The 53,820-nt window shown below is 43.5% G+C and overlaps 1 protein-coding gene across 1 annotated transcript; it reads left to right on the forward strand.

Moving 5' to 3' along the window:
• Positions 1 to 35,157: 35,157 nt before the first annotated feature.
• On the forward strand, positions 35,158 to 40,699 carry LOC135556505 (sphingosine 1-phosphate receptor 1-like). Its single transcript, XM_064989768.1, has 2 exons — positions 35,158 to 35,480; positions 37,078 to 40,699. The coding sequence occupies exon 2, from the start codon at positions 37,207 to 37,209 to the stop codon at positions 38,404 to 38,406; it is 1,200 nt and encodes a 399-aa protein (XP_064845840.1). The 5' UTR covers positions 35,158 to 35,480; positions 37,078 to 37,206; the 3' UTR covers positions 38,407 to 40,699.
• The last annotated feature ends 13,121 nt before the right edge of the window (positions 40,700 to 53,820 follow it).

The following is a 53,820-nucleotide window of genomic DNA, read 5'->3' on the forward strand; positions in this document are numbered from 1 at the left end:
TCTAAATCGTCAGTCACATCTCCAGTCAAGAAATGCTTTGAAAGGCTGGTCATGGCTCACATCAACACCATCATCCCAAACACACTGGACCCACTACGATTCGCAAACCGCCCCAACAGTTCCACAGATGACGCAATCTCTATTTCACTCCACACTGGCCTTTCCCACCTGGAGAAACACCTATGTGAGAATGCTGTTCATTGACTACAGAGTTCAAAACTATAGTGCCCTCCAAGCTCATCACTAAGCTAAGGACCCTGGGATTGAAAACCTCCCTCTGCAACTGGATCCTAGACTTCCTGACGGGCCGTCTCCAGATGGTGAGGGTAGGCAACAGTATATTCGCCATGCTGACCCTCAACATGGGGGGCCCTCAGTGTTGAATGATGAGTCCCCTCCTGTACTCCTTGTTCACAAAAGACTGTGTGGGCACACATGACTCCAACACCATCATTATGTTTGCAGACGACATGACTTGGTAGGCCTGATTACTGATGTTGATGATACAACCTATAGGGAGGAGGTCAGAAACCTGACAGTGTGGTGCCAGGACAACAGCCTCTCAACGTCAGTAAGACAAAGGAGCTGATTGTGGACTACAGGAAACGGAGTGCCTGGCACGCATACATTCACATCGACGGGACTGTAGTGTAGCGGGTCGAGAGTGTCAAGTTCCATGGTGTCCACATTACAAAGTATCTATCATGGTTCACACACATCAACAAGGTTGTGAGACAACGCCTCTTCCCCCTTAGGAGGCTGAAATGATTTGGCATGGGCCCTCAGATCATCAAAGTTCTACAGCTATACCATTGAGAGCATATTGACTGGCTGCATCACCGCTTGGTATATCAACTACTTTGCAAGGTGCTACAGAGGGTAGTGCGTACAGCCCAGTACATCACTGGGGCCGAGCTCCCTGCCATCCAGGACCTCTATACCAAGGGGAAGGCCCTAAGAATTGTCAGATGCTCCAGCCACCCAAGTCATAAACTGTTCTCTCTGCTACCACACAGCAAGAGGTACTGATGCACAGCAAGAGGTACTGATGCACCAAATCCGGAACCAACAGGACAATAACGGCTTCTAAACCTGAGTAATTACTTCTAAATAGCTAGTTAACTTTTTGACCCACATACGCTGCTGCTATTGTTTACCATCTGTCACTTTATTCCTTGTTAAATGTGCATATCTATCTCAATTACCGTTTACCCCTGCACATCAACTCAGGACTGGTGCCACTTGTACATAGCCAAGTTATCATTACTCATTGTGTATTTATTATGACTTGTTTTACTTTTCTATTATTTCTCTATTTTCTTTCTATCTACATTGTTGGGAAGGGCCTGTAAAGTAAGCATTTCACTGTTAGTCCACACCTGTTGTTTACAAAGAAGGTGAATACATTTAGATTTTTGATTTGATTAGGGTTGTGGTACTTGGCAGTACTTAGTGTACCAATGTCTTATTAGCAGGTTGCTGTTACTAGAAGATCTACTTGTGGAAACATTGGAGGGCATTTCCTGCGAGACGCAATCGGCTCAAATAAAAACACTACAGTGGAAAGACGTATTCAGCTCTGCCCTGTCATGTCCTGTTTCCTTCTCTCCCTCTCACTGTCCTCCCTGTGAACGAGTTCAGTATTTTGTTTTCCATCCACTTAGTTTTTTTATACCCACAACACAATCCATAAGCCGTAGGCTGAATTGGATTAAAAATAATACATTGAGAACACATTTCACACCACTGCTATGAAAACAGGCTAGTGAGTTTGATGGGACTAAAGGAAAAACTGATGTATAGATTTTTTTTTTCTGATCAAGAAAACCCCAGACATATCAGTGAATGTATCCACCTCAACACTGAGAGATTCTGTGTTGGCTCAATGTCTATGCTGTTTCTTCAAACAAGCACACCGACCTGAGTGTGAATTAGGGAGTAAGTCAGTGACGCCCAGACACATGGGGCTTTCTCAAACTTAGAGGACTTGTGTATACATGTGGAATAGACCCTGGACACAGTCACTCCCCTGTTAGGATCTCGACCTAATCTAACATGACCTGCTGTCTGTCCATACAATATTGTCAGGTTGAAAGTCTGAGCGGTTCGGAAGTATTAACGCTTTTCTCTTAAAAGGTTAAAAGGTTCTAATTTTGTCAGCGGTTTCATTTAACAGCACTTAAACGTGTACTGTTTATCATTATTAATAACATGACTGACAATATAATACGACTGGTACAGATTTAAATGTTCTGGGAATGGGTTTACTTGGCAAGTAAACAAAGTCAGGCCATGCTCATAGCAAAACTACATGACTGTCAGATTTAAGCTATAAAATAATTAACAAAACCATGTATTTTCTGTTGAAGCTAGTTTAATCACCTTGTCCTTGTCAAATCACTGTTGATGCTAGTTCAAGAACAGACTGTCAAGCAAAATCCAACAAAACTATTTGATTGAACAAACCATATATTGCCACATCATTGTGGTTATCAAATAATGTTGTGACGTCTGAAAATATGTTTGTGATGTTAGACATTGATTCATGTTAGAGAGCACAATCCAAAATAAAGAATTTAATGTTTGGTGGGAACTATGTTATAAAATCTTTAGGTAGTTGTCGCTCTTCAAGTGCAATGCTTTTCCTTTATTTTTTAAAAGGCAACAAGAATTTAAAGTGAGTTAGTGTGCTGTGGTGGCAGTCTGGTAAAAACACTGTACACTTAAAGCAGCTTACTAACATAACATCTTAATATTTTGGTTCTCATCCATGGAAAACAATTCTTCAGGCCTGATGCTGTATGGAAACTATTATGTTCAATGACCCATTTGAAAACACAGATTTGATAGAAGTATTTCCTGAGGGCCTCCTCATCAGTGTTCTACCACTACAGTTATGAGGTGTATAGTCAAATACTACTGGAGTGTTCAAATGTGACAAGTAGAGATTGGAGAAATATCTCCACTCATCAAAATGATGTATAATGTAGATCTCCCATGCTAGTGCTCTCAATCAATATTAATATAAACAAAACATTATTCATCATCATTTTGTGTTGTGTTAGTATGAGCACATCCACTGTGCATAGTGTAAGAATGACATATAGTGTATTATTCTAGCTGTGACGGGAACCATTCACTTAGCTCTCCTCAACAGTAAGGATGTGACTGGGTTTGGTGCTGAGGTTGTCTGTAGTGTTATGTAGCAATAGTGAAAGCTGCTCTAGTCCAGTCCATCCCAGTGGTCTAAGGCACTGCATCTCAGTGCAAGAGGCATCACTATAGTATATGGTTCGAATCCAGGCTGTATCACATCTTGCCGTGATTGGGAGTCCCATAGGGCGGCGCACGATTGGCCCAGTGTCATCTGGGTTTGGCCGGAGTAGACGGTCATTGTAAATAAGGATTTGTTCTTAACTGACTTGCCTAGTTAAATAAAGGTTATATATATATATATATATATATATAATTTTTTTTTTTTTTTTTAAATCCCTAGGAAAGGATGAGCTCATGAAGATAATGCCCGTGTTTACACAGAGGGCATTCCAGCAGGCCGGCCCGGCTCTGACACGTTGTTCCTTCCACTGTCTGCGGCCAGACTGAGACGTGGTCAGCAGGAAATAGACCTGAATTAACAGGGTGGGATGATTAACAGGGTGGGATGATTAGAAAAGTTAGTAGTGTTCAGTATTAGGCATTCTCCCAGATTGAATAAAATAGTTTTTTAATCATTTTTGTATGCTGCCAAAATCAATTATAAATTACAACTGCATTGTAGTATTAAGTATTTTATAAAAAATAAAAGGTCTCAAGTTCAAACAGCTATCTCCATACATAATCCGATTCAAACACATTCACCAATTACGTTTCACTAATAGTCAAATGAATAGTGCATATATCCTGAGGCTATTCAATCAGTGGTATTTAGCATCAAGCAACAAAAGCTATTTGGCATGTAAAACCATCAAATTGTACCGTAAGAGGCTACATTATATCAAATCAAAATCATATTAAATGTTATTGGTCGCATTCACATATTTAGCAGATGTTATTGCCGGTGTAGAAATATACTTGTGTTTTGTAGCGATTTTCGTCTTCTTCCGAGGAAAAGTAAGAAGGATCGGACCAATATGCAGCGTGGTAAGTGTCCGTCATAATTTATTGACTGAACGCACAAAAACAAAATGAAATGGAAGACACAAAACAGTTCTGTAAGGTGACATACACTAAACAGAAAACAACCACCCACAAACAAGAGTGGGAAAACAGGCTACCTAAGTATGGTTCTAAATCAGAGACAACGATTGACAGCTGGCTCTGATTGGGTACCATACCAGGCCAAACACATAGAAATACCAAAATAACAAACATAGAACAAAAACATTGAATGCCCATCCCAACTCACGCCCTGACCAACCTAAAATAGAAACATACAAAAGGAACTAAGGACAGGACGTGACATGTTTCTTGCTCCAACAGTGCAGTAGTATCTAACAATTCACAACAATACACACAAATCTAAAAGTAAAATAAGGGAATTAAAAAATATATAAATATTAGGACGAGCAATGTCAGAGTGGCATTGAATATAATACAGTAGAATACGTATATATATTTTTAATTTCATTTAACCTTTATTTAACTAGGCAAGTCAGTTAAGAACAAATTCTTATTTACAATGACGGCCTACCAGGGAAGAGTGGGTTAACTGCTTTGTTCAGGGGCAGAATGACAGATTTTTACCTTGTCAACTCTGGGATTCAATCCAGCAACCTTTCGATTACTGGCCCAACGCTCTAACTACTAGGCTACCTGCCACCCCAATACATATGTACAGTGCCTTGCGAAAGTATTCGGCCCCCTTGAACTTTGCGACCTTTTGCCACATTTCAGGCTTCAAACATAAAGATATAAAACTGTATTTTTTTGTGAAGAATCAACAACAAGTGGGACACAATCATGAAGTGGAACGACATTTATTGGATATTTCAAACTTTTTTAACAAATCTAAAACTGAAAAATTGGGCGTGCAAAATTATTCAGCCCCTTTACTTTCAGTGCAGCAAACTCTCTCCAGAAGTTCAGTGAGGATCTCTGAATGATCCAATGTTGACCTAAATGACTAATGATGATAAATACAATCCACATGTGTGTAATCAAGTCTCCGTATAAATGCACCTGCACTGTGATAGTCTCAGAGGTCCGTTAAAAGCGCAGAGAGCATCATGAAGAACAAGGAACACACCAGGCAGGTCCGAGATACTGCTGTGAAGAAGTTTAAAGCCGGATTTGGATACAAAAAGATTTCCCAAGCTTTAAACATCCTAAGGAGCACTGTGCAAGAGATAATATTGAAATGGAAGGAGTATCAGACCACTGCAAATCTACCAAGACCTGGCCGTCCCTCTAAACTTTCAGCTCATACAAGGAGAAGACTGATCAGAGATGCAGCCAAGAGGCCCATGATCACTCTGGATGAACTGCAGAGATCTACAGCTGAGGTGGGAGACTCTGTCCATAGGACAACAATCAGTCGTATATTGCACAAATCTGGCCTTTATGGAAGAGTGGCAAGAAGAAAGCCATTTCTTAAAGATATCCATAAAAAGTGTTGTTTAAAGTTTGCCACAAGCCACCTGGGAGACACACCAAACATGTGGAAGAAGGTGCTCTGGTCAGATGAAACCAAAATTGAACTTTTTGGCAACAATGCAAAACGTTATGTTTGGCGTAAAAGCAACACAGCTCATCACCCTGACCACATCATCCCCACTGTCAAACATGGTGGTGGCAGCATCATGGTTTGGGCCTGCTTTTCTTCAGCAGGGACAGGGAAGATGGTTAAAATTGATGGGAAGATGGATTGAGCCAAAAACAGGACCATTCTGGAAGAAAACCTGATGGCGTCTGCAAAAGACCTGAGACTGGGACGGAGATTTGTCCTCCAACAAGACAATGATCCAAAACATAAAGCAAAATCTACAATGGAATGGTTCAAAAATAAACATATCCAGGTGTTAGAATGGCCAAGTCAAAGTCCAGACCTGAATCCAATCGAGAATCTGTGGAAAGAACTGAAAACTGCTGTTCACAAATGCTCTCCATCCAACCTCATTGAGCTCGAGCTGTTTTGCAAGGAGGAATGGGAAAAAATGTCAGTCTCTCGATGTGCAAAACTGATAGAGACATACCCCAAGCGACTTACAGCTGTAATCGCAGCAAAAGGTGGCACTACAAAGTATTAACTTAAGGGGGCTGAATAATTTTGCACGCCCAATTTTTCAGTTTTTGATTTGTTAAAAAAGTTTGAAATATCCAATAAATGTCGTTCCACTTCATGATTGTGTCCCACTTGTTGTTGATTCTTCACAAAAAAATACAGCTTTATATCTTTATGTTTGAAGCCTGAAATGTGGCAAAAGGTCGCAAAGTTCAAGGGGGCCGAATACTTTCGCAAGGCACTGTATATATGTGATGAGCGAAATAGTATGTAAACATTATTAAAGTGACCAGTGATTCCATGTCTATGTATATAGGACAGCAGCCTATAAGGTGCAGGGTTGAGTAACCGGTTGGTAGCTGGCTAATGATGGCTATTTAACAGTCTGATGGCCTTGAGATAGAAGCAGCTTTTCAGTCTCTCGGTCCCAGCTTTGACGCACCTGTACTGACCTCGCCTTCTGGATGATAGTAGGGTGACCAGGCCGTGGCTCGGGTGGTTAATGTCCTTGATGATCTTTTTGGCCTTCCTTTGATGACATTGGGTGCTGTAGAGGGCAGGCAGTGTGCCCCCAGTGATGCGTTAGGCAGACTGCATCACTCTCCGGAGAGCCCTGCGGTTGTGGGGCGGTGCAGTTGCAATACCAGGCGGTGATACAGCTCTCAATGGTCCATCTGTAAGGGTCTCAGGGACCAAGCCAAATCTCTTCAGCCTCCTGAGGTTGAAGAGGCGTAACCGCGCCTTCTTCACCACACTGTCTGTGTGGGTGGACCATTTCAGATTGTCAGTTATGTGTACGCTGAGGATCTTTAAGCTTTTCACCTTCTCCACTGCGGTCCCGTCGATGTGGATGGTGGCATGTTCCCTCTGCTGTCTCCTAAAGTCCACGATCAGCTCCTTTGTTTTGTTGACGTTGAGGGAGAGGTTATTTTCCTGGCACAACTCTGCCAGGTCCCTCACCTCCTCCCTGTAAGATGTCTCGTCATTGTAGGTAGAACCCTCCAAAAAGTTTCTACATGTAACCAAATGCGTTCTACCTGTAACCAAAAAAGGTTATTCAAAGGGTTCTCCTATTGGGACAGCTGAAGAACCATTTTAGGTTCTAGATAGTACCTTTTTCCAAAGAGGGGATATGTGACATGCAAATATGTCATATTTTGTATGTTTAGTTTATCTTTTCTGGAGACATCCCTTGTATCATGTTCTAGGCCTCCCAGGTATTTGCATCGAAAGTCTGCTGTCCACACTTTCTTCAAGAGGTCCACCATTGTTCCTGTATCCAAGAAAGCAAAGATGACTGAACTTAATGACTAATGCCCCGTAGCACTCACTTCTGTCATCATGAAGTGCTTTGAGAGGCTAGTCAAGGATCATATCACCTCTGACACCCTAGACACACTTCAATTTGCATACTGCCCCAATAGAGCCACAGATGATGCAATCTCCATCACACTGCCCTATCCCATCTGGACTAGAGGAATACCTATGTCAAAATGCTGTTGACTACAGCTCAGCCTTCAAGACTACAGTACCCTCCACTATGCTGATCCTCAACACAGGGGTCCCACAAGGGTGTGTGCTCAGCCCCCTCCTGTACTCCCTGTTCTCCCATGACTGCGTGGCCATGCACGGCTCCAACTCAGTCATCAAGTTTACAGAAGACACAACAGTAGTAGGCCTGATTACCTACAATGACGAGACATCTTACAGGGAGGAGGTGAGGGACCTGGCAGAGTTGTGCCAGGAAAATAACCTCTCCCTCAACGTCAACAAAACAAAGGAGCTGATCGTGGACTTCAGGAGACAGCAGAGGGAACACGCCCCCATCCACATCGACGGAACCGCAGTGGAGAAGGTGAAAAGCTTAAAGTTCCTCAGAGGGTTCTGCATGGAACCCAGAATGGTTTTACCTGGAACAAAAATGGGTTCTACCTGGAACCAAAAAAAAATCCTATGGGGACATATTTGGAACCCTTTTTTCTAAGAGTATATCTTAAAAATTCATAAAAATAAAAATTTGTTTTTTGGTCTTAATAGTTTAAGGTTACGGTTAGGCATAAGGATAACTTTGTGGTTAGGTTTAAGATTAGGGATAGGTTTAAAATCAGATTTTAAGAAGAGAAATTGTAGAATTAGACAGGTTTAGCCATTATGGCTTTGTGATTGTGGTAACTAGTGATGACAGAGCAGCGCTGTGCTCACTGCAGATTTTTCTCATCCTGCACTGAGGAGGCTGCCCCTCTGTACTCCAAGAGTACTGACATTGTGACTACAAGTATAGACACCAACACACACGCATGTGCAAGGTGCTGGGCCCTGTAATTTCAACAATAACTGCTGCCATGCTATCCTACTCTCATAAACACAGGTGGGCCACAACGGGTAAGCACCAGGCACCTGGCCGCATACACGCACCGCTGGAGGGTCATGTGCCACCCAGATGCCTTAGCGACTCCATCCTATGCCATCAACACCTACATGATCCCACAGGAGACGCATGTAAAACCAGTGAAATTAGTCATATAAAACACACCTTGGCTACACAGTAGAATTTACAAGCCTTGACATTTACAATAAGGTTTTACAAATTATGTAGGCTACTCTCACGCCCTGGTCTTAGTATTTTGTGTTTTCTTTATTATTTTGGTCAGGCCAGGGTGTGACATGGGTTATTTATGTGGTGTGTTTTTTCTTGTTTTTTTGTGTAGGTTATGGGATTGTGGTGTAGTATAGTAGTCTAGGAAAGTCTATGGTTGCCTGGAGTAGTTCTCAATCAGAGGCAGGTGTTTATCGTTGTCTCTGATTGGGAACCATATTTAGGCAGCCATATTCTTTGAGTGTTTCGTGGGTGATTGTTCCTGTCTCTGTGTTACTTTGCACCAGTATAGGCTCAGTCACTTTGGATTTTATTTTTCCTTGTTTTGGAAGAGAAGAGAAGAGAACGTGAGACGGGTGTGCCATTCTCCTTGCGGAGATGGTGCAAAATTCATCAACACGGTCGGTCCCTGGGATTGGGCTGGCCAACACGATTCGGTTTGCTTGGAAGGAAAAGGAGTTGGAGCCTTTAGGACGGGAAACTTTTGGAAGCACAATATTGATGGGGATTCTAAAGCTGACGGTGAAGGACGTGTTTTGTTTCCAAGGCAACTCGTTGGAGGGAGCATACGACGTGGCACTACATACAGAGGAAAAACACAATGATATCCTGAGAAGGGCAAGAGCAGTGGGAGGTGAGAAGCCGATGAGCCACTATGAATTTGTGTAAGAGTATGCTAAGCTAGCTTAGCATTTTGAGTAGCATTTAGCACGCAACATTTTCACAAAAAACAGATAACCAAATAAATAAAATCATTTACCTTTGAAGAGCTTCGGATGTTTTCAATGAGGAGACTCTCAGTTACATACCAAATGTGCAGTTTTCCTGAAAGCGTCTTTGTGTAGGAGAAATCGCTCCGTTTTGTACATCACATTTGGCTACCGAAACGACCCGAAAATTCAGTCACCTACAACGTCAAACTTTTTCCGAATTAACTCCATAATATCGACCGAAACATGGCAAACGTTGTTTGGAATCAATCCTCAAGGTGTTTTTTCACATATCTCTTCATTGATATATCGTTCGTGGAAGCCTGCATTCTTCTCTGAATTCTGTGGAAAAATACTTGCAGCTGACTTTTGCGCACCAATTTCGGCGCAGGACACCGGGTGGACACCTGGTAAATGTGGTCTCTTATGGTCAATCTTCCAATGATATGCCTACAAATACGTCACAATCTGCAGACACCTTGGGGAAACGACAGAAAGTGCTGACTCACTCCTCTCACATTCACAGCCATATAAGGAGACAATGGAAAACTGAGCCTCAAAAACCCTGCTCATTTCCTGGATGCCGTTTCATCTTGGTTTTGCCTGTAGCTCACGTTCTAGGGCACGCACAGAAAATATCTTTGCAGTTCTGGAAACGTCAGTGTTTTCTTTTATATCTTACCAATTATATGCATAGTCGAGCATCTTTTTGTGACAAAATATTGCGCTTAAAACGGGCACGTCTTTTTATCCAAAAATGATATAGCGCCCCCAGAGTTTCAACAGGTTAACGGAGCTTGCTCATCCAGTGATACACCTGTCCGGTTACCTCCTGCGGGTGTTCTTCTCGTATCAGGCGAGAAGCGTAATGGTGTGGTCTAACACGGGTCCTCCGGCGGAACAGCTGCCGTGGCACTTTGGTCATGCGGCCAAGTGGTTGCGTGCGCACCCAGAGGTTGAAGTTTCCCGAGTAGGTTTAGATCACAGGCACCTGTACGAGGAGGTCAGAGGCAGGGAGTCCAGCGCCTGTAGTGGGCATCTCGGAAGTGGTCTGGGAGGGAGTGCAGGCGCGGGGTCTGGAAAACAGGCTCAAGGACCTGAATTGGTTGAGCCTCCATAAGTGCTTGCCGGTATGTACCATCATGTACCGGTATAGTTTGGTGCAATCCCCCACCTGTCCAAGATCCTCTTGTGTCAGGGAGGAGACTGTGCGCCATGTCTTTTGGGACTGTGCCTTTGCCAGAGTAGTATGGGCTAGGGCACGGGTGTTAGGTTTGGTAAGGGGGGATTTTGTATTGACGTGGGCCAGGTTAGAGAGAGGTGTAGGGAGAGCGAGAGGGACGGATAGGGACAGGTTTCTGCTCTGGCTTCTCATGAGTCTCTTTAAATGGGGGCTGTGGGAAGCCAGGCAGAACATGGTGAAGACAGGGAGAGAATGGGGGGTGGAAGGGATAGTGAGGAGGGTGGAAGGAGATTTGAGGGGCAGGATGAAGAGGGAGGAGAGGAAGTGGGGGCAGCATGCTGCTCGGGAGAGGTGGAAGGGGGGTTAGGGCTGGGTGTCATTTAGATTTGTAAGGGGATAGATTAGGGACGGGGAGATAGGGAAAGGTAGTTTGTAGGGTGACGGGGAGGGAAGATGCTCCCCTGAGGTTTTGTTTGGGGTTTTTGTTTTGTTAAAATTAAAATACCATTATTGGAGTATGTATGAAAATTATGAGTTGTAAAGAATGAATGGTATTGAAGGTAATAAATAATTTTTTATAAAAAATAAATTTAAAAAAATATAGGGCTGTTTCGGGTTTTCACGTTTATTGTTTTTTTGTATACTGTTCGTATTTTTTTCATCTTTATTAAAGATGTTTACAAATAACCACGCTGCATTTTGGTCCTCCTCTCCTTCACCGGAAGAAAACCTTAACAGCTACCATATAATGGCTATTGCTGTATTTTCAAACCATGTGGGAAACTGGTTCTATGCGGCGCCACATGTGAAAGATAAGTCCCACAAAACAAAGATAAACCGCCCTCGCTGTCATATCTACTAGATAAGGGATTATTTTTTAACCTAATGCAATGGCAAATCGAAGCGCAGGCGGTAGCGCTATAGTTTCAGGTGTGCCAGATCTTACTTTTTGCACTCCCAATTATCAGCGCACTCTCTGGCTTTGGCGCGAAACGGCTCGGTTTTCATGAATCAGCAAGTTATGGGCGTGTCGAGGCTTGGCCTCTCACTGGCCAATCAGAACGTGCTCCATGGTGAAATGTGGTTGCTTCAAGTTGTGTGCTTCTGGTCTTTTAAGTATTGCCTTGGAATCAACTCCAATTCCGATGTTAGTCGTTATAGTTTGTTAAATGGCTTACCGAAACGAAATAACAGCATGTAGAACTATCTTTGCTAAATACTTTAACTTAAACCCATTTGCAGTCCACATTGTTCAAAGTAATTTCATGGCTTCAATAGCATTGACACTGATATAGGGACTAGGCCAACTGCAAATTGCATTATGGCTGAGCATGGGAAAGGGAAAGGGGATACCTAGTCAGATGTATAACTGAATGCCTTCAACTGAAATGTGTCTTCCGCATTTAACCCCCCCGGGACATGGCAAACATTGTCAATATGTAAGATTAAATTAATTATTGATAAGGCCTAAAATATAACAAATCATTTTAATCAAATTCTAAATAAAACGAAACAACTTGTTTTAAATAGACTATGTCACACTTACAGGCACCAACCTTTCTCCCACGGGCATATAAAATTAAAACAACGCAGACTATGGAGGGTTTTACGCACATCCACAGTAGCTAGACAAATATCTAACATTAATAGAAAGGCAGAATGTCCACTCACTGTTATACTGAACATAATTGGAACCATCTAGGTCAGATCACATTCACACATCCCCAGATGTTGCATTGCAGGCACACCACGAACTTTGTCACCATAAAACCAGGAAGGTGAACAATTCTAAATAAGTTTGGTTGTAATAAAATTAAACAAAAAGCAAGCCATAATTAGTTTTTTAAACAACAACAACAATAAATACATGGTAAATGTAACGATATCATAAATCTGCCGGATAAAAAAAGACACGTATTAAACGGAAAACAAGCCATTTTTACAGGTTATATATCACTTCTAAATACGAGGTTCACCGGTATTCACTGTGGTTCTCATCTCTCGTTTCATGATGGGCATGGAAACGTAGCCTACATCATGGAGTTTTTTTTTCACTCGTCCAAAATGGGACCTGCATGGCTAAAATGTCGGCATGCCTACAGTACAGAGATAAAAAGACAATGTCAGCTCACTGTTTTACTCCTCTCAAACTGGACATTTTAGTGGAGCTTTGGTGATTAAGATGTATTTCCAAGCCTTCAGGAGTCAAAACCTTTATCTACAGGCATGACTACTTAGCGATTAAATTGGGCAGACATAAAACAATCTTAATTGAGTGGAGGGGAGGCTATGCTTGGTTTTATTACAGTTCAACGAAATGGGGAAAACACATTAGTTTGTATGTTTCTAAATACAGAGTACACAGGCACCAAAAGCATATTGGGTTACTCTTTTTTCCATGGGCAGTGTGCGTCATGGCTGGATAGGCTGCGTTTCCCGAAATGCATGCCATAACCAACTGCTTTACCACTAAAACCAGCGTTTGGTTAAATATCCTCATCAGCGCTGCCTGAAATGAGCACTTTGGATCAAATATTTCCACCCGCACATCTGAGCGCAAGCGAGCTGATATAAGACAGGTAAATTGCCGAACATGGCATTAGGGCTGGAAAATGCTAGTGGGCCAGTTTTCACATGACGCTATATTGTAAACTAACGTTTGTTTATCACTAGCTCCGCCTTAACGCAAGGCGAAAATAGAGCCCAATATGTGGATTCAAACTCATGTTCATGCTCAAGCTACTCTGTCTGATCAAATAAATATCAAATATAATATTAGGGATGGAAATGTTGTGATTGTTATGATAAGAGCAGGGTCTGGAAGAATGGCAAGCAGAGTCAGTAGCTAAGATCATTTGATTGTTGTTTGGGCATTGTTAAATTGTCAATTAAAACATATTTCTCTCTAAAGCATTTATATGTAAATCATCATAAATCAATTCATAGATAAACAAACTGATAGGCTATGACAGGGATTATTAAAACGGACTTTTTCTCATAGTCAATTCCTTTTCTGCAAATCTCTGGAATTCTCAAGCCAATTAAATTCAAAACAACAGATCTCTGTGGAGAACAAAGGGGTACATTTCTTATCTCTGATGGGAACATTTAGGGAAGGGAACATGTGAAACATTTCTGTTAGTGTGTGGTGTAGTTTGGGCCAGATGTCAGAGCAGTGCTGCTTAATGAGATGTGAAGCGTGTTTTTAACTTAGTGTTCTGTAGGCTTGCTTGTGGTGCCAGAGAGCTTTGGGGAGCCCTGCCTCATGGTCTGCCTGTCTTGTTCTTGTTGCTGGCTCAGCAGAAATACTGCCTGCTACCTCTGCAGATCTCTATCCCAGCTCTTTATGTGGAGCGTCACTCACTATGGTTTCTAATGTCAGCAGCCAGGGGCCAGGGATCTGCTCCATTCACACACCTACACACACACACAGCAAGGTCACGTTCTGGGAGACCCCTGCCGGAATCACCAAAACACACACTACGTACACATTCACCATGCCTATACACACAAACAAAGATACCCTTCGTAGTACACTCACTCACTCACTCACTCACTCACTCACTCACTCACTCACTCACTCACTCTCTCTCTCACACACACACACACACACACACACACACACACACACACACAACTCTCCCCCTCTCTCTATTCAAATAAAGACATACAAGATCAGAGGCTCGTTCAACAAACTCCCCCAAAAGCGGTGCTTGCTTGTCCAACCCAATGAGCATTGCTGAAACAAAGCCAAAAACCCAAGCAGTTGCGTTGATGTGCAGTGATGAAGTTGTGTAAGAGTTTGCGATGCATAGCCTGAAACATACCAATGCACAGTAATAAGTCAGGAGTGTAATTGAGTCTGGCCTGTGTTTAGCTGGTGGGTGAGGTAAGCCCTTTCTTAGGCTCCAGGCTCAGGGTGAGGGGGGGCTCTCTGCTCCCTCTCTTGATCTTCTGGCCCAGGCTGAGATATGGAAAAAGGAGGCCTGGGGAACATGAGACAGGAACCGTCTGGAGCGACACACACTGGAACACTTGAACATTCCGCAGCCTCTTTATCACCCTCTGACCACAGCCTATACAACAGCAGAAGACGGACATAAACGGCCAAAATAAAATTTTCCTCGAGAGACTCAGATGGGATGTATTTTTCGGTCCATAATTGGCTCATTGAAGCCACTCTTAAGTTATAATTATAGTTCTGTGCAACTACTGTATAGCCGATATAGTCAAACGAGCTACAGTACGAATAGACATATACTGATACACGCCTTTAGTTGTGGGGACACCCACAGACATGGACAAGTCACACGCAGTATCATATACCTGCAGACATGGACAAGTCACACGCAGGAACATATACCCGCAGACATGGACAAGTCACACGCAGGAACATATACCCGCAGACATGGACAAGTCACACGCAGGAACATATACCCGCAGACATGGACAAGTCACACGCAGGAACATATACCCGCAGACATGGACAAGTCACACGCAGTAACATATACCCGCAGACATGGACAAGTCACACGCAGGAACATATACCCGCAGACATGGACAAGTCACACGCAGGAACATATACCCGCAGACATGGACAAGTCACACGCAGGAACATATACCCGCAGACATGGACAAGTCACACGCAGGAACATATACCCGCAGACATGGACAAGTCACACGCAGGAACATATACCCGCAGACATGGACAAGTCACACGCAGGAACATATACCCGCAGACATGGACAAGTCACACGCAGGAACATATACCCGCAGACATGGACAAGTCACACGCAGGAACATATACCCGCAGACATGGACAAGTCACACGCAGGAACATATACCCGCAGACATGGACAAGTCACACGCAGGAACATATACCCGCAGACATGGACAAGTCACACGCAGGAACATATACCCGCAGACATGGACAAGTCACACGCAGGAACATGTACCCGCAGACATGGACAAGTCACACGCAGGAACATGTACCCGCAGACATGGACAAGTCACACGCAGGAACATGTACCCACAGACATGGACAAGTCATACACGAGTCTGACTTATACAAGCATTCCCAGGCATAAACGGACCAGTGCTGAGAGAATCGGGCAGAATCTAAAGAGAGGGTTGTTTATATGACTGAGGTCCAAGTTATTTTTTATTTATTTGGGAAGGCAAAGGCCAGAACTTTATTTGGTGTTTAAGGCCATGAACACAAGGCAAATAAACTAATGCCGTGAAATGCTTACATACAAGCCCTTAACCAACAGTGCAGTTCAAGAAAGTGTTAAGAAAATATTTACCAAATAAACTAAAGTAAAAAAGAATAAAAAGTAACACAATAAAAGAACAATAACTAGGCTATATACAGGGGGTACCAGTTAGTCGAGGCAATTTGTACATGTAGTTAGGGGTGAAGTGACTATGCATAGATAATAAACAGCAAGTGTAAAAAAAAAACAAATTGCGGGGTGTCAATGTAAAAAGTCCGGTGGCCATTTGATGAATTGTTCAGTAGTCTTATGGCTTGGGGGTAGAAGCTATGAAGAAGCCTATTGGTCCTAGACTTGGAGCTCCAGTACCGCTTTCTGTGTGGAAGCAGAAAGAACAGTCTATGACTTGGGACACTGAAATCTTTGACAATTTTTGGGGCTTTCCTCTGACACTGCCTGGCATATAGGTCCTGGATGGCAGGAAGCTTGGCCCCAGTGATGTACTAGGCCGTACGCACTAAACTCTGTAGCACCTTCCGGTCAGATGCCTAGCAGTTGCCATACCATGCGGTGATGCAACCAGTCAGGATGCTCTCGATGGTGCAGCTGTAGAACTTTTTGAGGATCTGGGGACTATCTTTTCAGTCTCCTGAGGGTGAAAATATGTTGTTGTGCCCTCTTCACGTCTGTCTTGGTGTGTTTGGACCATGACAGTTAGTTGGTGATGTGGACAGCAAGGAACTTGAAACTCTCGACCCGCTCCACTACAGCCCCGTCAATGTTAATGGGGGCATGTTTGGCCTGCCTTTTTCCTGTAGTCCACGATCAGCTCCTTTGTCTTGCTCACATTGAGTAAGAGGTTGTTGTCCTGGCACCGCACTGCCAGATCTCTGACCTCCTCCCCATAGGCTGTCTCATCATTGTTAGTGATCAGGCCTACCAATGTTGTGTCGTCAGCAAACTTAATGATGGTGTTGAAGTCGTGTTTGGCCACGCAGTCGTGGGTGAACAGGGAGTACAGGAGGGGATTAAGCACACACAACTGAGGGGACCCAGTGTTGAGGATCAGCGTGGCAGTGGTCTTGTTGCTTACCCTTACCACCTAGGAGCAGCCCGTCAGGAAGTCCAGGATCCAGTTGCAGAGGGAGGTGATTAGTTCTAGGGTCCTTAGCTTAGGGATGAGCTTTATGGGCACTATGGTGTTGAACGCTGAGCTGTAGTCAATGAACAGCATTCTCACATAGGTTTTCCTTTTGTCCAGGTGGGAAAGGGCATTGAGATTGCGTCAGTTGGGGCGGTATACAAATTGGAGTGGGTCTAGGGTATCCGTAATGATGCTGTTGATGTGAGCCATGACCAGCCTTTCAAAGCACTTCATGGCTACCGACGTGAGTGCTACGGGGTGGTAATCATTTAGGCAGGTTACGTTCACTGCCTTGGGCACAAGGGACTATGATGGTATGCTTGAAACATGTAAGTATTACAGACTCAATCAGGGAGAGGGGCTTTGAGTACATGTCCTGGTTATCTGTCTGGCCCTGTGGCTTTGGGAATGTTGCCCTGTTTAAAGGTCTTGCTCACATCGGCTACCGAGAGCATTATCACACAGTTGTCCGGAACAGCTGGTGCTCTCATGCATGCTTCAGTGTTGCTTTCCTCGAGCATAAAAGGCATTAAGCTTGTCTGGTAGGCTCGCGTCACTGGGCAATTTGCGGCTGGATTTCCCTTTGTAGTCCACAATAGTTTTCAAGCCCTGCCACATCCTACGAGCGCCAGAGCCGGTGTAGTAGGATTCAATCTTAATCCTGTATTGACTTTGCTTGTTTGATGGTTCGTCTGAAGGCATAGCGGGATTTCTTACAAGTGTCCTGAATAGTGTCCCACTCATTGAAATCGACAGCACTAGCCTTTAGCTTGATGCGGATGTTGCCTGTAATCCATGGCTTCTGGTTGGGATATGTACGTACGGTCACTGTGGGGACGACGTCGTCGATGCACTTATTTATGAAGCTGATGACTGAGGTGGTATATGCCTCAATGCCATTGGATGAATACCGGAACATATTCCAATCTGTGCAAAACAGTCCTGTAGCGTAGCATTTGCATCATCTGACCACTTCTGTATTGAGCGAGTCACTGGTGCTTTAGTTTTTGCTTGTAAGCAGGAATCAGGAGGATATAATTATCGTCAGATTTGCCAAATTGAGGGTAGGAGAGTGCTTTGTATGCATCACTGTGTGTGGAGTAAAGGTGGTCCATAGATTTTTTTCCTCTGATTGCACATGTGACATTCTGGTGGAAATGATGCAAAACGGATTTAAGTTTACCTGCATTAAAGTCCCCGGCCACTAGGACCTCCGCTTCTGGATGAGCATTGTCTTGTTTGCTTATGGTCTTATACAGCTCTTTGAGTGCGGTCTTAGTGCCAGCATCGGTTTGTGGTGGTAAATAGACGGTTACGAACAATATAGATGAGAAATTCCTTGGTAGATTGTATGGTCTACAGCTTATTATAAGGTACTCTACTTCAGGCGAGCAATACCTCAAGACTTCTTTAATATTAGACATCGTGCACCAGCTGTTATTGACAAATAGACACACACTCTCACCCCTCATCTTACCAGACGTAGCTTCTCTGTCCTTCCGATGCATGGAAAATCCCAACAGCTCTATATTATGTGTTGTCTTTCAGCTACGACTCGGTGTAACATAAGATATTACAGTTTTTAATGTCCCATTGGTAGGATAATCTTGATCATAGATCATCCATTTTATTTTCCAATGATTGCACCTTGGCCAATAGAATGGATGGCGGTGGGGGTTTACTCACTTGCCTATGAATTCTCAGAACGCAGCCCGACCTCTGTCCCCTTTTTCTCTGTCTTTTCTTTAGCAAATGACGGGGAATTGGGCCCGTTCCCGAGAAAGCAGTTTATCCTTTGTGTCGGATTCGATAAAGAAAAATCGTCTTCCAGGTTGAGGTGAGTAATCGCTGTTCTGATGTCCAGAAGTTATTTCCGGCCATAAGAGACAGTAGAGACAGTAGCAGCAACATTATGTACAAAATAAGTACAAAAATAAAAGTTACAAACAACACTAAAAAAGTAACAAAATAGCATAGTTGGTGAGCAGCACGTAAAACGGCAGCCATCCTCTCCAGCACCTGTCACGTTCTTTCAAAATCGAACCCAGAAGCAGACCAGGACAAGGAGAGTAGGAAGAAGGTGAGTATTTATTTACAAGTGAATATGAATGGGTAGATATATCCAGGTGGCATAGCGGGCAGCGGTGGTGAGTTGATGGGAGTAAATAGGTGGATCCAATGGGGTAGCGGAATTCTCCGACGACCAGGCGGGAATGGGGTAAATGATCCGGGTGAGTAACTGAAGACAGAACAAACGGAGGTAAGTTTAAGGGTGGCAGGGTAGCCTAGTGGTTAGAGTGTTGGACTAGTAACCGAAAGGTTGCAAGTTCAAACCCCCGAGCTGACAAGGTACAAATCTGTCGTTCTGCCCATGAACAGGCAGTTAACCCACTGTTCCTAGGCCGTCATTGAAAATAAGAATTTGTTCTTAACTGACTTGCCTAGTAAAATGAAGGTAAAATAAAAAATTTAAAAATAAAAGGCAAGCAATACGTAAAAAAACAACAAAACAAAATCTATCTAACTTGAGGCTGATACTATGGCACGACATACTGTTCATGGCTAACGATCCGGCAGGGAATGGATGTCAGGTCTGAGCTTTTGAAGGGGAGAGGTGATGATCAGGACAGGTGTGCAGATTACTGATGGGATACAGGTGCGGGTGAACATCAATCTCCCAACAAGCTAATTCGCCCGGCAACCAGACAGGGTGCGTTCCAGGACACCGGAAACACACTCCAGGACAGACACACAGGCAAACACAGACTCAGGAAGCGGGATTCGTGACAGTACCCCCCCCTCCGACGAACGCCACCGGGCGGACTACCTGGAGCGCCAGGGTGGAGGCGGTAGAAGTCACGAAGCAGATCGTCATCAAGGATCTGACGCCGAGGAATCCAACTCCTCTCCTCTGGACCATATCCTTCCCAATCCACGAGATATTGGAAACCTCGACCCCGCCATCTGGAATCCATTATGCGGCGCACCGTGTAGGCAGGACCACCTCCGATCATCCAAGGAGGAGGAGGAGGAGGGGGCAACAGAGGACTGAGGAGAACCGGCTTGAGGCAGGAGACATGAAAGGTGGGGTGTACTCGAAGCGTTTCCGGCAATTTGAGTCGGACCACAACAGGGTTAATGATTCTCTCCACCACAAACGGACCAATGAACCTTGGTGACAGTTTCCTCGACTCAGTCCGTAGAGGAAGATCCCGTGTAGCCAACCAAACCTTATCTCCGATGGTATAAGCGGGAGCAGGAATACGGCGACGATTCGCCTGGATCTGATACCGGTCAGAAACTCTAAGGAGGACCTTCCTGGCCCGATGCCAGGTCCGGTGGCAACGACGAATGTGGGCCTGGACAGAAGGAACCGAAAGATCCCTCTCCTGAGAAGGAAACAAGGGAGGTTGGTATCCGTACAGGCATTGGAAGGGGGACATCCCAGTGGCAAATGAAGGAAGGGTATTATGGGCATACTCGACCCAGGGTAATTGAGATGACCGAGAGGTGGGATCAGAGGAGACAAGACAACGCAGCGTGGACTCCATCTTCTGGTTGGCTCTCTCCGCCTGACCATTAGATTGTGGGTGAAATCCAGAAGTGAGACTGACTGTAGCTCCAATGGCCAAACAGAAGGATCTCCAGACAGCAGAGGTAAACTGAGGACCACGGTCAGAAACAATGTCACTGGGCAATCCGTGGACCCTGAAACCTCCCTAACCAGGATCTCGGACGTCTCCGTGGCAGATGGAAGCTTGGAGAGAGGGACAAAATGAGCAAACTTGCTGAATCTGTCCACAATGGTCAGAATGACCGTGTTCCCAACAGATGGGGGCAATCCCGTGACAAAATCCAGGGCCAGATGCGACCAAGGTTGCCGAGGAATAGGTAGGGGGTGAAGAAGCCCAGAGCTGGGCCGATTGGTACTTTTGTTCTGAGCACAAACAGGACATGCGGCAAACAAACCTCCGGGTATCTTCTCCCATAGCAGGCCACCAAAATCGTCTGCGCAGTAGCGCCATAGTCCGAGCAACGCCAGGGTGACGAGCTATCTTGCTGGCGTGGGACCACTGAAGAACAGCAGAACGGACCGACTCAGGCACGAACAACTGACCGGGTGGACCGTTACCGGGGCCGGGCTGCGTCCGAAGGGCCGCCATCACCTCCTCCTCAATCCTCCATGTAACGGCTCCCACGACAAGGTTCTGGGGAAGAATCGTCTCAGTCTTGGCCCCACTTTCATCCGTCTTGGAGAACATCCGGGACAAGGCGTCCGCTTTGCCGTTCTTCGACCCAGGTCGGAACGTCAGGGAAAAATTGAAGCGTCCAAAAAACAAAGCCCACCTGGCCTGACGGGAGTTGAGACGTTTAGCCGATTGCACATAAGCCAGATTCTTGTGGTCAGTCCAGACCACAAACAGTTGCTCCGCTCCCTCCAACCAGTGACGCCACTCCTCCAAGGCAAGCTTCACAGCAAGAAGCTCCCGGTTACCCACATCGTAGTTTCTCTCAGCTGGTGAAAGACGACAAGAGTAGAAGGCGCAGGGATGGAGTTTACCGTCAGTGGAGCTACGCTGGGACAGGATGGCGCCCACCCCCACATCAGACGCGTCTACCTCAACAACAAACTGACGGGAAGTGTCAGGTTGAGAGAGAATCGGCGCGTTGGTGAATCGGCTCTTCAAGTTCAGAAATGCTCGGTCTGCCTCAGGAGTCCAACAGAAAATTCTGGTGCAAGACGTCAGAGCAGTTAAAGGGGCGGCCACCCGGCTGTAATCACGGATAAACCTCCGATAGAAGTTCGCAAATCCCAAGAATCTCTGGAGCTGCAATCTCGTACCGGGCCGGGCCCAATCCCGAACCGCCCGAACCTTCTCTTGGTCCATCTTGATCTCACCCCTGGAGATGATGTACCCGAGGAAGGATGTAGTGTGGGTGTGAAAATCACACTTCTCTGCCTTCACAAACAGACGGTTCTCCAATAACCGCTGCAGGACCTGCTTAACATGCTGGATGTGGCTGGAAAGCTCCTTGGAGGAAATCAGGATGTCATCCAGGTAAACGAACACAAACAGACCGATCATATCCCTCAGCACGTCATTCACCAAACTTTTGGAACACTGCTGGAGCGTTGGAAAGTCCAAACGGCATCACCTGGTACTCGAAATGTCCCATAGGTGTATTGAATCCAGTCAACCACTCGTCCCCCTCTTTGATCCGAACCAGATGATACGCATTGCGTAGATCAAGCTTCGTAAACACAGTAGCACCCTGTAAAGAATCGAAAGCGGAGCTCATCATGGGCAAGGGGTACTTGTTCTTGACCGTAATATCATTCAACCCCCGATAATCAATACACGGTCGAAGAGAGCCATCGTTCTTACTCACACAAAACAATCCAGCTCCCAGGGGTGATGACGAGGGACGAATGAGACCTGCAGCAAGAGACTCCTTTATTTAGGTCTCCAGGGCTTCCCGCTCAGGTCGAGAAATACTGTATAACCGTCCCTTGGGAAAGGCAGCTCCAGGGAACAGCTTAATTGTACAATCATAAAGTCGGTGGGGAGGAAGTGACTGAGCTTTCTGAACACCTCACCCAACTCGTGATATGTTTCAGGAACCAGGGACAAATCAGGAGGAACAGACTCACTGACCCGACTGGGGACAGCATGAGAACAGGCAGTCCTGAGGCAGTTAGCATGGCACTCAATGCTCCAACTAGTTACCTTACCAGTCACCCAATCGAACGAAGGATTGTGTTCTCTTAGCCAGGGGTATCCAAGAACCAGAGGAACATGGGGGGGGAAGGCAAAATGAAAAAAGAAATAACCTCTGAATGATTCCCGACAATAATATCTTAACCAGTTCAGTCCTCATAGTGATCCATGCCAGACTACTGCCGTTCAGAGTGGTTGCTTCAATGGCTTCCGGTAATTGCTCTTTGGAAAGCCCCAGCTGTTCCACTAAGTCGGCATCAATGAAGCTGTCATCGGCACCTGAATCGATGAAAGCGTTAATCGATAAACTCTGATTCTTATTCATGAGGGTAGCAGGAAAACGAGGTCTGACAGGACTCTTGAGAGGTTGAAACTGGCTCGCTAACAAACTTCCCAAACTTAACGATCCGAGCAGTTTAACGGGCGCTGAGGACAAACGGAGATGTAATGTCCCGAGCTACCACAGTAGAGGCAGCTGTTGGTCTCACGTCTACGTTGGCGCTCGTCCTTAGTTAACCCGTGCCGCCCCACTTGCATAGGTTCAGGATCTGGCGGCAGGACTCCTCCACTAATCCCGTGTGAGGGAAAATGATCTACCCGTTCTGGTCCACTCCCTTTCCGAATGGTAACCGAGTCTCAGATTGATTAGATGGACCCCACTGCTTCTCCCTCCTTCTCTCTCGGATTCTATTGTCTACCCGAATAGCTAAGGTGACCAAACTATCTAGGTCACTAGGCTCTGGATATGAGATCAGCTCGTCCTTGAGTTGCTCCGACAACCCCTGGTAAAAAACCGCTTGTAGTGATTCCTCATTCCAACCACTCTCCACAGCCAATGTCCTGAATTCTATCACAAAGTCTGCCACACTGCGAGCTCCTTGGCGAAGAGAGAACAAACGTTTAGCTGCATCCTTACCTCGGACTGGATGGTCAAAAAGCTTTCTCATCTCTGCCGTGAAACCCTGGTATGACGTCATGCATGTGTCCCGTCGTTCTCAAACAGCTGAAGCCCATTCCAGAGCTCTTCCACGCAGCAGTTCAATAACAAAGGCTATCCTAGCCTTGTCAGTGGCGTAAGAATGGGGCTGCAGATCAAACACTAACCCACACTGCATAAGAAACGAACAGCATCTTCCCAAATCCCCTTCATATTTATCAGGCGTCGGTACCTTGGGTTCACGGAAGGAAACCGCAGCAGACACAGCAGGTGAGATGGGTGAAACAGGTGGTGAATGAATCGCCGGCAAACTGAGCTGATCCTGGATTTGTGTCAAGCTAGCAGATAAGTTCTGGATTGAACCCGCTATCTCCTGTAGCGCCGTCTTGTGTTGTCCCAATATCTTCCCCTGCTGGGTAATGGCATGGCAGGTCCGCTGGGTTCATCCTTGGCTGGATCGTTCTGTCACGTTCTTTCAAAATCGAACCCAGAAGCAGACCAGGACAAGGAGAGTAGGAAGAAGGTGAGTATTTATTTACAAGTGAATACGAATGGGTAGATATATCCAGGTGGCGTAGCGGGCAGCGGTGGTGAGTTGATGGGAGTAAATAGGTGGATCCAATGGGGTAGCGGAATTCTCCGACGACCAGGCGGGAATGGGGTAAATGATCCGGGTGAGTAACTGAAGACAGAACAAACGGAGGTAAGTTTAAGGCAAGCAATACGAAAAAAACAACAAAACAAATTCTATCTAACTTGAGGCTGATACTATGGCACGACATACTGTTCATGGCTAACGATCCGGCAGGGAATGGATGTCAGGTCAGAGCTTTTGAAGGGGAGAGGTGATGATCAGGACAGATGTGCAGATTACTGATGGGATACAGGTGCGGGTGAACATCGATCTCCCAACAAGCTAATTCGCCCGGCAACCAGACAGGGTGCGTTCCAGGACACCGGAAACACACTCCAGGACAGAAACACAGGCAAACACAGACTCAGGAAGCGGGATTCGTGACAGCACCATTCTAACCAACAACAGATTACATGTATAATAAGATAAGAATAGCTCAAAGATGGGACAATACTTTTTTTGATGGACTGTAGCACAATGTTTACAAGCACTTAATGTCCATTTTTACTAATCGGACATTTGACTAAATTAATTTCTATTAAAACCTCCTCTATCTCTCTCCTGGCTCATTAAAGTTGAGCTCCTCGAAAAGGCTGGTTTCCACTGGTTTCTCACTACAGTAAACTCAACATAGTAAACTCTCCTGAGGACAAGTATCTTCTGCTTTTCCCCCAAAAAAGATTGATCTATATTGCTTCATCTGTTGTCACCATAAGAACATCATTGTCTTTGCTCACCTTGATGGTGCTGTTAACCTGTCCGTTTGTTTTGCAAAGTATAGAAATCTACATTCATCTGAGGGCAATTGCATGGCCAGGAAGACCCAAAAATATTTTTAGTATCTCAAATTGTTCTGCCAATTCTCACATAGAAATTGTAATTGGGATGATGTATGTTTGATATGCTTTTACATTTGTATCGCAATCCATTGTTTTGAAAATAAGGATGAAAGTGGCCATTTTAGGACATTTTTAGACCTATTCATGCCTCCTGTAAGACCCTATGATCTAGGAACTATTCATGATACAGACAACATCTCTCAAATATGGAGTATGTCTAGATCCTGAAGAAAAACAATGTCACATTCATTTATTCAACATTACAAATATTAAAATGAATATCTCAATTTAAACCTTTTTTATTTAGCTTATTTTTTAGACATATTGCTTGGAACAATATAATCTTCAAACAAGTCACATTTCCAGAGTGGGTGCTCTGCTACTTTTAATGATATGACCCATTTTATACATAGAAATGGATATAGTAGGTCATTAACCAATCACATTCAGCAAATCACCAGCAGAGAGAGTTCCCTTTGAATCAATTTCCCCATTCACTGTGTTGGTGGTACTCATAAAATGTATCATACAAGAGTAGCAGAGCACCCACTCTGGAAATTGTATGTACTTGTTTAAAACCATATGTCTAAAAATGAACAAAATCCAAAAGAGTACTTTTGAGATATTCATATTTTTAATATTGAATAAATAAATATGAAGAAAAAGAATTGTCAGTATCGTGTACGGTTCAAAGATCATAGGGTCTTACAGGAGGCATGTATAGGTTTAAAATGGTTTGTGATGCAAATGTACAAAGCTTATCAAACATTCTTCCTTTCAATTAAGTGTATATGTGAGAATTGCCAAAGCAATATGTAACATTTTGGGTGATAGAAATGTGAGTTATAGATCTATCATTTTACTTGAAAGCAAGTCTAAGAAGCGGTATATCTGTTATGTGCCCTAATTCTATGCTTTCCATTCTTAAGATTTGTTTTTGCTTCTTTTACTTTCAGTTTTGTACAGCAGCTTCAAACAGCTGAAACAACAATATTTTGGGGAATGGAAAATATATTTCACAGCGGTTTAGATCATACAATGATTATCGACACTATATTAGCTTATTTTGTCATATAAATGGAAATTAGTAAAAGTATTAGAGTTTTAGCAACCAGTAAATGGCGAAGTGACTTCTGCATAGTGCAACGTCAAGTAAAAATGCTTTAAAGTACTACTTAAGTAGATTTTTTTGGATATCTGTACTTTACTTTACTATTTATATTTTTGACAACTTTTACTTCTACTCCACTACATTCCTAATTAAAGCAATGTACTTTTTACTCCATACATTTTCCCTGACACCAAAAAGTACTTGTTACATTTTGAAAATGGTCCAATTCACGCACTTATCAAGAGAGCATCCCTAGTCATCCCTACTGCCGCTGAATCTGGCGGACTCACTAAACATAAATTATTCTGTTTGTAAATTATGTCTGTGTATTGAAGTGTGCCCCTGGTTCTATAAATGTAAAACATATATTTTGTTGGCCTTCTTGGCGTGGAATCACCCCTTGTTATCTGTTTCTCTAATCAGACTTCCTGTTAACTGATTACTTCTTTTCAGGAACAGGAGGTGATCACGACAACCCACTTTCTCTAAGCAAATCTGCCCTAACATGGCAGTAGTGACACTGTACCCATACAAAGAAGATCAAGAAGCACACAAACATGCCTATGGTTAGGCTCTAGAGAGGGTAAATTGATCCTACATCTGTGCCACTGCAACTTCAACCCGGAGTCACTTACACATACCTCTCCATGTGGTACCTTTGATGTTGCTATTTTCAACCAACCAAAATAAAGATCTTTCTCAGGGGCGCAGCAGGACTGTTCCTCAGACTGTCTGCCACCTGGATCCTGTAGGGGCCGCAGACTCTCAGAAACCGTTAGTTATACAGGTCCAGCTAGACTGTCAACTCTCAGAGCTCTAATCAAGACCTCCTATAGAGAGATATCAGACTGACATGTGATAGAGATACAGACATATACATTTTTTCCCCTTCAATATATATATATATATATATATTTAATGTCACGGAACATGTATTTCAAATACATGTAGATACATTTGCATCTTTGCTAAAACGCATGTAACGCCTTAAAATGTATTCCAGAGATGCATGGCTATGACATCTAGTCTACATGGTGGCCAAAATGGTTCCTAATTGATTAATGGAGATAACGTTTTTGCCACCAAGTCAAAAACATAATTTCAATTTTGGCGGTGAATTAAAAAACTGTTTGATTTCACTTAATTTGAATAATTCTGTCATAAAGGGCACATGTTTCATGTTCAACATATTCACCTTCATAAAAAACATGTTTTCCCATCTCAAGAGGTCTTTTTTTTACTATAGTAAGTGTGTCTCTTCAGATGAAATTAATAATGAATAAAAATATTGGGCAGTAGGCTGTTTTTATAATTATTTGATTTGAGTTTTTATTGATTTAGTGTTGAGACTGCCATAAGTGCAAGTGATACCAAAGAGTCCACTAAAGTTTCATTGTTAAGACAGTCACCATTTCATTACAATATTATTTAGCTTTTTTTTGTATTCAGACCCCTTGACTTTTTCCACAATTTTTTATGTTACAGCCTTATTCTAAAATTGATTACAAATTATAATAATCTCATCAATCTACACACAATACCCCATAATGATAAAGTAAAAACAGATTTTTAGAAATTTCAGCACGTTTATAAAAAAAATAATGGAAACATCACATTTACATAAGTATTCAGAACATTTACTCAGTACTTTGTTGAAGCACCTTTGGCAGCGATTACAGCCTCAAGTCTTCTTGGGCATGACGCTACCAGCTTGGCACACCTGTATTTGGGGAGTTTCTTCCATTTTTCTCTGCAAATCCTCTCAAGCTCTGTCAGGTTGGATGGGGAGCGTCGCTTCACAGCTATTTTCAGGTCTCTCCAGAGATGTTCGATTGGGTTTAAGTCCGAGCTCTGGCTGGGTCACTCAAGGACATTCAGAGACTTGTCCCGAAGCGACTCCTGCGTTGTCTTGGCTGCCCCAGTCTGAGGTCCTGAGCGCTCTGGAGCAGGTTTTCGTCAAGGATCTCTCTGTACTTTTCTCCGTTCATCTTTTCCTCAACCCTGACTCGTCTCCCAGTCCCTGCCACTGACACAAAATCATCCCAATAGCATGATGCTGCCACCACCATGCTTCACTGTAGGGATGGTACCATGTTTCCTCCAGACGTGGCGCTTGGCATTCAGGCCAAAGAGTTCAAACTTGGTTTCATCAGAGCAGAAGATCTTGTTTCTCATGGTCCTTTAGGTGCAATTAGGCAAACTCCAAGTGGGCTGTCATGATGGAGGCCACTGTGTTCTTGGGGACCTTCAATGCTGCAGAAATGTTTTGGTATCCTTCCCCAGATCTGTGCCTCGAAACAATCCTGTCTCGGAGCTCTACCGACAATTCCTTCGACCTGGCTTATGTTTTGCTCTGACATGCACTGTCAACTGTGGGACCTTATATAGACAGGTGTGTGCCTTTCAAAATCATGTCCGATCAATTGAATATACCCCAGATGTGCTCCAATCAAGGTGTAGAACCATCTCAACAATGATTAATGGAAACAGGATGCACCTGAGCTCAATTTTGAGTCTCATTGCAAAGGGTCTGAATACTTACGTAAATAAGGTATTTCTGTTTTTTATTTTTAATAAATGTGCAAACATTTCTACAAATCTCTTTTTGCTTTGTCATTATTGGGTATTGTGATTTTAAAAAATGTAATTAATTTTAAATAAGGCTTGAACGTAACAGAATGTGGAAAAAGTCAAGGGGTCTGAATACTTTCCGAATGCACTGTACATTATAATACATATATATATATATATGTCTTACAGTTACATTTAAATGCAGGTTGGAATATATATATTTTACAAAACATTTACAAATACATGTGAAAATATATTCTAAAATATAATTTATTTTGAAATACATTTGCCGATGTATTCAACATATATTGTGATATTCATTTTATATACATTTATATATACATTTTAAATACATTCCGTAATATATGTTGAAATGTTTTTCAAATGTATTAAATAAATATAAAAAATACATTATTTAGCAAATTCTTTATATTTCTCATATATCCTAAAAAAAGAATCTAAAAATCTATTTGAAATTCATATTCCGGTATGGGGATGATGGCCTAACAGAGATATAAAACAGCAAACACCTCTCTGTTGTGCTAATGCTTTGTTTGTCTGAGTTCTAGGATATCCTGTACAAGATAGTCTGATGAAATTCAACTCAGAGGGTAAACATTGAGAATGTGAAGGTTTTAAGGGTTGGTTGAGAAGGACATCTCATTCTTGTATAACTGTTTCAGTGTGGGGGGAGGAGAGAATGAGAGAGACGGGGAGGCAGGGTAGACAGAGGGGGGCAGGGAGGGTTAGGGGTAGAACGGTGAAGTCCCAAGAGCTTTCCACCACAGAACCACCCCCAGTTCCCACTAAAAATGAAATTCCAAACGAGCTAACTCACGCCAAACTGTGCATCAGCCAGCCAGCCTTGACTCACAGTGCCCTTCACATACACACATGTAACCAACGATAGCATTAGTGTATACACACAATCACACAAACACACACACACAGGATTGTAAACCTAGACACTGGAAAATGCTAAATGTTCTCTCTTGACCCATAAATGCATTTCTTCTCTCCTCATGGCACCATATGCAACATGGTAACATGGAGAGAGAACATTTAGTTTGAAACAGTTTAACTTCAGTATTCAATGTTTGTCCAGGGGGGATAAATGTCCAATTTCGATGGCATTAATACTGAATAGTAAGGGTTAAGGTTTGGGATAGGGTTAAAACAAAATATATGTAAAGAAGTGCCTAACACTGGGATTGAATACGTGACCCCCGTCCACGGGGTTGGCTCCAGGCATAAGCAATATAGTGGTCGCTTAGGGCACCTGACCGCTAGTGTTTTTTGGGGGGAGGAACTGTCGGGATCTCAACTTACCATTGAGAGTAAGAATAGTAAACACTAGGTGCAATTTCAAAATTATCTTGTCGTATCGGTCACTCAATTAGCTGACAATTAGCCATGTAAATGTTTTAATTGGTAGTTAATCCAGCCAGATATCTTAATTTGCAGTAATCATGGCCAAATATCGACCGGGCACGCAGGGCATATGGTCAGGGGCCCTGACTTTCAGGTCACCCCCATTGATGTTGTTAGTCATTCTCACACAGATATCGCATTAACATGGCATAAGTGACAGCAAAATGTGTAGAATTGTAGGAAATTAGCCTTGAAACTGCAAAAATATATCTCGACCCCATGGCAAAATGGGTAGAATTGCAAGAAATTAGCTAGCTGTAAAACTGCTACAACAAAAAAGATGAGTTGAAATTCCATTCAATGTTTATCAAATTGCTAAATTTTTTCTCCGCATCATGTCAAAATGTGTTGAATTGCAGGAAAGGAACTTTCAAACTAAAATGTTTCTCTCTGCCGTCAAGAGAAGAGCCACTAAAATACATTTGCCGGAGAGGGGCCCCTAAAAGGCTAAAGCCGGCCATCCACAACATGTGAATGGAGATGGCCCATCCCTGATTATCCCCATCCACAACATCCTAGCAAGCTGCAAGCCTTCTTGATGGAAACAGCACTCACCGTTGGACCTAGTGGCCAGTTTTGAAGACATCTCCCAAAGTCCTGGGAACCTGGACGAATGTCAAAAATTGCCTTAGATCTTGAGTGACCAGGCTGCCATAAATCCAGCAAATCACGAAGCTTGCATCAACAAGAGCTCTGGAGTTTTTAATATGTTTATAAATGAGTTGTACTGCAAATTGCTTGTTGATCAGGGTAAAGTCAACAGTGCTGGGTGCCATTCATTCATCAGCAGGGTCTGGGGTTCACATATGAGAGGGCCAGGCCGCTTGTAACTCCTCACACTCACTGACACCCAAGCCCAAAATGGGATACAGCCAAATCTCATAGTCACATCTATCCTCTCTTACTCAATCCATCATTCTCACAGCCTCCACCACTTTCTCGCAGTCTCTGTCCTCTCTCCTCCACACCAACCCTCTCCTAATCTTCAGTTGTCTGCACTCAGTTCCCTCCAACTTCTCCTTCTCAATTCCCATCTCTCAGTCTCTATTTCACTCTCCTCCATCTCCTTGTCGGTTTATATCCCCTTATACACTCTAAGAAAAAAGGGTTCCAAAGGGGTTATTTGGTTGTCCCCATAGGAGAACCCTTTTTTGTTCCAGGTAGAAATATAACCCTCTTTGGAAAGGGTTCTACATTGAACTGAAAAGGGTTCTACCTGGAACCGAAAAGGTTCTAACTGGAACCAAAAATGGTTCTTCAAAAGGTTATCCTATGGGGACATCCAAAGAACCCTTTTAGGTTCTAGATGGCACTTTTTTTCTAAGGGTGTACTACTCAACCCTTCACTCTTAACATCTGTCTAAGTCTCAGTGGACCCTTTGCAGATGCCCTATCATGTTTTTGGATGGCTTTGTTAGCCAAGTCTCGCATCACAGCTTAGATCATGTCATGTAAACAATAACAGCACTATCTGTATCAGGAACTCTTTTGCAATAGCAAATAAAAAAAATATATTTTTCAGTGAAGTTCTTCCAGATTTTCTGAGATTTCTTTAATGTTATTCAGAAGAAGAAAACATCTAACTTCTCTATAGAAATAGAGTGAATGAAACATGTCTATATTTGTTGTGCCATTGCTAAGTAATAAATTATGAGACAACCTTCTCATTAGTTGACAAGTGATACTGTTTGGATGGACTTTGTTTTGTACTGAGGATCTTGGTGGATTTGTTTTTGGGGAGCAGGGTTGTTTTGAAAAGGTGAATACTGTATCAGAACATTAAGAACATCTTCCTAATATGGAGTTACTCTCAGAACAGCCCAGAACAGGCATGGACTCTACAAGGTGTCGAAAGCGTTCCACAGGGATGCTGGCCCATGTTGACTCCAATGCTTCCCACAGTTGTGTCAAGTCGGCTGGATGTCCTTTGGGTGGTGGACTATTCTTGATACACAAGGGAAACTGTTGAGCTTGAAAAACCCAGCAGCGTTGCAGTTCTTGACACACTCAAACTGGTGCGACTGGCACCTATTACCATACTCTGTTCAAAGGCACTTTAATAATTAACATGAATAAGGGATCATAGCTTTTACCTGGATTCACCTGGTGGTCTATGTCATGGAAAGAGCAGGTGTTCCTGATGTTTACTACACTCAGTATATTGCAAGCAGTCGAGAAAATGGCATGTAATGGCAGCCTGTTAGCATTTCCCTGCCAGTGTATGCTCCCTTACCATCTAACAGTTGGAATAATAGATTGGTTCACTTTCCCCTGGGGATACCATACAGGGAAGGTGCTGCCTGGACTATCAACACAATATGGGAGAGAGCCAAGTGTGGAGTAGCGAGTCATCCTGTGTGGCTCAGTTGGTGGACCATGGTGCTTGCAACTTCAAGGTTGTGGGTTCTATTCCCATGGGGGACCAGTATAGGGGGGAGTACAAAAGATTATGCTCTCACTACTATAAGTTTCTCTGGAAAAGAGCATCAGCTACATTTCTAAAATGGGGAGGAGGGCTGAGGTAACACAGCACTCAGAATACCTGCCTCAAGTTCCAAAATGTTGAGCTGTAGTTTTGGTCATTCTGTTGAATTCAGCAAATTCATGTCACATTGTGTTTGACTGCAGCCAGGGAGAAGCTTCTCATCCTGTGAGTAACTTAGAGTGAGTGACTGTACGATCCTGTCAGAAAGATAGAATGTGTGTAACTGTAACTCCTCATCCGCTGTAGGCAGGCAGGGCAGTGGGAGAGGGGTGACCTATCCCAAACACAGGAAGGGCCAAGGGAAAACAGTGATCCATCTTTCTGAACATGAAAAACAATGTCTGATCAAAGCGTGGATATGAAGGGTCATAACTGATTTTTTTCTTGACTTGTCAATTAGGAGGCAAATAAACAAACCATTGGAGCATCCGTCTGTTTTGTTTTTCAAAACGATCAATGTTGTGTTGTTTGTTTTATATTGTCTCGTGTTTGTTTCATCCAAGTGAATAATTTTGTTCTGTATTGTGTTTGTAGCGGATTATTTGTGGTGGTATTGGACAACATTTGATTTCAGGAATGACTCACAAGGTGCATAAGACCTTTTGCTGAAAGTAGAGACAGACAGAGGCAATCATTTTAATAGCCCTACTGTATGTATAGTAGGCTACCATCAACACCTAAAGGGTGACACATTCAATGAGACAGATAAGTGTGTTTTCTAGCCTCAAACTAGTAATTTACCTCGGCATGTATAATGTATTGGTGCCGACAAAGTGCAAAAACAAAAAACTTTGACTAAAGAAACAAAACACACACATACCTGAGTAATTCAAAATAAATCATCTCCAGCCCAGCTACAGTAAGAAGGGATTCAGTGTATCTTGCGCTATTGAGTCAAACATCAGCATCACACCGACTTTGGTCTCTGGTAACTCAAATTGGTTGAGAATACCGCCATAAGCAAACAGGAAAATGCCCATCCAGAGGCTGCGCTCCTAGTGCCCGGGGACTTTAATGCAGGGAAACTTTAAGACGTTTTACCAAATGTACACCAGCATGTTAAATGTGCAACCAGAGGGGAAAAAACTCTCGTGCACCTTTACTCCACATACAGAGACGCATACTGAGCTCTCCCTTGCCCTCCATTTGGCAAAGCTGACCATATTTATATCCTCCTGATTGCTGCTTACAAACAGAAATTCTAGCAGGTTGTGCCAGTGACTCGGGCAATAAAAAAGTGGTCAGATGAGGCAGATGCTGAGCTGCAGGACTGTTTTGTTAGCACAGCCTGGAATATGTTCCGGGAATCTTCCAATGGCATTGAGGAGTACACAACATCAGTCACTGGCTTCATCAATATGTGCATTGATGACATCATTCCCACAGTGACTGTACGTACATACCCCAACTAGAGGCCATGGATTACAGGCAACAGCCGCATTAAGCTAGAGGGTAGAGCTGGCGCTTTCAAGGAGCAGGACTCGGAACCCGGAAGCTTATAAGAAATCCCGTTATGCCCTTCCTTGGTGTCCACATCACCAACAAACTAACATGGTTCAAGCACACCAAGACTGTTGTGAAGAGAGCACGACAAAACCTATTCCCCCTCAGGAGACTGAAAAGATTTGGCATGGGTCTTCAGATCCTCAAAAGTTTCTACAGCTGCACCATCGAGAGCATGGTTGCATCACTGCCTGGTACGGCAACTTCTCGGCCTCTGACCGCAAGGCACTACAGAGGGTAGTGCGTTCGGCCCAGTACATCACTGGGCTTCCTGCCATCCAGGACCTCTATACCAGGCGGTGTCAGAGGAAGGCCAAAAAGACTTCAGCCACCCTAGTCTGTTCTCTCTGATACCGCATGGCAAGCAGCACCGGAGCTCCAAATCTAGGTCCAAGAGGATTCTAAACAGCTTCAACCCCCAGGCCATAAGACTCCTGAACATCTAATCAAATTGCTTTTACACTGCTGCTACTCTGTTTTCTATGCATAGTAACTTTAATAACTCTACCTACATGTACATATTACCTCAATTACCTTGACTAACCTGTTCCCCTGCACATTGACTCTGTACTGGTACCCCCTGTATATAGCCTCGCTATTGTTATTTTACTGCTGCTCTTTAATTATTTGTTACTTTAATTTCCTTTTCTTATTTTAGTTTTTTTGGTGTTATTTTAAACTTCATTGTTGGTTAGGGCGTGTAAGTAAGCATTTCACTGTAAGGTCTACTACACCTCTTGTGTTTGGCGCGTGTGACAAATTACATTTGATTTGATTAGGTTTCATCCAGACTTCCAGTCATGACATGTAGCTGGGGAATACGGAATGATCCCGCCCTATTCAGTTTGGCACTGGGAGACGTGAGAGTTGGACGTTTCAGAGAAGGGAGAAATCACTGAATAAAGGACCACTAAAAAGTTTGACGGATGTGAGAAGACTGTTTCGGAGTTGTGGACTATAGCTAATTTATCGGAATGACATTTTAGCGGGAATATCAATAACTGGCATATTCATATAGTTTACTTGAATGTCCGCGATAAAATATAGAATCGATGCCACCACGTAATCCGAGGATTGTTTGGATATTGAAGCAGGGATTGTGAACCAACACATCTGTCAAGGGGCTATATGAACGTATCCACACTTACTATCTCAAATGAAAATGTAAACAGTCCTTCAGGTAGGTCTAGGTTTGACTGATGTTCCTAATTTTAATAATGGACAATTTCATACATTTACAGCGAACTCTTACAAAAAACGATTGTGCCCTTACGAAAAATATTGCATTCAGTATGAGGTATAACTGCAGTACACTGTAGTATAACTGCGGTACACTGTTAGAGTGCAGAATAACTGCAGTATGCTGTAAATACTGCGTCCAAAATAACACCGTTTTTTTCACTGCTGTAATTTTGCAGTACACAAAAAAAATTACAGTTTTTAAACTGCAGTAAAAGTGCAGTAACTGAAGTCGACTGTGGTATTTTGGATGCAGTAATAACTGCAGTGTACTGCAATTTGACTGCAGTTATACTGCACTCTAACTGCAGTTACAATGCAAAATTACTACAGTAAAAAATAGGTTATTTTGGACACAGTATTTACAGCATACTGAGTTATTCTGCACTCTAACAGTGTACCACAGTTATACTACAGTGTAAGTCTTCTGCACTCTAACAGTGTACCACAGTTATACTACAGTGTAAGTCTTCTGCACTCTAACAGTGTACCACAGTTATACTACAGTGTAAGTCTTCTGCACTCTAACAGTGTACCACAGTTATACTACAGTGTAAGTCTTCTGCACTCTAACAGTGTACCACAGTTATACTACAGTGTAAGTCTTCTGCACTCTAACAGTGTACCACAGTTATACTACAGTGTAAGTCTTCTGCACTCTAACAGTGTACCGCAGTTATACTACAGTGTAAGTCTTCTGCACTCTAACAGTGTACCACAGTTATACTACAGTGTAAGTCTTCTGCACTCTAACAGTGTACCACAGTTATACTACAGTGTAAGTCTTCTGCACTCTAACAGTGTACCACAGTTATACTACAGTGTAAGTCTTCTGCACTCTAACAGTGTACCACAGTTATACTACAGTGTAAGTCTTCTGCACTCTAACAGTGTACCGCAGTTATACTACAGTGTAATTCTTCTGCACTCTAACAGTGTACCGCAGTTATACTACAGTGTAATTCTTCTGCACTCTAACAGTGTACCGCAGTTATACTACAGTGTAAGTCTTCTGCACTCTAACAGTGTACCACAGTTATACTACAGTGTAATTCTTCTGCACTCTAACAGTGTACCACAGTTATACTACAGTGTAATTCTTCTGCACTCTAACAGCAGTATTGTCAGCACGCTGCAGTTATTCTGCACTATAATTGCAGTTATACTACAGCGTACTGGAGTTACACAGCACTCTGACAGCAATGGAAGTAACACATTCTATCCAAACACAGGGGAAATAATTATCCACCAAACTTACAGTCTTCAATAATGTATTTTTGAATACAAATGCAAATGTTTTGAATAACATCAAGATGTAGAAAACCTGTTCTTAAATGTAATTCATTATGAAGCATGCCTTTGCAGCCTACTAAAAGTTTTCAAACTAACCTGGGATGTGACATGAGATTTGTCTGTTAATTCTTAACCTCTGGCATGGAATATCTCATGGGTTAAATCAACATATTAGCAATTCCTTCATTCATAATAAAGTTCCTACTGAATTAGTGAAATACATTTTAATGCAGTCTATCCAACAGGTCCCTATAAAGAGTGTGATACCAACAGTGCCAGATAAAGTAGTCCACTGCCAGTAGATCCTCTGTCTACAGTCGGTGGTGTTCTGGCGCCCTCTGTTGTGTGACGAGGGAAGGCCAGGGACAGACAGGATGGAGAACGTGTTTGAGGAGGGGATGAACCCTGTTATCATTGCCCACTACAACCATTCTGGGAAGTGGGGTCGACCTCGGAGCAGTGCAGCCTGTAAGACTGTTGTCCTCCTCCTCATCTGTGTCCTCATCGTGCTGGAGAACATCACAGTGCTGCTGGCGCTGTGGAGGAACAAACGCTTCCACAGTCGCATGTACTTCCTCATCGGTAACCTGGCCCTGTCTGACCTGTTGGCTGGGGTGGCCTATATGGTTAATATCTTCACCTCTGGTAGCAGTACCTTCTTCCTGACGCCGGCCCAGTGGCTGGCAAGAGAGGGAAGCATGTTCGTGGCCCTCAGTGCATCCACCTTCAGCCTACTGGCCATCGGTATCGAGAGACACATGACCATGGTTCGTCTGCGTCTGTGCGAGACGGCGGGGCGGGGGAGGTTACTGGGGCTGCTGGGGGCATGCTGGGCCGTGTCGGTGCTGCTCAGTGCCCTGCCTTCCCTGGGCTGGAACTGCCTGGAGCACCTGGCCTCCTGCTCTACCGTGCTGCCCCTCTATGACAAGAGTTATGTGGCCTTCTGCATCAGCGTGTTTAGCGTTCTACTGGTGGCCATCATCATCCTCTACATCCGCATCTACCGGCTGGTGACGTCCAGCGGGCGGAGGGTTAGCAGCAGGCCCTCGGAGCACTCACTGGCCCTGCTGAGGACGGTGGTAATAGTTCTGGGGGTGTTTGTGATGTGCTGGGCCCCGCTGTTCCTGCTGCTGCTACTGGACGTGGGCTGCAGTCCGGAGCGGTGCCCTGTGCTCTACCATGTGGACTGGTTCATTGCCCTGGCTGTGCTCAACTCAGCACTCAACCCCCTCATCTACACCCTGTCCAGCAGGGAGATGAGAGCAGCTTTCTTCAGGCTGCTGTGCTGCTATCAGCCTCAACTGGAGGCCCCAGCCCCCATGGCAGGCAACCCCCACCTGGGGACTGTCATCCCCACGGCTGAGAACAGCAAGTCCAGTGTGGGGGGAGGAGGTAGTGGGATAACGGGGGCGGCCAAGTCTCTGACCCGGGGGAAGATTGCAACGCCCCTGAACTCTAACAACCAGTATTTAGACCCCTCCGCCCCCACGGTGCCACACCTCTCTGGACCGGCCGACCTTCTGTCAGCGGTGCTGGTCAAGGCTGGGGCACTGCCCTCCCTCAGCAAGTTCTGACTGGACAGCTAATTCACTGTAGACTGGTCCCAGATATGTATGCGCTCTAGTAGTCTAGCCAACTACTCTGACTATCGTTGTCATGCCATGTTTGTCATAGTTGGCTAATGCACATCCATATATTGGACCAGCCAAGATTCACACGACATGGCTAGCTGACAATGCTGTGTGTGGGCATTGTACAGGCATGAACAATGAGACAATTTCAGTATGTACTGGTGAAAGTAATGACCGAGGAGACCTTGGGTAAACACTTGGATGAGGTTTCTACTGATGAACCTTCTGTAAATACAATGCCTCACCAATGAGACCGCAAAGCGAAGATCCGCGAAGGATCTACTCTTACCATAGCTCATCTAAAGCCACTATTTTGCAAAAACATTCAAAGGGCTCACATTGAACCTTTGCACCTAATACATAATTTACATAACTATGGAACACAATGCAACATTTTACCAAGTTATGCAAAAGAGCAGGGCTGTTTAATGTTGGTCCTGGAGGGCCAAAACACTTCTGTTTTTCATCTTCTCTTTCTAACCAGGGACTGATTCAGACCTGGGACACCAGGTGAGTGCAGTTGACTACCAGGTACAAACAAAAATCAGAAGTGTTTTGAATTGAACAGCCCTGTAATAGAGCATAATATAGCTTTATTAACTATATATAGTGTGGGATCAGTGAATGAATTGTTTATATGTGTGTAATAGAGGATGGGTGGTGTGCAACTAAAAGTAGGATCACTGTGTATTGCACATGCAGTGTCTATTGTTTTTCCGATTCACCTGCCTTTCTCTTTCTATGTCAGCACAGGATATTTATTTTCAATGAAGACCAAGGCCTTCTTAGTGCTATGAACTGTGTGACAATCCTTTGTGTGTATGCCTTAACTGTATAGTGAGTAAAATATAGATTTTGTAATGATTTGAAGTTTACTGCCAGAGTAAAGAACGTGTCAATATCGATTCTGGTAACTCTCAGCAACATAGATGCAAGACACTCACACAAATTATTTAACCAACAATGGACTAAGTTACATTTAAATCTTGAGTGGTGTGGTGTCTAAAACCATTACATACCAATTGAATAAAAACGATTCTTGCTTCATAAGCATTGGTAGCTTTTTGTGGTTTTGTATGTTAGGCTTTCATGTAATGCATTCTCAGAGTAGTTACTGTACACAACAACATTGCAGCATGTTTTCTCACAATATTATGTTTTAATTCAATTTGCTACTGTATGTAGACATGACATAAGTTACATTTGAACTTGTTTTAGTTAAGGGCCATATCCCAAGCCTTAATCATCCCAATTTTAACAGGGATCCTAATCCACGAGATAATAAACATACTATCATTAATGAGACAGAATAAAGGTATATTTTAATGGTTTATTAACTCTTCAGATGATACCGTTTAATATCCTAATATAAAATATCCAGGCCATTCATTCAACCCGTGTTCACACAAAATTTGCAAGCTATTCTTTCAGAAATTATTCTTGCATATCATGAAAGGATGACGCATTTCAACAACTCAATCTGTTTCACACTGCTACCTAGTGGGGAAAGAAAGGAATTAGAGGATGGAGGCTGCATCAGGTACTGCTGGAATGTCTACCAATGAATGGCATGTCCATCTTTTTGTGAGAAATTACACTGGCCACTCAAAACATTTATAAAGTGTAAATGAGTCAGTAATTATTAGTAAATGGTTTATAAGGAACTATATTAAACATCTCATGAATTATCTTATGAATCATTATTATATACTTTAAAAGTTGTATATAAATTTGTGAATAACTAGCTTACTAATATTTACAAATGTGGGAATGGTCTTTTTGGGCTCAACTGGTAATGAATGGTGTGGCTGTTGAACAAGTTGAGGAGACTAAATTACTTGGCGTTACTTTAGATCGTAAACTGTCATGGTCAAAACCGTCACGCCCTGATCTGTTTCACCTGTTCCTGTGATTGTCTCCACCCCTTCCAGGTGTCACTTATTTTCCCCAGTGTTTTCATCCTTGTGTTTCCTGTCTCTCTGTGCCAGTTTGTCTTGTATGTTTCCAAGTCAACTAGCGTTTTTCCCGTTCTCCTGCTTTTTGCATTCTCCTTTTTCTAGTCCTCCCGGTTTTGACCCTTGCCTGTTTCTGGACTTTGTACCCGCCTGCCTGACCATTCTGCCTGCCTTCATGACGAGCCTGTCTGCCACTTTGTACCTCCTCGACTCTGATCTGGTTTTGACCTTTTTGCCTGTCCACGACCATTCTCTTGCCTACCCCTTTGGATTAATAAACATTGTAAGACTCCAACCATCTGCCTCCTGTGTCTGCATTTTGGTATCGCCTTGTGCCTTAATACAAAACATATAGATTCAATGGTGGTAAAGATGGGGAGAGGTCTGTCTGTAATAAAGAGATACTCTGCTTTTTTGACACCACACTAAAAAAAAGCTAATTCTGCAGGCTCTAGTTTAGACTAATCTTGATTATTGTCCAGTCGTGTGGTCCAGTGCTGCAAGGAAAGACCTAGTTCAGCTGCAGCTGGCCCAAAACAGAGCGGCACATTTAGCTTATAATTGCTATCAGAGGGCTGATATGAATACTATTCATGCCAGTCTCTCTTGGTTAAGAGTTATCAGCCCCGGTCTGCTAACTGCTAGCTAGCTTGTTTAGCCCCGGCCAACTAACTGTTAGTGTGTTAGCATCGGCCTGCTAACTGTCTGAATCGCCGTGTTCCCAGTCAGCCCAACCACTCACTGGACCCATATGTTCACTTGGCTACGCATGCCTCTCTCTAATATCAATATGCCTCGTCCATTACTGTCCTGGTTAGTGATTACTGTCTTATTTCACTGTAGAGCCTCTAGCCATGCTCAATATGCCTTAAAACGTTTTATGGCTGCAGGGCAGTATTGAGTAACTTGGATGAAGAGGTGCCCAGAGTAAACTGCCTGCTCCTCAGTCCCAGTTGCTAATATATGCATACTATTATTCATATTGGATAGAAACCACTCTGAAGTTTCTAAATCTGTTTGAATGATGTCTGTGAGTATAACAGAACTCATATGGCAGGCAAAAACCTGAGAAAAAATCCAATCAGGAAGTGGGAAATCTGAGGTTGGTCGATTTTCAACTCAGCCCCTATTGAAGTTACAGTGGGATATTGGTCATCTTGCACTTCCTAAGAGGTATCTCCCGTTCCTTTGCTTTTCTGAAGACAAAGGAAGACTAAGGAATTCTCTGGTTGGAATTTATGTTAAAAACATCCTAAAGATTGATCCCATACATCGTTTGACAAGTTTCTGTGGTCTGTAACGGAACTAGTGAACGCGCTTCGCGAGTTTTGATTTGTTTACCAAATGCGCTAACAAAAGTAGCTATTTGGACATAAATGATAGACATTATTAAACAAATCAAACATTGATTGTGGACCTGGGATTCCTGGGAGATCATCAAAGGTAAGTGAATATTTATAATGTTATTTCTGACTTCTGTTGACTCCAACATGGCGGATATATGTACTTGTTCTCTGAGCGCTGTTCTCAGATTATAGCATGGTTTGCTTTTTCCGTAAAGCTTTTTTGAAATCTGACACAGCGGTTGCATTAAGGAGCTGTATATCTTTAATTCCATGTATAACACTTGTATTTTCAACAACATTTATGATGAGTATTTCTGTAAATTGATGTGGCTCTCTGCAAATTCTCCGGATGTGAACATAACGCGCCCAATGTATGAATATGAATTTTACTGAACAAAACATACATGTATTGTGTTACATGAAGTCCTATGAGTGTCATCTGATGAAGATCATCAAAGGTTAGTGATTAATTTTATCTCTATTTGTGCTTTTTGTGACTCCTCTCTTTGGTTGGAAAAATGGCTGTGTATTTCTGTGGCTTGGCTCTGGCCTAACATAAACGTGTGTGGTGCTTTCGCTGTAAAGCCTATTTGAAATCGGACAAATGGTGGGATTAGTATACAAACTAACCACAGCAGACCCGGACAGCAGACCCTCCGATTTGACACACTGAACTCTTATCAAAGAAGTAGTTGGTTAACCAGGCGAGGCAATCATTAGAGAAACCAAGGCTGTCGAGTCTGCCGATGAGGATGTGGTGATTGACAGAGTCGAACGCCTTGGCCAGATCAATGAATACGGCTGCACAGTAATGTTTCTTATCGATGGCGGTTAAGATATCATTTAGGACCTTGAGCGTGGCTGAGGTGCACCCATGACCAGCTCTGAAACCAGATTGCATAGCAGAGAAGGTATGGTGAGATTCGAAATGGTCGGTAATCTGTTTGTTGACTTGGCTTTCGAAGACCTTAGAAAGGCATGGTAGGATAGATATAGGTCTGTAGCAGTTTGGGTCAAGAGTGTCCCCCCCTTTGAAGAGGGGGATGACCGCATCTGCTTTCCAATCTTTGGGAATCTCAGACGACACGAAAGAGAGGTTGAACAGGCTAGTAATAGGGGTGGCAACAATTTCGGCAGATAATTTTAGAAAGAAAGGGTCCAGATTGTCTAGCCCAGCTGATTTTTAGAGGTCCAGATTTTGCAGCTCTTTCAGAACATCAGTTGAACGGATTTGGGAGAAGGAGAAATTGGGAAGGCTTGGGCGAGTTGCTGTGGGGGGTGCAGTGTTGTTGACCGGGGTAGGAGTAGCCAGGGTGAAAGCATGGCCAGCCGTAGAAAAATGCTTTTTGAAATTCTTAATTATGGTGGATTTATCAGAGGTGACAGTGTTTCCTATCTTCAGTGTAGTGGGCAGCTGGGAGGAGGTGTTCTTATTCTCCATGGACTTTACAGTGTCCCAGAACTTTTTTGAGTTAGTGTTGCAGGAAGCAAATTTCTGCTTGAAAAAGCTAGCCTTGGCTTTTCTAACTGCCTGTGTATAATGGTTTCTAGCTTCCCTGAACAGCTGCATATCACGGGGGCTGTTCGATGCTAATGCAGAACGCCATAGGATGTTTTTGTGTTGGTTAAGGGCAGTCAGGTCTGGGGAGAACCAAGGGCTACATCTTTTCCTGGTTCTAAATTTCTTGAATGGGGCATGTTTATTCAAGATGGCTAGGAAGGCATTTAAAAAAAATCCAGGCATCCTCTACTGACGGGATGAGATCAATATCCTTCCAGGATACCCCGGCCAGGTAGATTAGAAAGGCCTGCTCGCTGAAGTGTTTCAGGGAGCGTTTTACAGTGATGAGTGGAGATCGTTTGACCGCTGACCCATTATGGATGCAGGCAATGAGGCAGTGATCGCTGAGATCTTGGTTGAAGACAGCAGAGGTGTATTTAGAGGGCAAGTTGGTTAGGATGATATCTATGAGGGTGCCCTTGTTTAAGGCTTTGGGGAGGTACCTGGTAGGTTCATTGATAATTTGTGTGAGATTGAGGGCTTCAAGTTTAGATTGTAGGATGGCTGGGGTGTTAAGCATGTTCCAGTTTAGCTCGCCTAGCAGCACGAGCTCTGAAGATAGATGGCGGGGCAATCAGTTCACATATGGTGTCCAGAGCACAGCTGGGGGCAGAGGGTGGTCTATAGCAGGCGGCAACGGTGAGATACTTGTTGTTAGAGAGGTGGATTTTTAAAAGTAGAAGTTCAAATTGTTTGGGTACAGACCTGGATAGTAGGACAGAACTCTGCAGGCTATCTTTGTAGTAGATTGCAATACCACCCCCTTTGGCAGTTCTATCTTGTCTGAAAATGTTTTAGTTTGGAATTAAAATTTCAGAATTTTTGGTGGTCTTCCTAAGTCAGGATTCAGACACAGCTAGAACATCCGGGTTGGCAGAGTGTGCTAAAGCATTGAATAGAACAAACTTAGGGAGGAGGCTTCTAATGTTAACATGCATGAAACCAAGGCTATTACGGTTACAGAAGTCGTCAAAAGAGAGTGCCTGGGGAATAGGAGTGGAGCTAGGCACTGCAGGGCCTGGATTCACCTCTACATCGCCAGAGGAACAGAGGAGGAGTAGAATAAGGGTGCAGCTAAAAGCAATAAGAATTGGTCGTCTAGAACGTCTGGAACAGAGAGTAAAAGGAGGTTTCTGGGGGCGATAAAATAGCATCAAGGTATAATGTACAGACAAAGGTATGGTAGGATGTGAATACAGTGGAGGTAAGCCTAGGTATTGAGTGATGAAGAGAGAGATATTGTCTCTAGAAACATGATTGAAACCAGGAGATGTCATTGCATGTGTGGGTGGTGGAACTAATAGGTTGGATAAGGTATAGTGAGCAGGACTAGAGGCTCTACAGTGAAATAAGCCAATAAACACTAACCAGAACAGCAATGGATAAGGCATATTGACATTAAGGAGAGGCATGCTTAGTCGAGTGATCAAAAGGGTCCAGTGAGTGGAGAGGTTGGTTGGGGGTCACGGCGATTTAGACAGCTAGCCAGGCCATCGGTAGCAAGCTAGCATATGATGGAGGTATGTTATTAGCCACCTCTTGCGTTCCGTCAGTAGATTAGTGGGGTTCCGTGTGGTAGAGGGGATTAATCCAAATCACACACAAAAAAAAAAAACAATAGATATAGGTATAGAGGCCCAAGAAGAAAAAGAAATAATAATAATAATAAAAATAAATAAATTGTCCGATTGTCTATTCAGATAGCAGTCGATAAGACAGCTAACGGTTAGCAGGCCGCAGATGGGCGTTCAGGTAACGTCGCGACGGAGGAGCCAGCCGGATAACTCCTTTGGGTAGATAACGTCGGCAGTCCAGTTGTGAAGGCCCGGTGGGGCTCCGCGTAGGCAGTAAAACGGGTCCGGATAGGTGACTGCAGCCCAGGAGTGATTGATGGAACTCTTCAGCTGACTAGCTCCGGAATAATTGATGTTTGCTCCGGCATCGACGAAAGCCGATAGTCACACGGATAGCTGCTAGCTAGCTGTGAGATCCAGGTATGAATGTCCAGAGTTAGCGGTTGAAATCCAGGGACATTGAGAGAAAAATTGGTCCGGTATGATCTGTTCCGAGCCGCGCTGCGCTGCGCCGTACAAAACTGGCGATAGATTTTCGAGCTAAAGGATAGCTGATGACCACAAACCGTGGTTAGCTGAATACTAACGATTTGCCAGTAAAGAAGCTAACTAGCTTCTGAACTAGCTTCTGGATTAGCTTCTGGCTAGCTCCTGGCTAGCTTCTGACTAGTTTCTGGTTAGCTTCTTGGAGTTTCTGGCTAGCTTCTTGCAGGATTACAGATTTGAGGTAAATAATACTTTTATATAAATATAAATTGGTGAGGCGGGTTGCAGGAGTGTTTTGAAGATGAGTTTATGGAAAATTTAAAAAAATGTATGTGAAAAAAGTTGTAAATATATATATATATACGGGACACGACAAGACAAGGACAAAAGACGTCTGAACTGCAATGCCATCTTGGAAGGAACTTCTCTTCTCTTCTCTTGGCCAGGTTGCAGTTGCAAATGAGAACTTGTTCTCAACTAGCCTACCTGGTGAAATAAAATAAATTATAAAATAAAAAGTTGAGGAGAGACTGACTGCATCACTTATTCTTTTTACACACAGCTCTGACACACACACGTATCCCACAAGACATGCCACCAGGGGTCTTTTCACAGTCCCCAAATCCATAAAAAATTCAAGAAAGCATACAGTATTGTATAGAGCCCTTATTGCATGGAACTTCCTTCCATCTCATATTGCTCCAATAAACAGCAAACCTGTTTTCAAAAAACAGATAAAGCAGCACCCCGCGACACAACACCTCCCCCTTATTTGATCTAGATAGTTTGTGTGTATGCATTGATATGTATGCTGTGTGCCTTTTACATTTTTTATGTAGTTCTGTCCTTGAGCTGTTCTTGTCTAATGATGTTCTGTATTATGTCATTTTGTGTTATGTTTCATGTTTTGTGTGGACCCCAGGAAGAGTTGCTGCTGGTTTTGCAACAGCTAATGGGGATCCTAATAAAATACCAAATACTTCAACTAAATGGCTGTACCGAACCGGACCTGCAGGTGGAGTGGAAAGTGTGCTTCCAGCCCGGAAACCTGGGACCTTGACATAAACCTTCAAGAGAAATTACAGTAATTGGGGGCGTATTAATTGCATAACAGCAATTTAGAATTAAAGTGGCTGCATGGTTTTGAAGATTTGCAGCTTGTCAAGCATTTTCTGACATTCCCTTTGACAAAATTCTTACCTAGCACGGACCCACAAAACTCCAAGACTTAATCTATGCTTTAATTCACAGACAGATACCATAATTTAATACTCCTAATTGGTGTGTTTAGTTGATTAGGATCACCATTAACTCCTGCACATGCAGTACTACTGCTCTTCCTGGGGTCCACAAAAATTTACAAATACATGACAAAGTACAGAACAGTTATAGACAAGAACAACATAAGATATAACATTACATTTAAAATAAAAAACTAAATATTGGTTAAATATTGTAAAGACACTGAGAGACAACCAAAATACTATTATAAACTACTCAGTCAAAAGTTTGGACACACCTAATCATTCAAGGGTTTTTCTTAGTTTTTACTGTTTTCTACATTGTAAAATAATACTGAAGATATGAAAACTATGAAATAGTTGAAAAAATCTGGCTTCCAAAAACGAAAAGAAAGTGTCACGCCCTGACTACAGAGAGCCTTTTTATTCTCTATTTTGGTTAGGTCGGGTTATGACTAGGGTGGGTAATCTAGGTTGTGTATTTCTATGTTGGCCCGGTATGGTTCCCAATCAGAGGCAGCTGTTTATAGTTGTCTCTGATTGGGGATCATATTTAGACATTTCCCCACTGAGTTTTGTGGGATCTTGTTTATGTGTAATTGCATGTGAGCACTCCATAGCGTCACGTGTCGTTTGCGTGTTATTGTTTTTGTGCATTTCACGAATAAAAAGATGTGGAACCCATATCACGCGGTGCCTTGGTCCGAACGTTATTATGACGATCATGACAGAAAGACAGGAGAGAGAAAAGAAAGGGCGACAGCATGTCACCCAATGCTTCACAAAGGAAGGTGGGTGTAGTCCGTGAGTGTTGGATGAGATGTCAGTTGGCATAATTGCAGGTATAGCAATGCATTGAGGACAGGAATGTGTTTCTCCAGTCAGGAAAAATCTCACTTGACACAGAAGGCAGCCAATATCAGAGCCTTAAAGGAAGAGATGCAGACTCTTAGAGATGGATGGGAGTCTCTCCTGTCTGAGGCAACACTGATTGCTACGCAAATTGAAGTTGCACTCCAATTTAGCAAGGAACACAGCCGCCAGAGGAAAAGGAAGAGATTCCATGATGAGACCTCTCAAGAGGAGACAGCTCAGGACAGTGCAACAACGGTGTTTCAAAAGTTGTTTTTTTTACTGCTATGGACAACATCATAAGTGACTTGGACACTAGGTTCCACACCACTGCACAAATTGTATTAGAATTTTCTGCTGTTCTGAAAGTTGGGCAGATTAGTGAGGATGAAGTCCCTTCTGTGTACCAACCCCTGATCATGAAGTATTCCAGAGATCTTACACCTGAGTTTCAAAATGAAGTAAGACACCTGAACACTGTATATGCTGCCACTTTCCCCCCTAACTTGTGCCCTCTTGGTCTCCTGAATGCAATTTGTAAGATGCAGCTGCAAAGAAGTTTTGAAGTGTGCATTGCTTTACGTATATTTTGCATACTGCTCGTGACTGTTGCTGGTGGAGAGAGAGCTTTCAGTAAGCTAAAACTGATAAGTATTTGAGGTCCTCTATGTTCCAGGACAGGCTTTGCAGTCTTTCCATGCTGTCCATTGAAAGTCAGTTAGCTAGAAAGCTGGACTTCAAAGACTTGATTAATGACTTTGTTAGCAAGAAGGCTGGGCGCTGGGCTCTTGGTGAGTAAGGCTGAGCAAGGGCCAGAGATAACTGTCAAATGGCATCGCTATGGATACTGGATCACTACACACATGATGCCCACAGGCTGAGAACAAGACTGAGAACAGACTGAGAACAAGAAATATCTTAAAGTGATGGCTGGATTGCCATACAATTTGGTGTGAACAATCAAGACCACAAGTGGAAGATGTCTATTGATTTGGTGGCCACTTGACCTTTTCCTCTAGTGCCACCATCATGCCATTTCATTTCCATTTTGTTTTCCATTTCCACTTTTACAGCTGCTTATTTTCAAGTTGGTATGTATACTTAGTTCAGAAATCTGCTGCTGATTTTATTATTTTGTTTGTTATATCATTCTATAGATTATAATTTATTGCTTAATTGAAGAGGTTAATGTATATATGTCACACCCTGACCATAGTTTGCTTTGTATGTTTATATGTTTTGTTTGGTCAGGGTGTGATCTGAGTGGGCATTCTATGTTGTGTGTCTAGTTTGTCTGTTTCTGTGTTTGGCCTGATATGGTTCTCAATCAGAGTCAGGTGTTAGTCATTGTCTCTGATTGGGAACCATATTTAGGTAACCTGTTTGGTGTTGGGTTTGGTGGGTGATTGTCCTTTTGTCTGTCGTGTGTTAGTTCGCACCAGTATTAGGCTGTTTCGGTTTTCGTTACGTTTATTGTTTTTGTATTGATTCGTGTTTCTTCATTTTCATTAAACATGGATCGCAATAGCCACGCCGCATTTTGGTCTGACTCTCTTTCACCTACAGAAAACCGTGACAATATATTTATTTTAAGTTATTCATTAATGTTAAGAGAATTTTCCATTCATGAATTGTACCATTAAAATTACATTTAGACTAAAGATGACCTTTAATACATTTCTTATAGAGGGTATCAGTCTTGCATCAAATAGTGAATTCCACTGTATGCAGAATGTTGCATGCATGTCTGCAGTGTTATATTTTCACAGCTCACTGTCAGTAAATATAGTACAGTAAATATTAGACTACAAGAGTTTCAAGCCTGCAAAGGTAGAGTTATTTAAAGCTTTGAATGGGTCGATTGGGTTCTGGAGGTGTGGTTACAGCAATAGCCCAGGGTTGGTGTGGCCCAATGTGATATCTTTTCATGGGGCCCAAAGTCTCAACTGCGTGGAAATCTAATTAGCATAATGAAAAAATCCTCATCATAATCTGTCAGTTTAAGCTAGAGATCTCTTTAGGAGGTGAAAGGTGACAGAGCTAGTGCAGTGTTTGTCAGACCAATGAGACATCCTGAAAATCGCTCTTTGCACAAAATTGTCTGTAGCATCCCGAACATGACGGTGTTCTCCGTTTTGCTCTCCCACCCCCACAAGCGTCTTGGGACTCGTCTGAAGTCAGTATAGCCAATCTGCCAACATCTGTATGTACAGTAATGTCCAATGGCTACACACTATTATGACCCTTCTGTTGAAAGGTGAGACTCTCAAGAACACGTACATGTCTGTTGTTTTGCTCCAGGACGTCCACAGGCCTCACAAGACTCGTACCCTGGTACCAGTTGAACACATGTATGGCGTAGTGTGTTACTGTTGGAGACTGTTTAGTGACAAAAATAAAAGGTTAAATAGATGTAAAAATAAATAAATAATTACAAATCCTTATATCTCTCAGATATAGGATAGACACTTTAGAACAAACTTCCATAACATTAAAATTCAAAATCAAATTATCCTTGGTGCGAACTTCTTCAAACAATTCCATATAGCTTAGTAGAAATCATCCCCCCCCCCTTTCTACATGTGCATCTTTCTTTTGATGCGAAACCCACCACCGGATTATGTGGCCAAAAAGCTCTATTTTCATGAGATCTGCAAATATGTCTACAACAATATGTCCTACTGTTGAGTAATGACATCTCAGTGATAGGTGGATCCAATTGTTGCTGACAGAATGACATTTGAGAGTAGACACTCACCTAACCCATAGGCAGTCTCTCTTTCTCCATCTCTCAGTCTGAGAAAAAGTATCTAGCTTAAAGGTCAATGTTGGTTTACTAGCAAAAACAAATCTACAGTGTACATAGTTTTCATGTGAAACAGTGCATCAGGACATTTGCATCATCATTCACATCACTTGCTGATAACAGTCAATAACCGCTAATATGCCCTGCTTCATAATAAACACATCAAAAACAGTTGGGATCTCCAACTGGGCTCGAAGTCATATCACACACCTTAAATTGTGCCATCATGGTAAATAAGCATCACCAGTGTGCTATGATGGTCTTAGATATGGAGGATTTGTATAATTCTCTGAATATTGTTTATTAGCATACGAGTCATGTGAACATGGTGAAGGACAAGAGAGTCACACTAGGCATGGCATTCCACTGAGCCCACTGGTGTCTGTGTGAGAAGACAAAGACTCCATCTGGCCTCCACCAAAGGATGTGCCCGTGTGGATAATTTATTCTATTCACAAGACCACAGGTTCCTCTTCACAAGCTCAGGGATGGAGTGGGTCAGAGCATTATGAGGGTGGCTGTTTGGCGTTGGGAGGTGTCACTTTAGCACCCCAGAGTCCTGGATGAACCTCCCAATCTCTCCTTTGTCCATCACAACTGAATATTTCATGCCAACATGTGTTTAAATATCCTTGTGGGGACCCAAACATGTATTCACATTCAAAATCCTATTTTCCCTAAACCCTAACCTAAACTGAACCCTTACACCAAACCCTAAAACTGATCTTAATTCATAACTCCAATTGTTACACTAAACCCCTAAACTTAAAAAAGCCTTTTTCCTTGTTGGGACCGGCGAATTGTCCCCACTTGTCCAAATTTTCCTTGTGAGGACTGGTACTCACATAGTGGTTGGCACTCGCATGCATGCACGCACCCTCGCACGCACACACACACACCTCCTTAGTCCAACACAATGTAATTGCATCTGGAACAACAAGAGCTGGAATCCAGGCAGGCTTTAGTGATAAACTCCCCAGGGTCAAGAGATTTATCTGGGAGCAGCTGGAATCCAGGCAGGCTTTAGTGATAAACTCCCCAGGGTCAAGAGATTTATCTGGGAGCAGCTGGAATCCAGGCAGGCTTTAGTGATAAACTCCCCAGGGTCAGGAGGCTTATCTGGGAGCAGCTGGAATCCAGGCAGACTTTAGTGATAAACCTCCTGACCCTGGGGAGTTTATCTGGGAGCAGCTGGTATCCAGGCAGGCTTTAGTGATAAACTCCCCAGGGGCAGGAGGTTTGTCTGGGAGCAGCTGGAATCCAGGCAGGCTTGAGTGATAAACTCCCCAGGGTCAGGAGGTTTGTCTGGGAGCAGCTGGAATCCAGGCAGGCTTTAGTGATAAACTCCCCAGGGTCAGGAGGTTTGTCTGGGAGCAGCTGGAATCCAGGCAGGCTTTAGTGATAAACTCCCCAGGGTCAGGAGGTTTGTCTGGGAGCAGCTGGAATCCAGGCAGGCTTTAGTGATAAACTCCCCAGGGTCAGGAGGTTTGTCTGGGAGCAGCTGGAATCCAGGCAGGCTTTAGTGATAAACTCCCCAGGGTCAGGAGGCTTATCTGGGAGCAGCTGGAATCCAGGCAGGCTTTAGTGATAAACTCCCCAGGGTCAGGAGGTTTGTCTGGGAGCAGCTGGAATCCAGGCAGGCTTTAGTGATAAACTCCCCAGGGGCAGGAGGTTTGTCTGGGAGCAGCTGGAATCCAGGCAGGCTTTAGTGATAAACTCCCCAGGGTCAGGAGGTTTGTCTGGGAGCAGCTGGAATCCAGGCAGGCTTTAGTGATAAACTCCCCAGGGTCAGGAGGTTTGTCTGGGAGCAGCTGGAATCCAGGCAGGCTTTAGTGATAAACTCCCCAGGGTCAGGAGGTTTGTCTGGGAGCAGCTGGAATCCAGGCAGGCTTTAGTGATAAACTCCCCAGGGGCAGGAGGTTTGTCTGGGAGCAGGTGGAATCCAGGCAGGCTTTAGTGATAAACTCCCCAGGGTCAGGAGGTTTGTCTGGGAGCAGCTGGAATCCAGGCAGGCTTGAGTGATAAACTCCCCAGGGTCAGGAGGTTTGTCTGGGAGCAGCTGGAATCCAGGCAGGCTTTAGTGATAAACTCCCCAGGGTCAGGAGGTTTGTCTGGGAGCAGCTGGAATCCAGGCAGGCTTGAGTGATAAACTCCCCAGGGTCAGGAGGTTTGTCTGGGAGCAGGTGGAATCCAGGCAGGCTTTAGTGATAAACTCCCCAGGGTCAGGAGGTTTGTCTGGGAGCAGCTGGAATCCAGGCAGGCTTTAGTGATAAACTCCCCAGGGTCAGGAGGTTTATCTGGGAGCAGCTGGAATCCAGGCAGGCTTTAGTGATAAACTCCCCAGGGTCAGGAGGTTTGTCTGGGAGCAGCTGGAATCCAGGCAGGCTTTAGTGATAAACTCCCCAGGGTCAGGAGGTTTGTCTGGGAGCAGCTGGAATCCAGGCAGGCTTTAGTGATAAACTCCCCAGGGTCAGGAGGTTTATCTGGGAGCAGGCTGGCAGAGATTTAAAGGTCATTCCACAGGATATTGAAGGACAGAGAGCAGTGTTGCACATCCCATATGTCACGAATCTCGCCGAAGATGGTGCCTCTTCCTGTTCGGGCGGCGCTCTGCGGTCATCGTCTCCGGCCTATTAGCTGCCATCGATTCCCTTTCCGTTTGTTTCTGTTTATTGGGTTTAATTGGGTACACCTGTTTTGAGTTAGGTTTTGTTTGTAGGCTATTTAAGGGCACTAGGCCCGCTGGGTATTTGTGCGGGCTTGTTTCCGGTTATCTATGTATGAGTGTTATCAGTATTTTTCTGGACAGTTTTTAGTCCGGTGTATTTTTGGGACGGGTTGTTTCATGCGCCCTGGTGTTTTGCATGTCGTGGAATCACAGTCTATGGAATAAAATATCCACATACTGAATTACCTGCTCTCTGCTCTTGACTCCTCCACTCACCATCATTAGAAGTTGTAACACCATATACCCATGCCCCATCGCCTTTCAATCACCCCCTAAACATTACCCAGGCATAACCCCTCAGCCTGCTATGCTCTGTCGAGCACTGAAATGTTGCTTACACATTAATACTGCATAGGCATTGCTAGAAATATACATGACCAACTTCAGCAAGTATCTCAACCATAGAATCTCAAGTGCCTCCTCTAATCTCTAATGTTAAATTCTAATTTGACAAACACTTAGCTATTTTTCATTATTGTCAGTTAGGTAATGTAATATTCAATATAGAGAGATTAATGATGGACGCTGTCAAAGTTCGTAATTGATGACCTATGAATGCTGCCCATCCATTTCTGACAGGGGCAGTACTGTAGGTGTAAAGTGGTCTAAGCAGGCCCCTCCACTAGCCTGACGACTCACACTAAATTCTTCCGCTGCTCTGTCGTTCGATACATACTTTAGTCTGAGACTGCCATCATTAAAGTTGTTTGTGTTGACGAGGGGTATGAGGGGTGTTGTACAAAACAAAGTCATCAGCGCTCGGATCATCTCTAATCAATCAGAGTATGTAAGCAAATTTCAAACTGAC

Source organism: Oncorhynchus masou, chromosome 15 (assembly GCF_036934945.1).
Source record: "Oncorhynchus masou masou isolate Uvic2021 chromosome 15, UVic_Omas_1.1, whole genome shotgun sequence".
Taxonomy (NCBI): Eukaryota; Metazoa; Chordata; class Actinopteri; order Salmoniformes; family Salmonidae; genus Oncorhynchus; species Oncorhynchus masou.

Excerpts from the sequence above, each read along its gene's own strand:
- LOC135556505 (XM_064989768.1), top strand. The coding sequence starts at position 37,207 with ATGGAGAACGTGTTTGAGGAGGGGATGAACCCTGTTATCATTGCCCAC.